Here is a 72,089-nt window from a genome sequence, read left to right as displayed (position 1 = left end):
GTTGTTTTGACACAGAAATATGAAGTACTTTGGAGTGGCTGGAGAAGAACTTTCCGCATGGGGAAATGTCAGAAGATAGCGATAATAATAAAGATTGCCCATGCTTACAGCTCAAGAAGTCTTCATTCTATTAAAGACAAGGAGGCTCGCATTATGCTATTCTTTCTTTATTACTGCCACAACAGCTTTTCAACTATAACTTTTGAAATTACAACATTTATAACATTTTTCTGTTCATTTTAGAAAAATGTGTAAATTTGGATTTAAAAGTTCTCCAAAACCAGGAAAGTTCTAAAATCCTGCTTAAAACCACAGATGCCATGATCCTCTGAGTTTAGGTAGTCTTGACCTAAACACCTGCACCTATCAGCTTGCAGGTCAGCCCATAAGAACCCTTCACTCCAGGTCCTTTCCTCTTTCTTTTTGCTGCCCAAGTAAAGATAAGTACTTCATATTTGTCAAGCTCCCATATTGAGCTTAATTGCTTTCGTTTTTACAAATATTCATGGTAATAGAGCACGCGCGTAACATACATTAGTGCTAGAATGCCTGTAGTATTTTAAAGAAATGTTAATGTTACCAGCGCATGATTTTCAGAGCGCATATCTTACTGCGTAGCTCGTGCGAAGGTGAGTAAACTCGTCGTTTGTGGAGAAGGAGGCGGGGCCATCTCTGCAAGCGAACGCGCTTGCCTCAGGCAGTTGGCCCCGCTCCTTTGACATGTACGAAGCCGCACCAGCAAACCCAGCGGGCTTTAAGACCCAGGGGAGCAGGAGAGGCTCATTCTCCCAGCGTTCCCTGCTTCTATAATGCTTGCGCGCACAATTGTAACGGTGCGATCGCGGAGCGGACGAATTTCTAAGCCTCACAAGAAATAGTTATAAAAAAAAAAAAACGTTATGAAAGGGGATTACAAATCGAAAAGACAGGCAAGAGCTAATTCAATCCCCTTTGGCTGACAACACAGATTTGGCGCTGCCAATCACAGATATGGCTCAAGGTAACAGCCCTGGTCAAACTCCATCCACTTCACCAGAGTGGTCTCAAGAAGAATGGGAAGAAGGTCCTTACCACCAGGAATATGACCTCTCCCAAAGTTTTAAGCAAGTGCCGGGAGACTCACTCACTAACGCAGTATCAGAAGGTGTCCAGCCTATCACAGAAAGATTAGAAGTCTTGGAGGCTATAATGGCAGAACAGCAAGCCGCCTTGAGAGAAAAAGAAGAGCAGATAGCCCCAGAGAGGGCCCGTTAGCCAGACACCCCGCTGGGGTTGATTGTGAGGGGCGTAAAACAGCTCGGAAGAGCAAGAACTCTTTCACACCCCCGAGTAACTTGGAAAGTGAGGATACTGCTCCCCAAGGAACGAGTGACCCTGTCACAAGGCTAAAAAGAGCCTTCCTGGAAAAGAAAAAAGAATGCCAGGACAGAACCCTACCCCAGGGGTGAACAATCAAGGGGAAAATGATGAAGGCTACATGCCTGACGATGAAGGAGGAGATGACAATGACACCGGTCATAATATTGAAGAGGATGTCGACCCTCAAGATGGGGATACCACTGCTGACATGTTTGATCCGGAGGCCATCCGGCACCCGAAAATCTTCTGAATGGGTGCCATCGCCCAGAGTTGCAGCTTACATGGCACAGCACATACGAAAACCGCTAGAACGAGAAGTGCGATCTCATATGCGGTCAGAGTGCCCCAGGCCAGACTTGCCGGGGAAGCTAGCGGATACACCGGACCTAGATCCTAAGATGGTCACATTCATAACCAAGACCGAACGGGACATTAGGAAAGGAATTGACCATGCATGGTGAGGATGCCAGGACAAGCTCCTCGATATCGCAGGTCCATTAGCCAAGATAATGGATCTTGCGGAGAAAGCGAAAAATACTGGCTCTCCAGTGGACGTGGCTGCTCTGGCGAACTGCGCCCAAAGAGCAGTTTGTCTCCTAGGGAACGCGAATTGTGCGCTTTCATCGGAAAGGAGAAGAGGTGTTTTGCTCAAAATTGACAGAAAACTAAGCGACCTAGCCTCGTACGAGGCAGGAGAAAGCGCCAAAGGCCTATTATTCGGTGAAGCATTCGCTACAGAAATGTCCCAGTTTGTGGGCACTTATTCAGTGCTGGAGAGAGCCCATACTTCGATAAAGAAGATTTTTCCAGGCTGAGTTTTTTACAGGACCGGACAGCAGAGGGGTCGTGCATCCGGTCGCTTCAATTAGAACCGCAGACCCCAAGTGCTGGGAAAGGAAACAAGACAACTTCTTCCCAACCAGATCCAGGTTTCCCAGAGGCCGTAGAGGGAGAGGGTCCTATCGCCAACCTAATGCATCAGGAGGTGAATGCAGTGAGCATGAGTGTAGGAGGGAGAACCCTTCTTTTTCTGAATGCATGGCAAGCCTTGTCGCACGATGCATGGGTGTTGCAAGCACTAGCAGGTCTTCAACTAGAGTTTGTGGCATCCCACTTTCAGAGTTCAGAGCCACGTCCTATTCACATGGCAAGCGAGGAAGCGGTACTGTTGCACAGCGAACTGCTCAAATTGAAAGACAAGAATGCTATAGAGCAAAAGACTCAGGAAGAATAAGACTTCCTCAGCAACATGTTCCTAGTACACAGAGGGGACAAGATACGGCCGGTTATAAATTTAAAAAGTTTAAACGAGTGGCTAGTTTACAACCACTTCAAGATAGAAGGTATCCCTCTGTTCCGAGACCTCCTATGTACAAGAGGTTGGTTAGCGCGCCTCGATCTCAAGGACGCTTACCTGAGGATTATGATAGCTCAGGAATTTCGGAGGTATCTCAGATTCCGATGGAACGGAGAGACATGGCGCTTCACATGCCTACTGTTCGGCCTAGCATCAGCTCGCTGGGTATTCACGAAATTGATGAGACCTGTGGCAGCAGCCATAAGAGAGAGAGGGATTTGCATTATTATTTACCTAGATGATATTCTCGTGCTAGGTTCAGACAGAGTGTCTCTCTCCAAAAGCGTTCAGTGGATCTTCTCTCTCCTGTCATCACTCGGATTTGTAGTGAACTTAGACAAATCCCAATTGATACCCGTCCAGAATGTGGAATTCCTGGGTTTCAACATAGATACTCGCAATGCGATGCTGGAATTCCCACAGCACAAGGTAAGAGCGATAAAGAAAGAGCTCAGGCTCGTCATAGCGAAAAGAGTGATTTCGCTATGAAACCTCGCCAGAGGAGTGGGTCTGCTTATAGCCTCTATTCAAGTGATTTTTCCCGGTACCCTTCACTATCGAGCCCTACAGAGGTTAAAAATAAGACACCTCCAAGGAGGCCTCGGGTATCACCAATTGGTGACGCTAGATGCCGACGCCATTACAGAGCTACACTGGTGACTCCAGAATATGGAAGCCTGGAATGGCCGGGCAATTTTCGGGGACTCCCCAGACCTCATCATAGAGTCAGATGCGACCAGATCAGGCTGGGGGGCCCGATGCGAACACGTAGAGACAGGAGGGAAATGGTCAGAGCAAGAGTTGCCCCTCCACATAAATTGTCTCGAATTGTTAGCAGGCTCATTCGCAGCCCGTGCATTAACGAAGGACAAAGTAAAATGTTGTGTACTGCTCAAGATGGACAACATCTCCACAGTACAATATATCAACAAATTAGGAGGAACGAAGTCCAAACTGCTAGCGGAATTGGCGAAGGACTTCTGGCATTATTGCCTCCAGAATCAGATATCAGTCTCAGCCGAATACCTACCAGGCACTCTCAACGAGATAGCGGACTGGAACTCACGATATCTTATGGATTCCAGCGACTGGAAGTTACACCCGCGAGTCTTCAAGGAGTTGCAGAGACTCTGGGGCCCCTTTCATATAGAAAATAATGAAGAAAAATATACTGGGTTTACAGTGACAGCTGGTCCGTGGGGCGACTCATTCAGCATTAGTTGAAAGTGAAATAAGGTTGTAACCAAAATTTGGGTGGGGACAGGAATAACCCCTCTGTTTCTTGTAGGTATCGATATATCGCTAGTCACTGGACCGACGGTGAGCCACAGGAAAACCCGTCAGAAAAAGTAAAACTAGTATGCCGAGGCATGCAAAAAGATCCAGTACAAAAGCGCCTTGTGATTGCAACATGAATTTTAATTTCAACTGTAGGGAGATAAATGCCCTCTAAATCTGAACGAGTGCAGCCGACGCCAGAGATTTCTGTTCCTTCTAAATATGAATGGGATTTGACCCAATATACTATTCCTGAATGAGAAGTCAATGACCCCCGGTGTGGTTTTGATTACACCAGCCCTAATTTGAAAAAGGCCGTTAGGGGCCAAAACACATGTAATTAGAGGGCATTTATCTCACTACAGTTGAAATTAAAATTCATGTTGCAATCACAAGGCGCTTTTGTCCTGGATATTTTTGCATGCCTCGGCATACTAGTTTTACCCCTTTCATATAGATCTATTTGCGTCCAGACTGAACACACAAACTCAGATTTATTTCAGCTGGAGGATATACCCGGGTGCAGCTGGAACAGAGCGATCCACTATTCCTTCCCTCCGTTTCTCATGATCACAAGAGTATTAGCGAAAGTTTGCAGAGAGCAAGCTGAATTGGTGATAATACTCCCCATTTGGAGATCACAGCTCTGGTTTCCAGTAGCGATGGAACTTTCTACAAAAGCGGGGCAACACCAATGCACTTTTCGCTGGGAGTAAGTGGTGGCTCTGAAAAGAGCCTTTGGGTGGTGTTGTGTGTGTTTCAAAAAAGTGTGGATTTGAAAAAACGGTTTGCCAAATTGGTGACTATGAATCCAAAAAAGGTTGCAATGCATTTTGTACATTGCGAAGAAAAATCTGATTGCCAGCATATGTGAGATGGACTCCATCTCTGCGAAAAATGAAAGTGCTGCGAAACAAAATGTTTTCATTGTGGAATAAGGACATGCCAACATCTCTTAGAAAGGCACAAACAGCCTTATTGACATTGTGCCTCGCTTTCTCCATTTGTGGACCAAATGCAGAAGAACGCAGCCATATTCGTCTTTGTGCAATACGGGAAAACACTATTTGGCAATTTGGAAACGTGTCCATGACCTTCACAAGACCTTCCATTCATTGCGATTTCTTTGCAAATTGCAAAGAAATTCCAGAGACATGGCCTAAACTGTTTCCTCCGCAATGAGTGATAAGTATATCAGGATGACGCTCTGTCTGTAAAGTAGCACACAGAGGTACCAAGTCCAGCCACCTCATTCCACGCACGCCATGCCAGTGCACTTCCACATGAGGAAAATCCAATATCTACAGATAGACCACAACTTTGTGCATGCACCTTCAACCAATGTATCCATGAGTCTCCCAAAATCCAGATAATCTGTTTTCGAGCACACAGAGCCATGGCTGTCTGGTCTCCTGTCAGGGAAAAGACCTTCTCACTAAATTTCTCCATTCAGAACACACCCACTGAACTTTACTGACCCATCCCTACCTTTGCACATTCTCCTTTGCATGCGTCTCCACCCCAGAATCACTGTTGGTAATACGCACTGCCTGCAAACTACCGCCATGTCCGTGGACACGTAGAGGATCAGAGCGTGACGACTGTACATTTAAATATTATTCCCCTTTTCCCCTTTAAGGTGGGCTCTGAAAAGACACCTGTTATTATTTTTTTTAACAATATTTTCACTTCTTACTTTACTCCTATAACCATTACAGAACCTTCTCCAAAGCAAGCCTTACATTCCAAAAGAACATGGCATTTCCCAAAGAAGATAAAGCAAAATCATCTGCTGCAAAATAAGCCGCATTACTGGGAACAATGTTCTCGTGGCTGCAGAAAAACATGCCAGCTCGTAACATGAAAGCACGCATGCCGCGATTGATGTTACACCTCCCAATACCTTGATCAGGACAGAAAACAGAACTGTTGTCCCATTTTCCTCTAGGGAGTAACCCAGAACATTTTTTGCAGTTGGAAACTTGTTAATGACTGCTTGCACCAACTGTTCTAAATCTTCCAGCAAAGTATGTGAACTCACGTAGCCCAAAAGGCAAGAACCGTAGTGAAAAAGTACCACATGGGGACTGGTCATCCTACGCATGTCTCTGCAAACTTAGAGAATTGCCGCAACATTGTGATCAGTCTCAGCGCTCCACACCACCCCCACTCCTCTCACATCGAAATTGTGTGCCACATGCCTACTTTCGGAATAGTGCTGTAAACCATGGACAAAAATATCTCCAAGCACCAAAACCCTGACTCTCTCCACCTCTGCCATCTTCAGTATACGCACTTCTTTTGACACAAAAGAGCAATATGAACATCTGATTGGCTGATGCCTACAGTCCCCTTTCCATGCTGGATTTGCTGTAGAACCCCATATGTGACACGCCCTACTCGTGGACAAGCACTGTCTATGTGCGGCATGTAACTCTTAGCCAGTCCTTCTATCCTTTCCACATCACTCGCAAATCCATTCCCTCATTGGACACAGCTAAGCAGTCACACAACCATCCACCAATCACATTCAACATCTCTACATCTAACTCCTTCATCAAAATTTCGCACTTCAAATGTACTATTGATCACTCTGAATGCAAGTCGCATATCATTGCAAAGCACCTACTTCCGAAACTACTGTGCAAGTGTCGCGGATTTCTACGTACGGCTCCATGCATGCGCACATGCATGAGTATAAAGTACAGGTATGCATATTTTAATCAGACAACATGTGCAATCTTTATGATTTCATTTAAATAAATGAATGCCACTAAATCGGCATAGCCAATACATACCAAAGCTCCCCCTTTAAGTGCAAGACGTCTGATTTTTCATTGACAAACCGCACTACTTCTTACTGTTTCCCGCATAACCTATACATGTGTAACAATCCTCCCTATTTAGCACGAAACTCGATTTTCCCTTAGAAAAAGTCACAATTTTTTACTGTGTACCGCCTACATTAATACTACTTCCAATGCATCAGAAAAATAAACGCTCGCAATTGCTGTAGTGACATCTCCCTCTGAGGGTCTCTCGGTTTTTCGGATTCATACTTATAATATGAAAGTAGTGACATTTTTCCCATCTACTATAATGACCAATCACTTACAAACCTCTCTGCTGTGGATAACACAGCTTAAAAAAAGAACAAGACATTTTCATAAACTATAAATTGTACTAATTTCCGAATCACGTTCAACTAACATACTGCAAATAACATACAAAGGTAGCACATAATGAAGCGAAATGCGCACATGCACTGTGTTGAGATATCAAAGGAGAATACTCTGACGAAAGATGCAAAATTAACTTGTACAGTAACATCACTGCTTTAAACACAAAATTACTAACTTCTTCTTTTTACAATCATAGTGAAGATTACTCTCCTGAAAATCAACAGCATCTACACTGCAAATGACATATCCGAAGAAACCTGGTCATTCTGCAAAAAAAAGTAAATATAGTACTACCTTTATATTCTTACTGGTCCTCAAAGAGACTGTGTGGGTTATTTATTTAATTTGCGCACCAAAACAAACATTGATTTCTGAACCATTCTACCCACAAATCCCCATTTCTTAAACAAAGAATAACAGGCAGAATGGCTCACAAATCCCTGTGTTTTTGGAACTCAAATAACATACAGAAGCCATAGAATGTTAGTACTAGAAAACAAATAGCTGTTTCAATTTTATACCATTACGTTTACAATTAATGATTTCCTCACAACTAGCTCACTTTGTACTCTCATCTGAAGCACACTGTAGTAGTATACAAACAGAAAAATAACCTTCCCAACTCATTGTAACAGCCCAATGCACTTTCACACACCACCACAAAGAGCTTCCCCTTCAATCTCATGCACGCATGCACACAGCACACATACATTGTACAACAGAACAAACCATGCCTTTTTTTGAACAGACCCCAAAGAATGCCTACAAAAAAGCAAGCCTGTAGAAAGGAATGCAGAAATAGAGCAAATGAAAATAAAAGGGTCCAAAGTAAGCATCCTTCTGTAGCAGAGTTTGTAGAGGACGTTGGAACAAAACAGCTAATACAGTCGTTTAGCGAAACAAAGGAAGCTTCAACTACCAAAACTTTACCTCCTCTATCAAAATGTGGCACGAAACACAAAACGCTTCACAAAGAATCGGCTACCAGTACTGCTAACAATGTTCCTATTAATCCTGATATAGTAACAAGAACCCATAGTACAAAAAGTATTTTAGAAAAATGTTTCGCCAGAGTCGTTCAGAATCTAATAAAAAGAGGACTGAATCCATCCACAACCCTTAAAACCTACCATAGAAAAGTAATCCTACAAGCTCTCGTAGACAGTGCAATCCTTCTCAAAAGGAAGTTGTTCATATTAGTGTTAAATACGATGAAACCACTAACAAAACTAAGTACTAAACTACAAAAGAAACTTATCAATAAACGAAATGTCAACAAAAATCACTTCTTAAAAAATGTGTGGAGGTGAATGGAGTCGCACAACAACCACAGAACCATATTTTAATGACGAAGCATACAAACAAAATCAAACAAACACAATTGCCATCCATAGCAGTGGACGAGGGTATGAAAAAATCAATAATACCATCATGCTTAGAAAAGTATCCCCTGAAAACTCAGAATTACCTCTCGATTCAAGTGAACCAGACCGTCCAGTATACAAATGGCCGTGCACGTCAAGGTGTGACATTCCTAAAAAATCTTTCAATCAGTATGTGAAAGGTAAAGACACAATTAAAATGAAAGTACTGCAAAATATGGATATCTGACCAGTGCAGAATTACACAGGACTACAAGGACATTCATTAGCCTGCATTTCAGAACCTATTTGCAAAAGCACCTTCCATGATATCAAAAGGATATCAATACATTATTCAAATGTAAGAAATCTAGTGTATGAAATATACTATGTTAAAAGTCAAGCTTTAGAATTAGCCAATTTAAAAAAACACACTTCTAGTTTAGTTTAGTTTAGTTTATTATTTGTATAGCGCCGCCTGGCCCTAGGGCATCCAGGCGCTTGCGATGAATACAACAAGAATAATGAATACAACAAGAATAATGCAGCAGAAATGTACAAATCGATTACATATTTACAAATTTACAGTCTTGGTGCATGCTAGTGCGGTAGGGCTAGGCAGTTTCTTTGGATAGAAGCCAAGTTTTGGTGTTGTGTCTGAATCTGTGAAAGGACGGTTCTGATCTCAGCTCGAGTGGAAGTGAATTCCAAAGTTTGGAGGCAAGCACGGGGAAGCTGGAGCCACCTGCTTTTTGGAGCTTAAATCTAGGGATATTTAAGCAGTGTGTTTGAGCTGATCTGGTAGGGCGCGCTGGGGTGTGGTGCTTGAGGTTGTCGGATAGGTATCTGGGTGCTTGGTTAGCTAGGCATTTGTGTGTGAGTGAGATGGTTTTATATTCAATTCTTTGTGGTATGGATAGCCAATGGCAGGTGCGTCTGGCGTCCGAGATGTGTTCTTGTTTGGATATGTTCAGGGCTGCTCGCAAGGCGTTGTTTTGTATGACTTGTAGTTTGTTGATGTTTTTCTGACTGGTTCCCAAGTATAGCGCATTGCAGTAGTCAACTTTGGAAAGGACTAGCGCTCTGGCTAAGGTGATGCAGTTGGATGGTGAGAGGTAAGGTCTGCTGGCATTGATAAGTTTACAAGTGTAAGCAGTGGCTGATGAGATGGAATTGATCTGTCTTGTCAGTGTGAGGGAGGAGTCGAGGTAGATTCCTAGGGTTTTGACGCTGTTAGAGACGATGATGTTATTGCCGTCTATAGTGAATGCTTGATAGAGTTTGTCGAGTTTATTAAGTCTGGGTTGGGAACCTAGGAGAAGAAGCTCGGTCTTGTCGTCATTAAGGCATAGGCCATGCTTGGCCATCCATTCTTGGATAATGGAATAAATGTTGTTGAGAGCAGTGAGGTCGGTGGAGTAGTCGCCTGTTAAAGGGATCAGTATTTGGGTGTCATCTGCGTAGTTGGTGTAGATGACACCCAAGCGGTCCAGTATGTCAAAGAGGGGTTTTGTGAATACATTGTATAGAGTGGGGGAGACGCAGGAGCCCTGGGGGACACCGCAAGTGACTGGGGCTGGGATGGCAGAGGCTGTGGGTGCGAAGACTCTCATGGATCTGTTGTTAAGGAAGGAATGGATCCATGCGTTGGCGTTATCTGAAAAGTTGGCTGCTGAGGATAGATGTTTGCAGAGGATGTCGTGGTTGACCAGGTCGAAGGCGGCCGATAAGTCAAGGAGGAGAAGGAGGGCTAGTTTACCATTGTCTTTAATGTTGTCCATCTGTGTCTTAAGGTCAATCAGGGCGGTCTCAGTGCCGTGTTTGGGGCGGAATCCTGATTGTCTGAGTCCTAGTAAGTTATTTTTCTCGAGGTGGTTCTGTATCTGGAGATAGGCAGCTCTGTCGAGGATTTTTAGTAGGAAGGGTACAGTCGTTATGGGTCTGTAGTTGGTGGGGACATTAGGGTCAAGGGTGGGCTTCTTAAGTAAAGGAAGAACCCAGGAGTCCTTGAGGTTGTTGGGCACTATGTTGGAGGTGAAAGATGCGTTGATGAGGGAGGTGATGAAGGGAGCAAGTATTTTGGCAGCATCTTTAATGATAGGGGCTGGGCAAGTGTCGCCTTGGCATTTGGACGGTTTAAGAGAGTAGATTATTTCTTCAACCTCTTTAATGGTTATGGTGGAAAACTCAAAGAGGTTATTGTCATCATTTTGGGGGGTGGTGTGGGTGTGTGTAGAGGGGGTGATGTTATCGGAGAGGGTGAGGCTTTCTTTCTTTGTCAGGATTTTGGCTTGTAGCGTGGCAATTTTGCCTAGGAGTGCTTCCTGGATGTTCGTGCACCAGTGGATGTCTTTGTTGCAAGTGTCTGGAATGGGGGAGGGTGATTCGAGTTCTCTCAGGATATTGAAGAGCTCTTTGGTATTAGATTTGGCGTTGCTGATTCTTTCATTGTACATGTTTTTTTTAGACTGGATGATGGCTGATTTATAGATGTTCGATGCTAGTGCGTAGGATGTCTTATTAATAGTGGATGGTGACTGTTTCCATGCTAATTCAGCTTGTCTTTTGGCTTTGCGGAGTGTTTTTAGTTTGGGGGTGAACCAGGAATTGAGGTGTGCTCGTGGTTTGGCTTTCCGAGGCTTGAGTGGTGCTATGGTATTTATGGCCTTAAGGATAGTTGTGTTGTATAAATCTACTAATTCAGTAGGGTTGGTCATGGTGGGTGAGAAGTCGATGATGGGTTGGAGTAGCGGGAGGAGTTTCTCTAGTGTGATATTTTTGTTGTTTCTTGTGAGTGTGGGTGGGGCATTGGAGGAGGGCCCTGGTGTTTGAGTGCCTTTGTTGATGGTGAAGGTAATAAGGTGGTGATCGGTCCAGGCGCATGGAGTGTTGGAGAGGATGGTAGTGTTGCAATTGAGGTCAGCTATCCAGTCAAGGATGCGGCCTTTGTTATGTGTGGGTTGTGCGATATGGTGGGTGAGTCCTAATTCTGAAATAGTGTTGGCGATAGTGTGAGCTTTGTCATCTTTCTCATCATTGAGACCTAGATTAAAGTCTCCTAGGATGAGTAGTCGAGAGTTAGGTTTGATATTGTTAGAGAGTAGAAGGGCTATGTCGTCATTAAAGGATAGTATGGGGCCTGGCGGTCTGTAGATGAGGTGGATGGTGATAGTGCTTGTGTGCGTTGTGGATAGTTTGAGGGTGAGTAATTCCGCTGATGTCAGTGATTGGTTTTGTATGTGTCTAATGTTGATGGAACTTTTTGCAATAACGGCTACTCCACCACCTTTAGCTGTTTGTTTGTCTGCACGGTAGATGGTATAGTCATTGGGTATAGCAAGTGATAGAGAGGGGCCAGATGCTGGGTGGAGCCAGGTCTCTGTAATAGCTATGAAGTCGAGATCATTGACGGTAATAATGTCGGCAATGTCTAAGGCATGGGCGACTACAGATCTCGCATTGATGAGTGCACCTTTAATGGTTTCGGTGGTGATGCATGATTTTTTGGTGTGGGTGCGGGGGGAGGGTGCGATAAGGCCGTGTGATATCTGGTCTGTCGGAAGTGTAGGGCGTGTGCAGTGAGGGGCAGATTTGGTTAAGGTTATGTTTTGTTTGTTGCCTAGATTGGGGAAGGATGCGGGTGTGTGTGTTCTGGATCTGAGTCGGGTGAATCTCGATAATCCTGAGCAGGGATAGGATCTGCTGGTAGTGAGGTTCGTGATAGTGGGTTGGCCGATGGGAGTAGTTTGTGATGCTTCTTGGGGGCTGGGGGTGTCTGCTATGCGATGAGAGTCAATGGAGGAGGTAGGCTGGAAGGGGTTGATGTTGGGTAGGAAGGGGGTGGGGCAGGGTATGGGATAATGTCTGGGGCAGGCTAGTCTGCTGAGGCCGTTGGGGTGTAAGCGAAAGTGTGACCCTGTACAAGGGGTGTCATGGGGGACCAGGCAGAATGGGAACATAATGAGGAAGTTCCAGGTTATCATGTCTGAGTTTAGAGGGAACTGACGCACAAAATCGTCAGAGAGAAGCTAGTGCGCAATGTTAGTACACAATGGTGCTGCAGTGAGGGTACTAGCGCAGAGAATCGGAGAAATGCTAGTGCACAGTGCTGATATCCAGTACTAATACGCAGTGTACTCTAGGCGACCATAAGGCATTACACAATGTCACAGTAGTCTCTAAGCGACCATAAGGCACTTACACAATGTCACAGTAGTCTCTAAGCGACCATAAGGCACTACACAATGTCACAGTAGTCTCTAAGCGACCATAAGGCACAACACAAGTGGTCACAGTGGTCTCTACGCGACCATAAGGCACTACACAATGTTACAGTGGTCTCTAAGCGACCATAAGGCACTACACAGTGTTACAGTAGTCTCTAAGCGACCATAAGGCACTACACAATGTCACAGTAGTCTCTAAGCGACCATAGGCACAACACAAGTGGTCACAGTGGTCTCTACGCGACCATAAGGCACTACACAATGTTACAGTGGTCTCTAAGCGACCATAAGGCACTACACAATGTTACAGTAGTCTCTAAGCGACCATAAGGCACTACGCAATGTCACAGTAGTCTCTAAGCGACCATAAGGCACAACACAAGTGGTCACAATGGTCTCTACGCGACCATAAGGCACTACACAATGTTACAGTGGTCTCTAAGCGACCATAAGGCACTACACAATTTCACAGTAGTCTCTAAGCGACCATAAGACACTACACAATGTCACAGTAGTCTCTAAGCGACCATAAGGCACTACACAATGTTACAGTAGTCTCTAAGCGACCATAAGGCACTACGCAATGTCACAGTAGTCTCTAAGCGACCATAAGGCACAACACAAGTGGTCACAATGGTCTCTACGCGACCATAAGGCACTACACAATGTTACAGTGGTCTCTAAGCGACCATAAGGCACTACACAATGTCACAGTAGTCTCTAAGCGACCATAAGACACTACACAATGTCACAGTAGTCTCTAAGCGACCATAAGGCACAACACAATGTTACAGTGGTCTCTAAGCGACCATAAGGCACTACGCAATGTCACAGTAGTCTCTAAGCGACCATAAGGCACTACACAATGTGAGCAGTAGTCTGTGTTATACCGTACTGCGAGAACAGGGTTCAGTGAAGGCTTGAAACAGTTCAGGTTGCTGGCTGGAACAGTTGAAAAAAGGTTGCTGTAAGGGGCGGTATGTTTACCCCAGAGGAGATGGGCAGGGGATCTAGCCCTATGCTCGGTGGTGTATACAGGCTAGAGATAGGCACAGTGCACAGTGCCTTCGAGGTGGGCCGGTTCGGAACCTGCTGGCTTGTGGTTGGCTCCCAATAGAGGAGAGGGGCCAATCACGATGTTTGCAGGGTAGCGGGGCCGGATGGAGGGCTAAAGATGCGGCGGACAGCCATCTTTAAATGGTGTGAACCTCGGGGCTTCGATTGGTGGCTGGATGCACTTTGAGTGCATTAATGGGGCAGATCCTGGCAGGAAGGGCCGCACTGGGCAACGCTGGAGCAGTGCGGATATTACTAAATAATTTGCCGCGTGTTGCCTTCAAGACGCACGCTCGTGCTGTAGCTAGGGACTCGTGACATACCTGGTGTCAGCAGCTCCAGCAGTAGATGGAAGGAGCTCCTGCTCATGGTGGCTCTGGATTGGTAAGGGCAGAGTTTCTGGCCCCTAGCTCCTGTGGCTCCGAACAGGCACCCAACAGGCCTTAGAATGGCCTTCGAGCTGGCCGCCGGCGTAATCCGCCTGCCGGCGGTTCCAGCTGATGAAATTGAGGCTCAGCCTCGGTTTCACGCCGCGCTGCGCCCGGCATGGGCGAGTCAGGCGCCGTGTGGGGACAGGGTCAGGCAGGCCCTGTCCGAGTTCCCCGCTCGGCGCGTGGTTCCTCTGCTGGGCTGGTGGTGCTGGGGGGGCTCCTGCCCTCGCCCCACGATGAGGAAGGATGGAATGGGTTGGTACACCCAAATACCTACAAGAAGAAATCGACCGTATTCAGAGAAAATATTTTGAAGTGAAAATGAAATTGTTTTAGAACAGACTAGCAACAATTCTGCACATAGCAACCTTCTATTACACACATACAAAAAAGAAATACTAAAATTTAAAAGGACATTGGCTGAAATAACAAACCATGTGTGTGTGTGTGTGTTGCCGCAGAACGTTTTATAAAAGGAACACAAAAAATATAGACATAGCATACAAAATAGAAGACAATGAAGATTCCAAATGGTTTGAATTAGCTCTCTACATTTTAGCAGAAAACAAATACCAAATAAGTGAACCCCTAATATGTTGCAGTTACGGAACTACAAAACTGGACAACAACCAAACTCCTTCACGTGCTATCACAAATAATTTGGAATTGTTCTCACTACCAAAACCCCTGCAACAACTCAATTTGTATGAGAGTATCATAATTCAAACAGTTCACCCATTTCAAGCAATTATACACCTTCAACCTAAAACAGCTAAATTACATCCCTCTTAATTGGTGAAAGGCATTTGTGGCAAAGCAGTTTAATTGTCATTATATCTAACAGAAAATGTACACACTCTAGGAGTGCAACTTTCAATAGAGCATTCTTTAATTGTCTTGGTAAATGGTGTACCAACAAAAGACAAAGAAATTTGGCAACAACTGGTGGACTTACATAAAGTTAGACAAGCCTTGCAATATCTAAAAGACAATAACGAATACTACAAGGAAATAAATATTGAAGAAAGCTTAAGGGAGTCATCAGAAACTGGACAATTTGAACTTCTGGATCCCGCTGCAGTATCCACTCTTTTGGACCATTACACAATTCATCCATTGCATTCCAATGAAAGCATAGATGACGCACTAGAAACTTACCAAATGTGACCCCTCATTTTCTGTACTTACCAACATCCCGAACAAGGTGGGCATAGGGAATACATCATTAACACCTACCGCCTGAACAAATACAGCTTTTCACCCATCTCTTACTGTCTGAACCTCCCCAAGCACTCTGACACAGCAAAACAGTTTCCGAAATAGCATTTTGCCGCTGGTCACCACTGTGCTGTCGGCAGATCCAATATGTCGGGTGCATCCAAACAATCTGACGCAGAACATGGCTCACTGCAGCCAATCGGCAGAGACTTTGCGTGTCCGCGGTCATGACGCGGTCATGACACCAGCCCCTTAGGCAATCAGTATCTTGTCCGCGGAGCGAACAGGGAAGTGTGACCGCAGAGCGGACATAGATATCACACATTTTTTGAGACCTACTTTTTGGTAGTTTTAAAGGAAACTACTGCACGGATTGTCACCAAATTTACAAAAGCACTCTTTCGGGACCAAGCCCCTGCCCCTGCCGCAAATTTGGTAAAAATCCATCCAGAGGTTTGGCCTGTAGGCGTGCGCAAAGTTTTTCCTCCATTCAGTCTATGGGAAAAAAAGACGTTTGGGACCCCGCTGTAACTTCCCCTCCCTGCACTAAGCATCACCAAACTTGAAATAATTCAGAGTGGCCCATATACTTTTTTTGCAAAGTTTGGTGAGGATTCGTCCAGGGGGAGTGGAGTTATAGGCAGCCAAAAAACTGCTCTTCCTATGCAAACAGCAAATGAACCATAACTACACAGACACTGAATTTTTTTTGCAAAGTTTGGTGAGGTTTGGTCCGGGGGGGGCGTTCTATGGGGGTGCCAAAACATCTTTTTTTCCCATAGACTGAATGGGGGAAAAGTTTGCACACGCCTACAGCCCAAACCGCTGGACGGATTTTCACCAAATTTGCGTCAGGAGCTTGGTCCTGAAAGCATGATTTAGTAAATTTGGTGAGAATCCGTCCAGTAGTTTTCTTTAAAATGACCAAAAAATATGGCTAAAAAAATGTGTGATATCTATGATCGCTCCGCGGTCACACTTCCCTGTTCGCTCCGTGGACAAGATACCAATTTATATCAATGCATTGCTTAATGCACTAATTAGCACTTAATATTTATTCCAATGACCCTTGACACTTTTTGGTCAACATTATAATAAGAATCCCTTATACAGAGTTTTCATAAAAAGTAAATAAACATGTGATGTCATCAGTGATGTCATCAATGACATTTGTGATGTCATCTTTGATGTCCTGGGTATTAGTCTTAGCAGTGCACAGTGATGGTGCGAGTTATGGTTGCTTAGCTTACTATAACTGGGGAATTCCAAGGGTTTTTCGGTTTTACATGGAACCATAACGTCCCGTTAACAAAGGTTTTTTTAGTGAATTACATAGGTTTTTAGTAGCGCAACTTAACCATAACGTCCTTTAACAAAGTTTTTTTTAATGAATATATATATTACATGGCCACGGTAGTGGCCATTTAGTTATGGTTAAGTTGCTGTTTCCATAGGAAGAGCACTTTTTGGGTGGCTTATAACTTCGCTCTCCCTAGATGGATCCTCACCAGACTTTGCAAAAAAAGTAGTTGGGTCACTCTGAATTTTTTTGCAAAGTTTGGTGAGGATTCGTCCAGGGGGGGAAAAGTTATAGGGGGGGTCCCAAAGCTTTTTTTTTCCCATAGACTGAATGGGAAAAAACTTTGCGCACGCCTACAGGCCAAACCTCTGGATGGATTTTTACCAAATTTGCGGCAGGGGCAGGGGCTTGGTCCCAAAAGCGTGCTTTTGTAAATTTGGTGTAAATCTGTCCAGTAGTTTTTTTTTAAAAATGACCAAAATGTAAGGCAAAACAATTAGTGATATCTGTGTTCGCTTCGCGGACGGACTTCCCTGTTCGCTCCCCGGACAGCACCCCGATTGGCCCATGGCCTTGCGTCATGTCCGCGGACATGCGATGTGTTCGCTGATTGGACGGCGAGGGGCGTGGAGCGCGTCAGATTTTCTGTGGCGCCCGCCAACTTGTATTAGCAGTCGACCGCGTACAGCGCAGTGAAACGTGGATAAAAGATTGTATTTAGTGCCGTGTGTTGGTGTGTAAGAGTGTTTGGAGAGGGTGGGGGAGTATGAGATAGGTTCAATGTTTTGTTTTTTTACGTGCTAGACGTTTTTGTTGCGTTCGATTTGTCCACGGTGAACGCGGCTGTTCTGACATTTTGTAAATAAACTAAATGGTGGGGTGTTTAGAGGACGGAGTATGTGTCATTTTTGTTCGCAAGAAAGGTAAAAATGAGCTATGAACACTCGCGGTGTACTTAATTGTTCGTAAATACACAAACTGGGGGTGTCCTCAGGACGCTGTCCGTATTGTAATCTGTCTAGTTGAATGTGTTCTAAGAACACTCGCAGTGTCCCGAAATGGTTGCAATTACACAAAATGGGGGTGTTCTGAGAACGTTGTTTGTATTGTTCGTTGTCAGGGTGAAAGTGTTTTAAGAGCACTCCTTTTGTCCGCTAATAGTACAATTTCCTAGGGGCGTCAACCGACTTTTTGTCCACTAAAGAAACGATAAATCCGGCTGGTGTGCGCCGACATTATGTGATAATCCTATGACTGGCGCTATTGACCTGGCTGACTTGCTTTTGCGACACTAAATCATATCTCCCGCCCCTAAGCCTGATATTATCAAAGCATTCATATTCCCCGCCTCTCTCCGTGACGTTACAGGGTGCGTAATCAAACGCGCCCAGTCGTCTCCAGTACTACACGACTTTACACAGAACCCGGAAGACAACACACATTATGTCACAACACAGCGCGCCACAATTCGGAATATGAAACTGTGATTTAAAAGCAAACAGCAAGATTGTAAATGTTGTAAAGTACATTTATTTGACATCAAATGTTTAGAGAATATTCAGCAATTTGCATTTGTCTTTGTTGTCGATCCGCAAAAGTTCATGTTGAGACGCGCAATGTTCCTTTGCGGTACAGAGAGTGTTAGATCAGCTTACAACTCAGTGCGCCACAATTCGGAATATGAAACTGTGGTTTAAAAGTAAACAGCAGGATTGTACATTTGGTAAAGTACATTTATTTCATATGAAATGTTTAGTGAATATTCAGCGATTTGCTATTGTTTCTGCTGTCGATCAGCAAAAGTTTATTTGGAGCCACGTGTTGTTCCTTTGCGGTAGATAGGCTGTTGGTTTATGATAAAAACAGTAAATGGTCGCTCTGATAATCGGAAGGTTGCTCCAACAGCGAGCCATTAGACCACCCTATTGGTTGGTATGTTGTTTGTAGCCGCTAGTACTGCGTAAGGGCATATTGGTCCTTGGCGATTGTCCCATAATATGGTGAGGGTCATGAAGTTGCATATTTGGACCTGCACCTGGCAGTTGAAGACCCCATCCGCTGGAGTCTGTAAATCGTAACAGGCAAAATGGAGCCACATACCTGTTTTAAAAAACATAAATTAGTATCACCAGCCGATCTTCATTAAAAATCATCATTTTATTTATTAGGGTGTGAAAATATTTGCTATCGAAGATAGTGCAACAGAGTATGTTAATAATAAAATAATAATATTTTCCCATTCATATAGCACTAAGAACCGTGAGGTATCTAAGCGGTGCTTATTATTAACCACGGTGTGTGGTGCTCATTTATCGACCACGGAAGGATGAAAGGCTGAGTTTGGCCTTGCCGGGATTCAAACTTGCGTTAGCAAGCTGTGCACGGATGTCAACGCGAGCGCTGTACTCACTGTGCCACTTGACAGGCTACAGTGAAGTGGCACAGCGAGTAGAGCGCTTGACCGCCTATAGACCGGTTAAATTATTTCTATTAACCCACCCTGTGTCGTCAGGGGATCAATTCGGTGGTGATAGTGTGCGGTAGAAAACATTATGCCACTTTCAACGAACAAGTTCAACTTGAGCGGTCTTTAATGCTACGCTATTGTAATTATATTTGGCATAAAGTAATCTAAAGGGTAACTTACAGTAACTTACAGTACAATTGCAATTTCCATTGTCTACGAGTGGTGCAGTCCCAAAATACGACTCTGCGTGTGCCAACGATCTTTCGCATAGTGATATAATATGTAAAAGTGGTTTCGTTTCAGAAATTTCATCTTTATCTTCTCTTACGTTTTAGCAACACTCCTTCAAGAGAAGTCTTTCATCACAATCTCTGTCTGTCAAGGTCAAAACACAATACAACCTTATAGTCTGCTTCGTGAGCCTCTCCGGGGCCCGAGAAAAAAATGGAAGCAGCTGACCTTCACTGTGAACGAGCATAAATTCTTACTTTGCAACATTCTGTGTAAAGCCATCTGTAGAAGTTGTGGAAGCAGCTGACTTTCACTGTGAACAAGCATAAATTCTTACTTTGGAACATTCTGTGTAAAGCCATCTGTAGAAGTTGGTTTTTGCACGCCATGTTTGTATATTGTTTGCGTGATATTAAAAAAAGTTTGTTTAAAGGACGTTATGGTTCTAAGTACAGCCGAAAGACCCCTGAAAATCGCAAGTTATGGTAAGCTTTGAAAAATAACTGGCGCCACCACCGTGCACTGCTAAGACTAACACCCAGGACATTAAAGATGACATCGCAAATGTCATTGATGAAATCACTGATGACATCACGTGTGTATGTACTTTTCATGGAATTTGTGTACTAGGGGTTTTTATTATAATGTTGCGAAAAAAGTGTCAAGGATATTGCAATAAATATCATACCGTTATTAGTGCTTTGAACGATGCATTGATATAAATAGCATTGTATTATGGGATTCTATCTAGTATACTGAGCTACTAATGGAGAAACATAGCATTGTGTGCAGAGTACAAGATGAAAGTATAATATGTGTAATGTTAATATGTTGAATAATGAAATAATAATTGTCCTGAAATGTTCGAAAATTCACAAAATGGGGTTGTTCTGAGGACGTTATTCGTATTGTGTGATTGCTTAGCTGTATGCAATGAGGGAATGGCACAGAGAGTAAAGTGGACGCCGTCCGCGGACACCGCGGCTGTTCGTGTACAGGGCGTGCTACATCCGGGTTTTTCCAGGAAATCCAACATGGAAAGAAGACTGTACGGATCAGCCAATCAGATGTCGAGGTTGTGGATTTGTGTTGAAAGAGACTGTGTGTGGTGAAGATGGCAGAAGTGGAGAAAGTCAGGGTGTTGGTGCTCGGAGATATGTTTGTGCATGGTTTACAGCAGTACGCTGAATGCAGGCATGTTGCAAAGAACTTTGATGTGAAAGGAGTGGAGGTGGTGTGGAGCAGTGTGCCTGATTGCAATGAACAGGGAATTGTACAAGTTTGTGAGGATATGGCCACGATGAACAGTCCGCATGTGGTAGTTTTGCACTATGGTGCTTTCCATTTGGGCAACGTCAGTGCCCCTACTTTGTTGGCTGATTTGGAACGCTTGCTTCAAGCAGTAATGAAGATCCTTCGAAATGCAAAAGTAATTTTTTCTGGATTACTACCTAGGGCAATATGGGACAATAGTTCAGTTTTTTGTCCTCAGCAAAATATTGCTAGGTGTGTCATCAACCGAGGCATGTGTGCCTTCATGCTTAGAGCTGGTATGTTCTTCTGTAACAATGAGATTATTGATGCCAGTAATGCTGTTAATTTGAAAGAAGATGGCATTTCTTTATCTTTTACGGGAAATGCCTTTCTATTTTGGAATGTAAGGGTTGCTTTGGAGAAGGTTATGTGAAGATTTTAGGAGTAAAGTAAGAAAAAAAAACAAGAAAAAAAATACAAAATAACAGGTGTCTGTCAAGCATCTGTAAAAAAAAAAGGCTCTTTTCAGAGCCAACTTCAAAGGGGAAATGAGGCACACTATTTAAATTTACATTCACCACGCTCAGATTTTCGATGTGTCCGTGGACATGGCAGTAGTCCGCGGACATGAAAATCACTACGAGGGGGTTAGTATGTTCTATGTTACATGTATATGAAGTCAGGGATATTATGGTTAAGTTGTGCACTAAAAACCTATGAAATTCAGTGAAAAAACTTTGTTAAAGGGACGTTATGGTTAAGTTGCGCTACTAAAAACCTATGAAATTCAGTGAAAAAACTTTGTTAAAGGGACGTTATGGCTCAAAGTAAAACCGAAAAACCCCTGAAATTCGGCAGTTATGGTAACATAAGCAACCAAAACTCGCGCCACCGTGCACTGCTAACACTAACACCCAGGACATCAAAGATGACATCACAAATGTCATTGATGACATCACTGATGACATCACATGGCTGGCTCTCCCTTTTTATCCTTTACTGACATATCAAAGCCACATAGTTTTCTTCAGTAACAGTCAGGAAGTAAAAATTGAAAAGGTACTATATTTGTAGACTTAGGGTGCAGTCACATCATATGAAACATATACATAGCGGAAGATACAGGCTTGAAAGAGAGCAATCCTTTCTGTGCATGAAGATGATCATTATGGTTATCAGAACTTTCTCATAGTTTTATTTTTATTACTCTACCTTCCCTCTATATGCTCATATTTGTATACATTATACTCACTCTCCATAGAGTGAATGGGAAAAAAATTTTGCTTGCGACTACAGCCCAAACCGCTGGACGGATTTCCACCAAATTTGGACCAGGAGCAGCGGCTTGGTGAAAATCCGTCCAGTAGTTTTTTTTAAAATGACCAAAAAGTAGGTAAAAAAAAATTAGTGATATCTGTGTTGGGTTTGCGGACACACTTCCCTGTTCGCTCTACGGAAAGTGTCCTGATTGGCCAATCGTCTTGCGTGATGTTCGCGGACATGCAAAGTGTTCGCTGATTGGACGGCGTGGAGCGTGAAGCGCGTCAGATTTTTCGGTAGCGCCCGCCATCTTGGATTTGCGGACGTCCCCGGACAGCGCGGTGAAACTTTGTTGAAAATGTGTATTTTGTAGAGTGTGTTGGTGTCTAGGAGTGTTTGTGGAGGGTGAGAGTGTATGAGATAGGATGAAAGTTGTGTTTTTTATGTGTTAGACGTTCTTTTTGTGTTCGATTTGTTTGCGGCCATCACGGGTGTTCTGAAATGTTCTAAATAAACTGACTAGGGGGTGTTCTAAGGAGTCAATATTTGTCCGTTTTGTTCGCAAGCAAAGTGAAACTGTTCTAAGAACACTCGCGGTGTCAGGGGAGTGTTCGTAGGGGGTGTCCTGAGGACACTGTCCGTATTGTTCTCTGTCAAGTTGAATGTGTCCTAAGAACACGCGCGGTGTCCTGAAATGTTCGCAAATAAACAAAATGGAGGTGTTCTGAAGACGCTTCTAAGAACACTTGCGGTGTCCGGGGAGTGTTCGTAGGCGCTGTCCGTATTGTTCTCTGTCAAGTTGAATGTGTCCTAAGAACACTCGCGGTGTCCTGAAATGTTTGCAAATAAACAAGATGGTGGTGTTCTGAAGACGCTTCTAAGAACACTCCCGGTGTCCTGGAATGTTCGTAGGGGGTGTCCTGAGGACGCTGTCCGTATTGTTCTCTGTTAAGTTGAATGTGTTCTAAGAACACCCGCGGTGTCCTGAAATGTTCGCAAATAAACAAAATGGGGGTGTTCTGAAGACGCTTCTAAGAACACTCCCGGTGTCCTGGAATGTTCGTAGGGGGTGTCCTGAGGACGCTGTCCGTATTGTTCTCTGTCAAGTTGAATGTGTCCTAACAACACTCGCGGTGTCCTGAAATGTTCGCAAATAAACAAGATGGTGGTGTTCTGAAGAAGCTTCTAAGAACACTCGCGGTGTCCGGGGAGTGTTCGTAGGGGGTGTCCTGAGGACGCTGTCCGTATTGTTCTCTGTTAAGTTGAATGTGTTCTAAGAACACCCGCGGTGTCCTGAAATGTTCGCAAATAAACAAAATGGGGGTGTTCTGAAGACGTTTTTGAGAACACTCCAGGTGTCCTGGAATGTTCGTAGGGGGTGTCCTTAGGACGCTGTCTGTATTGTTCGTTGTTAATTTGAAAGTGTTCTAAGAACTATCGCGTTGTTCTGAAATGTTCGTAGGGGGTGTCCTGAAAACGGTGTCCGTATTGTTCGCTGGCAAGTTCAAAGTGTTCTAAGAACACTCACATTGTTCGCGGACATTAAAAGTTTCCCATAGATCATAGTTGAAATGTTTGACTCTATGGATGTGATATGCTGCGGTGGTTGTTGCCAGGGCATAGAGTCTTGGGTGCATGGCCATTTGGCCATGCACCCAAGACTCTATGCCCTGGCAACAACCACCGCAGCATATCACATTCATATTTGCTTATAACTTTGGGTGAAAAACATACATTTCTTATGTATTACTATATATAATGTGTTTGTGTGCTGCTTTTTGAATTTGTTAAATGTTCCTATATTATGATATAACAATCAAACATACCCCCCCACGCCCCCCCCCCACAGTTTTTAGGTAGTGGTACTGTTCTCCGAACATGTCCGCGAACATTAAATAAGTTTGCAGACATCAAGTTCATAAGAAGAGATCTAGTCAGTTCCATATGACATGTATATAAAGTCAAAGTCATTATTGTTAAGTTGTGCTACTAAAAAACTATGAAATTCAGTGAAAAAACTTTGTTAAAGGGACGTTATGGTTCCAAGTAAAACCGAAAAACCCTTGAAATTCGCCAGTTATGGTAAGCTAAGCAACCATAACTTGCGCCACCACCGTGCACTGCTAAGGCTAACACCCGGGACATCAAAGATGACATCACAAATGTCATTGATGACATCACTGATGACATCACATGTGTATGTACTTCTCATGAAATATGTGTGCAAGGGATTCTTATTATAATGTTGCAAAAAAAGTGTCAAGGATCATTGCAAGAAATATACCCTAATAAGTGCATTGAACGATGCATTGATATAAATAGCATCCTATTATGGGGTTCTATCTAGTATACTAAGCTACTCATACAGAAACATAACATTGTGTGCAGCGTACAAGATGAAGGTATGATATTCGTAATGTTAATATGTTGAATAATTAAATGATAATTGTTTTCTTAATAGATTTTTGTGTACTGTGAATTATGTAATAAGTAGCTAATAAAAACCATGTATTACATAATTGCATTACTATAGATAAAACACAAAGACACAAGAACACATACCAATATGGGTATATACAGGGAAAGTGAAGTTAGCAAAAAAGCACAAGTAGTAGCAGAAACAATTCATAACTTAACTGATTAGTTTCATGCAAATAAATGATTGCTCTGTTTCAAAGCTGCTATTTACCCTATGTATATGTATCACTTGATGTGATTGGACCCTATGGAAAGTAGTGTGAGTACAATGTATACAAATATGACCATATACAGCCATAAAAAAAAACAACAGAACTATCAGAAAGTGCTCATAAGTCTAGTGATTATCTTTATGCACAAAAAGGATTGCTGTCTTTCAAGCTTGTGTTTTCCCATATGTATATGTTTCATATGATGTGACTGTACTCTAAGGGAATTACTCTAAGAACCTACTAGAAGGATATGTCTATGAATAAAATAAAATTCTTAGTCTCTGACTGTTACTGAAGAAAACCATGTGGCCTAGATATGTCAGCAAAAGAACAAATAGTGAGCCAGACATGTGATGTCATCAGTGATGTCATCAATGACATTTGTGATGTCATCTTTGATGTCCTGGGTGTTAGTCTTAGCAGTGCACAGTGGTGGCGCGAGTCATGGTTGCTTAGCTTACCATAACTGGCGAATTCCAAGGGTTTTTCAGTTTTACTTGGAACCATAACGTCCCTTTAACAAAGTTTTTTCACTGAATTTCATAGGTTTTTAGTAGCGCAACTTAACCATAACGTCCCTTTAACAAAGTTTTTTTCACTGATATATATATACATGCAATTATACTGGCATAACTCTGTTTTTCATTTATAATGATGTGCATGCAACCCTACCCCTGGAGAGCCTCGTACTCTGCCCCCACCTTCCTCCCTCTGAGACCTGGCTGGTGATTGAAGGTCCTTAGTTTATTGATGTTAGAATAACAGAGGTACACCTCCTTGCTTTCCTGCTGAACCCGCACAAGGTATTCCCCCCTCATGCCCTCTGACACACAATGCAACCATAAAACCACTGTGTACCTCCATGCTCTGGTCAAAAGAATTATGGGCAGAAAGGTCCCACATCCCGCCGCTTTTTGATGTACCAGCTATGTGCCCCCTGACCCAATGGTATTCTAGTTCACCCCAGACTTAACCGGCCATAGTGGCAGTTTATCTTCCCTTGTACTAACATACTATAATGAGGTCTCTTACTAAATCTAACACAGCAGGAGGAAAAAGGTACCCTGACACGTGCCCCCTGATAAAGTACCTGAACTCATAAAACTGCCTTTTTAGATTAACGTCTCTATAATGGTAACTTGAGCGCACTTAGAGTTATGTGTGATGTTAGATCAACAACCCATATTGTTTACAGGACAGCATAAACTAGAGTGTCTATTGAGTGGGTATGTGTGGTCACAAGGGCAAATGTTAGTACAGCCAAGATGTATCAACTCGGACAGCTTCTGACCTGACTCTCCACCCCGATGAGCCCAGCTGACCTATAAGCATCATTGTGACACCATGCGGAGTCTCACCAATCAGATGCGCCAACCCTACAGATTCCATACTGGCCATGCTCCTTTGCCCAATCTCATTGATTCATGTAATCCCTAGCTCCCACCTCATAGATGACATGGATTTGTAACAAAATATGAATGTTTGCAATTGTCTGGCAGAGCGCTCTCGGAGTTTGCAGAGTTCTCTGCTTGCCCTATATTGATTTAGATAAAACTTTTAATAACTTCACCCGCACTTGGTCTTGGTCTCATTCCCTGCTGGGGTGTGTCCATTATTGACTCTCATTGGGGAGTTTTAAATGCCTTTTTGGGGGACACTCACTTTCAAGTGGTGACCCCTTAGACGTGATTTGTCTTTTCGTTCCTTTTGGCACGAGACATCCTTGGCCACAGCGAAGACGCGCAGCGCGCCCTATCAAGATAGCTGCCCGCCTATGACAACTGGTACGCTTAGATGTGCGCACGCAGTAGCGCGAGAGGGTATGGGTCCCACTTCACAAAACCCATAGTACCGCTCGTCGGGGGTGGCCATTGATCATGGGGCAGCGCCCCCTGGATGGATGAGGTCCAGAGGGTCTCGAATCAAGACGGATATGTGAGTATCAAGTGCAAGTGATATTAAAAGGAGTCGGCTATAGATAAGAGTATTTGAGGTCGAGTAAAGTTAAAGGGGCTCTTGAGGGTAAAACTGGTGGTAGTTTCATTCTTTCTTTTGCATATGGCCATTAGGATGAGTTAAGGAGATTACAAGGTGAAAAGGGAAGACAGGAACCTAGCTCTGTGAGGGGGTAGAAAGCGGTGCCGCATAGTGCTACCTTGACTAGTACTGGGAATAAGTGAAACAGGGAAAATATTGGTAAGAGTCTCATATGAGGAGAAGACTCGGAGTACAATTTAGAAGTGCTTTTATTCTTTTTCATCTTTTCTAAAAAACTCTATGGGGAAATAACCCGACAATTTAAGGGTTCAAGGGTGTAGCAGGTTAAAGTAAATGTGATTCTTTGGATGAAGAATAGTGTAGAAAAGAAAGGGAGGTATATGTTACATGTTGTATGTAAAGCGTTCGTCAAATGAAAGTCATGTATTGAACATGTTATGTTTATTTTGTGATCACAATGTTTTGGTGAAGTGATAAAATGATTGTGTAATGTCTCGATGAGAACTGGTCATTGTAAGTCTGACCTTTCAAGATTTGGTACGCAGGGTATATAAAAGTGGTACATTAGTGTTAGCATATTATCATCACCAGCAGTGTGTACATAATGCTCATCCATTAAAACAGGGTATCACAAGAGGGTGTGGGACGGGAGAGTAACATGGGGGCGGAAACACCCTTGGCCCATATATGCCAACATTTTCCAGGTTATGCGGAAAGAATAACAAAGTACCATGACCAATGGGTCATGGAACTAAAAGGGGAGGGGCTACCACTGGTATGGCCCCAAGGAGGATCCTTTGATAAAAGTGTGCTAGACATGGTGGCCACATGCTTATTTGTGAAATATAAAGGAAAACAATTGCAGAATAGAAGAGAGATATTAGACTTATGGAGGTTGTTTGAAGAACTGCCTCCAATTAAAAGAAAGGAACCAACAAAGGAACAGATTGCATCACCCCTGGCAACAGAAGTTAGTGAAAAATAGGGCGAAGGGAAGGAAGGGTCAGTAGAAGTAACACAAATATATTCCCTTCTGAATAAACCAGTGCCCACTGAAGGGTACAGTGATCCAGTGTATGTGTCAAACCCCCCCCCCCAATTGTACCCCACCGCACCCCCCCAATTGTACCCCACCGCACCCCCACCATATAAATGCCCAAGAACAAGTGGACAGTTGAGTGCCCCGGCAATAGATATTGAAAAATCCACAGAAGATTTAGATTCCAGGCTATCAATGGCTCAAAACAAACTGTCTAGAATAAGAGATATATGTGAACAAAGCGGATCAGGCAGTTCTAGGATCGATCAAACACAGAGGGTGCACACACCCGACAGGTCTATAGAAGAAGGGTGGAAAAAGGGGGAGATACTATTCTGAATAGAGGATGAGCCAACCCAAATAAAAGAGTTAGAGCAACACATGCCCGAGGGAAACACAGTGGAAAAAAGGTATGACCTCAGGCGGGGCGGAAGAGTTGTGGTGTGGCATAGGATGAACTTGAAGGAAGAAGAATAGGGTTTGCAGCAGGAGGGGTGCGAGTGAGATTAGATGAAACACCCCTGGGGAGGGCGATGGAGGAAGAATGGAATGGAAGACTAAGGAGCAGAGTGGGAAGGATGGCAGTACTGGGAAAGAAAGGGTCAAAGGTAAGTACCAGAAGGGAACAAAAGGGAGGTTACAGCTGCCTTTGATACACCAAGGAGGAGGGAGGCCAAATTATATACCCTGGGCACAGATGGATAAGGCCAACTTGCTGAAATTATTGCCCCCGCTGTCAGGAGGCGCAAGTAAATGGATATATGCATTTGAGAAGCACACAGCAAGGGTTTCCTTGGTGGTGGGTGATGTTAAATGTTTGCTAGTATCCGCAGTGGGTGATAAAGCTGATCGAGTTTGGGCAAAAGCTGGATTCCCAGGAATAACATTAGATTGCGATAGACATGACGGTGCATCTTTCAACACAGTGAGAGCAAGAATTTGGGATGCATTAAGAGACACCTTCCCATACACCCCAGATTTACAATCAGTGATGCAGTGCACGATGAATGATGGGGAAGATGCGATGGCTTTCATTTTACTGGTGCAGGAGATGTGGAGAGCGGAAATGGGCACGGCCTGGGATCAGTGAACCTCCCTGTTTTATTTCATAATAAAGAGAGGGCTCCCGAAGGAAGTTCAGAAGGCACTTGACAAAATAGCTGGGATTGAAGCCAAAGGCTGACCCGAGATACAAAGCATTGTAGTACACCATTGCAAAATGATCACAGAATGGGAGAAGGAGATAGCACAGAGAAGGTTGGCAGATGAAGAACAATTAATACAGATGACACTGGTGAAGATCACAGCAGCTGTAGCTGCACTCCCCACAGATAGAGAACCAGAGGAGGAGGAGGGTTCAGTAGCAATACAAGGTAGAATGGCAGCTAATTGGGCGGGAAATGGACAAGAGCAGTGGAATGGACAGGAGCAGTACAGAGGGCCGCAGTTGCAAATGTGGAGTGCCCGTGGAGGAAGAGGTGGGTACAGAGGGCAAAGAGGTGGTGGTCCACAGTACGGAGGGTATGGTGGGTACGGAGGTCCAGGCCCAACGCCCACGGGGAGGACAAGGGAATTGTTGGAATTGCGGGAGGTGGGTACATTTCTCAAGGGAGGCGTAGAAGCAGACCTATGAGCACTTACCAAAATGGACAGCAGTATGGCCATCCTCACCCAGGAAGCCCATATGCGGTGGAAGGGGAAGAGGACAGCAAGATCAGAGATGCACAGACAAGCATAGGGTATAGCCGCGCAATGTCCATTGCAAACACATGGTGCACACACAGAGCAACCCATTTGCCACAATGGCAAATGGTGCACCTGCACCCGTTGGTGGAGTGTCTGCGGTATCAGGAAATGTTTTTGACAATGTGGGAACAACAAGGCATCCAGCATAGGACAGCCCACAGAGAGCACTTGCGTGTCCGGTACTATCAACGACCCTCGGTACAGCAGCGGAACCATTGGTGGGGGCGGAGATAGGGAACAAACAATTATTTTTTATGGTAAATTCGGGAGCTGAAAAATCATGCCTACGAGAAGGCAAGTTTCTGCTATATAATCGTAAAATTGGAAACGCATGGGATCTCTGGGGCGGCGGTCGAAGTTCCTTACACAGAAGATTTGAATGTAACAGTAGGGGGGAAAACAGTACAAGCACCCTTACTGTACTATGAAGAATCTACGATTAACTTGCTGGGAAGGGACCTCCTCAGAAAGCTCAATATGACCATTTCATTCACAGAGAGAGGGATAGTTTCCTCAACCTCGGGGATCTGCCCATTGCGAGTGATGTTGCTAGTACACACATGAGCCACAGCACTGGAAGTACGCGGCATACCGGTGGATCCAGACATGTTCATTCAGGGGTTAAAAACACTAGCACGAGTGGTCCCAGAGTTAAAACGTCAAGAGTAGAGGGTACCCACAGAATTAGTTTTTCGCCCTGTAGCATGCCCAGAAATAATGCCAGGAACAGTGATGTCTCCAGATGTGCATGCAGTGCAGGTATCACATCAGCTGTAAACGAGCTGTAATGTCCTCTTTTTAGGGGCTGTGTGGGTGAGGACAAGTCAAGGCAATATACACAAGTTCCCACAGAACAGCTTCCTCCCATCACATTTTGAGTGCGTTTACGGGCTCACCCTGTGTCATGATGCCTACCCCCGGAGCACCAGGCCAGGCCCAGCACCCCCGGGAGCAGGCATCACACCCCCGGGTAAAAGCCCAGCGGCCCTTTATAGGGGCTCTTTGGACTCTGTACTGGCGCCGTTGGCGCCAGGCTCATGTTGGACATCAGTCCTGGTGCCATAGGCGCCAGGCTCATAAGGGGAAGTGTTTGGTGCACTTACCTGAAGCAGACCATGCTGCACACTTACCTGATGCAGACCATGCTGCATGAAGAACCAAGCCAAATGAGGCTTAGGAGGGACTATTTTTCTGAAGGAACTATTTTGTTACTTGGGTGGGGCTGTGGAAGAATACTCACATGGAACTTCTTCCATGGCTATTTAAGCCACGCCCGGACAGCCACACGTGCTTCGCGTTGTTCTGCATCCCAGCAGCTGAACGCTCACCGTGTCTGCTCCTGCCACGCCCGCCTCGAACCTGGAACACCTGTAAGGAAAGAAGAGAAGAGAAAGGTGAAAACCAAGAACTTATTCAACCTTCTTACCTGCATCCGGAATCTTCACGCCAGCATTCCTGAAGGAAGACTTCCATTTAAAAGCACCGTGTTGCTCGCTGCAGCGCCGCGCTTCACTCACCTGTTCCCGAGACGCCGCCCGGCTCCATCGTGGCTCTCAGCACCGGTCGCCACATCTCTGCACCTAGGGGAGAGAAGAAGAGACAAAAGGTGAGCAAGGGAACACAAGAGGAAAGCTGAATTTTCAGCCATATTACTTACCGGCTTTTCTTGGTGAACCATTCCACATCTCGGGTCGGCGCCGCATCTTTGGCAGGTACCGCACCCCGGCCCCTATTGGGAAAGGACAAAAGTCATTACTGGGGAATTATAAAGACATTTAGAGGGGTCGTCCTCATCACTAACTCACCTGATTTTACCACCGGCAATTTAACCCCTCAACGCATCGCCTTTGTTCTGCACCTGAAATAAAGGACAGATCACAGGTTAGGAAAAAACAACATAAAAGGAGGCTCACACTTGAACTTTTGCATCTTCATACTTACGGCGTATCACTCAGAAAAGTCAAGTGGATTTGCCAGCGCCATTCTGAAAACCAGTGAAGTAACTGGACGAACGCACGTCCCTGCACCAGAAGCAGGATGGAGAGTTCATCCTTCCAAACCATAAGGTGAGCTTAAACCGGGGGTTTTGGAGGAAGTCAGAGAAGAACGAAGGGGGAAATGGAGGAGCAAGCACACTATTCAGCAGACAGTTAATCCCCTTTCTCATCTGCAGAAGGATATTCCTACGGGCCAGACAAGCAAGATTTGTGGGTCCTGTTCAATCGGTGGTCCGAATTCTGCGCATCACGCTTGAAGAGGCCACAGCAACCCAGACCAGACCACCGCCTCTGTGGGAGCCAGGTGAGCGTTACAGAACGCGAAGCCTTCCTACAAATTCCCACCCAGGCGCTATGGAAACTTCTGAGACTGACCAGTTGGCCCAACTACTGGGGGAATTACGGGCCGAAGTACACGCCACTCGTCAAGAGACTAATGCTCTCAGGAGGGAAGTGATTGTAACAAAGGAAAGAGCTGATGACCTGGCTAGACAGCTTTTGCAAGGTCAAGCTGGACAAACTCCTTTACCCGGTTCTGGAGGGAACCCCGCTCCTGTGCTTTCCAGTAACCCGGTGCAGATTAATCTACCTGGAAACATGCCGCTGGCCCCACCCGAACGCTTTGCTGGGGACCCCAAACGATTTGCCGTATTCATGAATCAGTGTCGTTTGCATTTCCTGTGCAGACCTGGGGCCTTCCCGAATGACCAGACCAAGGTAGCCTTTGTATTGTCATATCTCAGCGGCAGTGCTGCCGATTGGTCAGTTCCACTGGTAACTCAAGATGACCCGATTCTTCGTGATTTTCAAGGATTTCAAGCAAGCATGGAAAGGTTATTTGCTCGTCACTCCCAGGGGCAGGCTCTAGATGACGAACTTCTATCTCTGCGACAGGGCAATCAAGACCTCCTTTCCTACATTGCAACCTTTAATAGACTAATTGTGGAAACTGGGTGGCCAGAGGATAAAAGAATCACGTTATTTTATCGAGGTCTACGCGGAGAACTTAAAGATGTCCTGGCCCAAGTTGTAAATCCGCCCCAAGAATGCTCAGAATATATAGACTTAGTGGTCCAATTGGATCACAGACTGCAAAACAGAAAAGCAGATCGGTCCAAGTTTGAGACCCGGGTGTTAGTCAAGACCCACGCTAACCTCAAGGGGGCTGAAGCCTCTGAGCCAATGCAAATCGGAGGAGATAAAGGACCTTTCACTCAAAAGGAACGTGAAAGAAGACGGCAGATGCACTTATGTCTTTATTGTGGTTCCTCTGGACACTTTCTACGAGATTGCCCGGCAAGGCCGCCCAGGAAGGTGGTAGGAGCCGCTGATAAAATCCATGAAACCTCTGTATCGGGAAACGACCCCGCCCGACAAGCGTAGGGGTCCGCTTGCCGAGCTTGAAAACAAACTCTCAGACCTCGCATTTCATTGTGCCAATGGTCCTCGTAGATCCGGAACAGCCTAAGCGGCTGCATGCAATAAAGGCATACATCGATAGTGGGGCTATAGGAAACTACGTGGATCGTGAATTGGTCTCCATTATTAACCTCCCTCTACGTCCTAAAACCAGCAAAGATGTCATCACCACAGTTGATGGTACCGAAATTGCCTCAGGACCGGTAACACATTCCACAGCTGAGGTGACACTTGTAGGTCCGGGCGGCCATCAGGAGGCAGTTGTGTTTGATGTAATCAAGGCTCCACAGTTTCAGGTTATTCTCGGAATCCCTTGGTTAGAGACACATAATCCTCGAATTGATTGGCGAGCAAAGAGAATAACCTTTCCGGAGTGTGCACGAACCTGCTACCCAGAAAATCTGAAGATCAGTCTAGCATCAGTAACCTCTGTCTCCATGCAACTACCTCTGGAATAACAAGACTTTCAGGACGTCTTCCAAAAGGAACAGGCCAACACGTTACCTCCTCACAGATCGTACGATGGCCAAATCGATCTGGTGCCCGGTGCACAACCCCCTTGTAGCAGGATTTATGCCCTTACTGAGCCGGAGAATCTGCATTTGAGACAATATTTAGATCATTACCTAGCCAATGGTTTCATTTGCCCGTCAAAGTCTCCGGCATCCTCGGCTTTGTTCTTCGTGCCAAAAAAAGAAGGCGACCTTAGAACTTGTATCGATTACCGCGCATTGAACCAGATAACTGTAAAAAATCGTTACCCTCTCCCTTTGATCCCTGAACTCCTTGACCAGGTGAAGGACGCTTGCATATACACCAAGTTAGATCTCCGGGGGGCTTATCATCTGGTACGAGTAAAAGAAGATGACGAATGGAAAACGGCCTTCCGTACAAAATATGGACTATTCGAATACCAGGTGATGCCTTTCGGGTTGTGCAACGCGCCTGCTGCCTTCCAATTCTTCATGAATGATGTCCTTCGGGAACTCATCGATGTCTGTGTTGTCGTGTATATCGATGACATTCTGGTGTACTCCTCTTCGGAATCAGATCACAGAAAACATGTCAGGGCCGTCCTTGAGAAATTGCGCCAGCACAAACTGTTTGCAAAACTGGAAAAATGCGTTTTCCATACCACCGAGGTTGAGTTTCTTGGATTCATCCTGACACCTAAAGGGGTCCGAATGGACTCACGGAAAGTGGATGCCATCCTCAAATGGCCATCACCTAGTTCGGTGAAAGGTGTCCAAAGCATGCTTGGTTTTGCCAATTTTTATCGCAGGTTTATCCCGGAATTTTCACGGGTGGTGCAACCCATCACTGCACTCTTGCGGAAGAATAAACGTTTTGAATGGACCGAGGAAGCTGAACAGGCCTTTCAGGAATTAAAAGCTAAATTTACGTCCGCACCTATTTTAAAACACCCGCGTCCTGATCTCTCATATATAGTCGAAACCGACGCATCCAGCTTAGCCATGGGAGCTGTCCTGTCTCAGAGAGACCCCGAAACCAACCAACTGCACCCCGTAGCATTTTGGTCCAGAAAGTTCTCGCCGCCGGAGATAAATTATGCAATCACCGATAAGGAATTATTAGCCATTAAGTCCGCCTTTAAGGCTTGGTGGCATTATCTTCTTGGCGCCAGGCATACCATCACCGTGATCACTGATCACCGAAATTTACAATATTTAAAAACTGCAAAGGCTCAGTCTTCACGACAGCTTCGATGGGCTTTATTCTTTGCTGAGTTCGATTTTGTAATCACTTACCGTCCCGGCTGTAAGAATGGCAAAGCGGACGCGCTATCTCGAATTGGAATGGGAGAAATGGACACAAACTCAGAACCTGTGCCGATAATTCCCGAACAAAGAATCTTGGGGATAACCACTTTACAAACCCTTGAAGACATTCAAGCACGGGTAAAACTATTCCTGGACTCTTCAGCCTTGCAGGATTGGATCAAAAGGGGGTCTGACTTTTCAATCAACGATGGCTTACCTTACTTCCAAGGACGTTTATTTTTGCCAGAAAAGGAATTGCAAGAACTGGTTATTTCCCGTCATCACGATACTCTGATGGAAGGACATCCTGACATTGCCAAAACAGAGGAAAAAATTAAACGACAATTCTGGTGGCCGTCCTGGCGAAAGGATATTAAATCTTTTGTGATGTCCTGTGGAGTTTGCGCCCAAAACAAAGGTCAAAAAACAAAACCCGCCGGTCTTCTTCAACCCTTAGACATTCCACCAGCACCTTGGCACACCTTGTCACTAGATTTTATCATGGACCTGCTCTCTTGTAATGGGTACAATACTATTCTGGTTGTGGTGGATTTATTTTCCAAGACGGCCCATTTTATTCCGTTGAAAGGATTACCTTCAGCTTTTGTTCTTGCCAAGGAATTCCTCGAAAATATCATCCGTCTGCATGGATTCCCGTCCATACTAATCTCCGATCGGGGAAGCCAGTTTATTTCTCATCTTTGGAAAAAGTGTTGTCAACTAGCACAAATCGACGTAAGACTCTCAACCAGCCACCACCCAAAGACCGATGGTCAGACGGAGAGAACGAACCAGACCCTTGAACAATATCTACGATGTATGTTGCACCAATCGGAGGGTAATTGGAAGGATATTTTATGAGTGGCTGAATATGCATACAATAACTCGATACACTCTGGAACTGGTCAGAGCCCCTTTTATACCCTATATGGGCATCACCCTCGTACTTCAGACTTGGACTCACCTTTCAGCCTCGAAATGCCCACAGTGGACCATTTGCATTCTACGATTACTCAAGCCTTCAAGGATGCTACTGCACACTTACAACATGCGAAAGGGAAATACAAAAAGAATGCGGATCTGCATCGAAAGGAGGCGCCTCCATACCAAATAGGGGATCAAGTATGGTTGGCTACCAAACACTTATCGCTCAAGGGACCTCGGACTTTTAATCCAAGGTATTTAGGCCCTTTCTCGATCAAAGCTATAATTAACCCAGTGGCAGTCAAGTTAGATCTACCAGCTAACATGCAGATTCACCCCGTTTTTCATGTGTCGCTTTTGAAACCAGTGCAACCAGGAACCAGATTAATAAAGCCACCAGAACCAATCCAGATAGACAGGGAGCCTGAATTCGAGGTGAAGAACATTTTGGACTCTAAGATCTCAAAATCAAAACTTTTCTATCTAATTGATTGGAAGGGGTACGGGCCTCAGGAAAGATCTTGGGAACCCAGCGACCACGTACATGCACCTCGGCTAGTAAAAAGGTTCAATTGGAATTTCCCGAACAAACCGAAACCTCCTGAGGGAACGACCTTGGGAGGGGCCTTGGGGGGGAGTGCTGTCATGATGCCTACCCCCAGAGCACCAGGCCAGGCCCAGCAGCCCCGGGAGCAGGCATCACGCCCCCGGGTAAAAGCCCAGAGGCCCTTTATAGGGGCTCTTTGGACTCCGTCCTGGCGCCTTTGGCGCCAGGCTCATGTTGGACATCAGTCCTGGCGCCATAGGCGCCAGGCTCATAAGGGGAAGTGTTTGGTGCACTTACCTGAAGCAGACCATGCTGCACACTCACCTGATGCAGACCATGCTGCATGAAGAACCAAGCCAAATGAGGCTTAGGAGGGACTATTTTTCTGAAGGAACTATTTTGTTACTTGGGTGGGGCTGTGGAAGAATACTCACATGGAACTTCTTCCAAGGCTATTTAAGCCACGCCCGGACAGCCACACGTGCTTCGCGTTGTTCTGCATCCCAGCAGCTGAACGCTCACCGTGTCTGCTCCTGCACCTGGACTCCAGCCACGCCCGCCTCGAACCTGGAACACCTGTAAGGAAAAAAGAGAAGAGAAAGGTGAAAACCAAGAACTTATTCAACCTTCTTACCTGCATCCGGAATCTTCACGCCAGCATTCCTGAAGGAAGACTTCAATTTAAAAGCTCTACATTGCTCGCTGCAGTGCCACGCTTCACTCACCTGTTCCCGAGACGCCGCCCGGCTCCATCGCGGCTCTCAGCACCGGTCGCCACATCTCTGCACCTAGGGAAGAGAAGAAGAGACAAAAGGTGAGCAAGGGAACACAGGAAGAAAGCTGAATTTTCAGCCATATTACTTACCGGCTTTTCTTGGTGAACCATTCCACATCTCGGGTCGGAGCCGCATCTTTGGCAGGTACCGCACCCCGGCCCCTATGGGGAAAGGACAAAAGACATTACTGGGGAATTATAAAGACATTTAGAGGGGTCGTCCTCATCACTAACTCACCTGATTTTACCACCGGCAATTTAACCCCTCAACGCATCTCCTTTGTTCTGCACCTGAAATAAAGGACAGATCACAGATTAGGAAAAAACAACATAAAAGGAGGCTCACACTTGAACTTTTGCATCTTCATACTTACGGCGTATCACTCAGAAAAGTCAAGTGGATTTGCCAGCGCCATTCTGAAAACCAGTTAAGTAACTGGACGAACGCGCGCCCCTGCACCAGAAGCAGGATGGAGAGTTCATCCTTCCAAACCATAAGGTGAGCTTAAACCGGGGGTTTTGGAGGAAGTCAGAGAAGAACGAAGGGGGGAAGGGGGGAGCAAGCACACTATTCAGCAGACAGTTAATCCCCTTTCTCATCTGCAGAAGGATATTCCTACGAGCCAGACAAGCAAGATTTGGGGGTCCTGTTCAATCGGTGGTCCGAATTCTGCGCATCACGCTTGAAGAGGCCACAGCAACCCAAACCAGACCAGCGCCTCCGTGGGAGCCAGGTGATCGTTACACCCTGACACTATTTCAACTGCCTATCCCACATGAATTTGGGTAGACCACCATGGATTTTTTCAAAAAATATACATATTTTATTATTTATAAAACACAATCCAATTAATACATCAAAACTTTAAAAAAAGAATATATTAATAGTTCAACCTATTCAAAAGAATACACACGTGGACCAACAGTGTCTTCTACTGGTGTAAAAACATGACCCGAGAGAAATGAACGGATGTTGGTTTCTCTTTTGTCACCATACAAAACAGTAACTTAATTTTGTCTGTTTTCAAGCAGTACATTCAACCTTTCCCTCTTACTAATAGAGGAGGAACAAACAGTGAGCCTATCCAGCAAAGAATAGCAGTTATTGGAATGGGCATACATGGGTGTCAGTGGCGCACAGTGTTGTGCATTAATGCAAACATCGCACAGCGAGATTTGTCAAACGAGGACCTCTTCACAGATTCAGAAAGTGATGGGGAAATAATAATGGAAATAGCGATCCCCTGCGGTATCATGATACAAACAAGGCAGGTGCCAGTGCAGCTAATGGCAGTGGTAGGAGCGTCACCTTCCTTTTTTGACAACGACATGCAGCTAATACCAAATGACCTATGGACCACAGGCCGACATGATATAGGGCTGCTGCATGAGGTGACACCAGTGAAGGTAAAACTCAAACCTGGAGCATTACTGCCCAGAGTAAAACAGTACCCCCTGTCCCGAGAAGCAGAAGAAGGGATAAAAGAGACGATTTACACACTATTAGTGCAGGGAGTAATAGTGCCCTCAAACTCGCCATGCAATACTTGTATTTACCCCATCAGGAAAGCAAAGGGTGGGGCGTGGAGGATGATCCAGGACCTATGCCCCCTTAATGACATCATACAGAAGGAATTCCCATTAGTAACTAATCCTGCATCAATTCTGTGTAGCATGCTGAAAGATGCATCTTGTTTCACAGTGATGGACTTGAAGAACACATTCTTCTCAGTACCACTAGATCCAGAATCTCGATACTTGACAGCATTCACATTGGGAGGGAAGAGATATGAACATTGCAGACTACCTTAGGGATACTGTGAGATCCCAAGTAAATTCAACAGAATTTTACATGAAGATCTAGGAAATATTGTCACAGAAAGCACGATTATTCAATATGTGGATGATCTACTGATTTGTGGAAAAGATGGAGATGAATGCAGGAAGGATTCTATTACACTTTTGACATTGCTGGCCCACAAAGGTAACAAAGTAGACAAGGAGAAGTTACAATATTGTCAGAAACAAGTATTGTATTTGGGGCAATTGATATCAAAAGATGGTAAAAGAATCATACCAGACAGAGCAGCTGCAATCAAGGCAGTGAGCGAACCAAAAACAGTGAAAGAGATGCAGAAATTTCTCGGAAAGTGCAACTATTTTTTTTGTTTTTTTTAAATTTGTTTTTAATCTATACAGATTTTTTTACAAAGAAAAGTAGTAGTTGTAGCAAGTAGACAGAAAAATTGAAGGACTTTAGTACGAACCGAAAAGAAGAAAAAAGAAAAACAGTTTGCTAACACTGAAGAAAGAACAGACCGTGGTCAAAAAGAAGAAAGAGAAGGAAAATTAGTTTGTTGGTGTAATTGGAGTGGTGTTTAAGATCTGAGCAGGAAGCATCACTTTGAAAATATATTGAATGATGTTCACTGTCGCTAGGAGCCATTTCTGTTTGTCACCTCCGATCAATTTATTCCAACTATTTTCCTCATCTTGAAGTGTGAAGTTAGATAAACTGTTTTTCAAATATATAAAACGAATTTATCGCGTCGCTGGACAGTTCAGGAGGAGATGGCAGATTGTTTCCTTTACAGTAGTGGATTTGCAAATTTGGCAACAGTAGGTTAGGGATAGGTGTCTTATAGCCAAAACTTTATTTGTTTCCAATAAATTCAGTCGGATTTTTAAAAAGGTAGTTACGCACCGACCTACTTGGGAAAAGCTTTAGGTAGGGTTGTAAAGAGTTCAACTTCTTGAAAAACAGGGGGAGATGGCTGGAGAGTTTGTATTTGTTAGCGGTTTCGATAGTCTTAATCCAGTCGAGCTCTTTAATCTTTTTGATAACTTTTACAGGGTTGGTTATAAGCTTGTCCGCGTTACTTTCAACTGAATTTAGAATGAACAAGTTCTTGGTTTCCCATCTTATCAACATTTGCCAAGTGCCGAGCTGGATTTCTTCGTTTATCAGGCGGTAGGCATATGGCAAGTCTTTCTGAATACATTTCCTGTCTAGTAGGACGCTGTTGCAGTCTATTGTTGTTGCCAAAGATGATAGACTGAGTTTGCGTCTAATCAATGTGATGGGTGTCGATTTTGGGAGACCAAGAATTAATCTCCCAAAAATCGCTACTAGTTTTGGCCACAATTCTGCGGGAAGGTTCGGCATGGTGTCCGCGCCGTAGGCCAAGGATGGTATGACCTTCTTTTTGTAGAAATCTCTGGCTGGGATGATTGAGAATCGGCCAAATTTGATGTCGATGGCTTTCCCTTGAGTTGCCAATTTTGTGGTTTTAGCATGGAGCGCCTCTTGCATCGCTTTTTCCTTAGGCGAGCTGTCCAAGATAACACCAAGGTACTTGAAATTGGTGACTCTCTCAATTGTGGTCATATCCAAGTGGAGGATGATCTTTTCCTTCTTTTTCGCTGTTTTTTCAATGACCATCATTTTTGTTTTTGCCTATTGGGGTGTGATCTAAAAGAATTAGATCAACGGTGTAAAGCAGGCGGCTGATCTGGTCGCCTCCGAGTTTTGGTGGAAAAGCTTGTACTGATTTTTCGGTTTCCTGGAAGTCGCCCAAATAAGTCGAGAACAAGGCTGGGGCCAATGGGCAGCCCTGTTTAACTCCTCTGGCTGTAGTTATTTCCCCTGAGAGGGTCCCTTGTTGGTTCAATCGGATGTGCATGGACGTGTTGGAGTATAGGACTCTAATTGGCCCAAGTAGGTTGTGTGGTCATTTTCATTGGGTGAGTTTCTGCCAAAATCTTGAACGGTCAACTTTATCAAACGCCTGGGTAAGGTCGACAAAAGTGATGAATAGACAAGGTTGACCTTCCAGGATTTCGCTTTTAAGCGAGGTCAGGATAAGGATGTTTGCATTTGTGCCCAGGTTCTTTTTAAAGCCAGTTTGCAGTTTGTCCTGGCAGGGAGCTTTGTTGGCCCAAGAAGTAAAACGTTGTAAGAGAAGAGACCCAAAAAGTTTGCCTATGGGGTCTAGAAGGGCGATAGGGCGATAGTTGGCTGGATCTGCCCTGTTTCCGTTTTTATAGATGGGCACTACGTTCGCGCATGTCCATGATGGAGGGATGGACTTGGTGGAGGAGCAGCGACTAAAGATTAGGCGCAGGAGTGATGACCAGGCTTCTGGATATGTTTTGAAGTCTAAATTGGTGATTCCATCGGGGCCTGGGGCGCGCAATGGTTTTAATTTTCTAATCAGATCTTGAATGTCCTCAATGTTGTCCAAACGGATCCAAGGAGCGTCGCAGTTTTCCGTAATCACTTGAGTGGTTTTGGGTCTCTGAAAGAGAGTTTCAAAGTAAGCCTCCCAAGCCGATTGACCAATTCCGTTAAGTTGGCATGATCGAGCACCTGGTGTTGTTGAGTGAATGAGGGACCAAAAGTCTCTGGCGTGATTGCCGTTTATAGCCTTAAGGATGTTTTCGGCATCTTGTTGGTAGAGTTTATGGCGGTGGCCTCTCAGCCATGATTTGTAGGTTTTTTCGGCTGCTTTGATGATGATTGAAGACTGCTGGAAATCTAGTTTTCGTGCCTGCCTTTTTGTTTTCCTGAGAGCTCTCTTTTTATCCGCAATCAATTTGTCATAGGAATGTTTTTGTTCAGTCGTAGATAGATTTGTTTTCCCCTGTGGGACTCTGAAAGTGGTCAGCAATGAGGTATAGTCCACCTCCATCCGGTGTACTTGGTTGCTAAGGCCTTTGTAGGACAATGTTATAGAGGTTATTGCCCTTTCTGTCATCCTGAGTCTTGTTCCTTGCGATGTTACCTCAATGTTTGCACTCATTAGTTGGTTGATTGGAGGGCTTGAGGCCCAGATTGTTTCTAAAAGGTTGTGGTCGCTTTCAGGTGATCTTACCACTGTGTATGAGGTAATTTGCGGTAACAAGGATCGTGACACAAAGATATAATCAATTGTTGATTTAAAATTGGCTCTTTCCCAAGTTGGTAGTCTGTTAGGGTCGAAGAAGACTTGGTCGAGGTTGGCGAATGATCTGGATTTCATCAGGTTTTGCCATTTAGCTGACCTATGGTCCGCTGGTAGTTTTTGTTGGTTTGATTGCAGTGTTGTCAGTCGGGGTTGGCAGTTGATGTTAAGATCCCCGCATATAACTATGTGGTCAGGTTGGTGGTTTGCTTGAGCCCAGTCGATTTCCAGTTCGATCGTGCTGATGAATTTTGCACAGTCTATGGTGGCAGGGTTTCAATAAATTGTGATGACGATTATCTTCCTCGTCTGTGTTTTATTTGTTTTTGCATCCCTTGTTAGCCAATTTAACTTCACTATCAGCATGAAATGGTTCTCTTTCAGTTTTTGGATTTCAGTTAAACCTCGTCCACTTCGGATTGCGATAAGTAGGCCCGCTGTTGGGCGTCCTGTAGATCCTTTTATGGCCAGGACTGTATTCGTCTCGTAGCCATCAAGGATAGGAGGTTGGAGTAGCCATGTCTCTTGAAGGCAGATAATGTCATACTCGCTCAAGTTTATAGAGCCAGGAGTTGTTAGGTGAAGAAAGCCTTGTGTGTTCCATGAACACATTTTTATTTGATCTTGATCATTTGATGTCCAAGGGTCGCTCGTGTTGCTCTAGGTCTTATTCTTGGATGGCTATTTTTGGCGATTTATCTTTAAGGCTTTCGGCAGCCACGACCACATGGACTGAAGTGAGGAAGTTGGAAGAGGTGTAGGCACGACAGAACAAAGCTTGTTCTGGATTTTCCTTTGAATTTTCTGATCGTCTTTTGAATGTATGGTCCTAGGTTGAAAGCCTAGGGTTACTGAGGGGTCATGATGGCTTGGGTTTTTGTGGTCCACTTTTGTAGAGTTTACAGTTCGTTTTAAAGGCGTTACTGTTTCGGTTTTCCGGTAGGCCTTATTCGGACTTACCCCAGACCCTAGAGTAGTGCTAGTTCTCATTGGTAAACTGCGATGTTTTTGGTATGATGATCTAGGTTGGTCACTTTCTTTTTTTACGTTCTAGGTTTTTACTTGGTTTTATTTTTCTCGAGGATTCAGTTAGATCATAGCCCATTATTAGCAGTTCTTCTAGTGCTGATCTTAGAAGGTTGTAGATGGACGGTGATGCTATGTACAGATGTGAGATTGCCTTAGAGTGGATCGACTATCTGGAGGTCAGCAGATGTTATCGAGCGTAGTTTCGGAATAAGGCTGAATAAGTCAATGACTGCTCTTCTTTTTAACTTTACTTCATCGTGGTTCCCAGGAATCTGCTCTAATTTTAGTATCCATCGGGTTTGGGGTTTTGTTTGGTATTTGTCCGTTTTGGATTTGTATGTAATCCTTGGAGCTAACTTTGCGTGATCTCTGATTGGAGTTTTTTCCTCATTGGGCATTTACTCGATGGTCCCTAGAGCTTCTGTGTGGTTTGTCTTCGTGTCGTGTCCTCAACCGATGGGTGTGGTTGTCTCGCTTGTTTCTCTCATGTTTTTGAAGATTAGATCTGGGCTGAGAGGTAGGTGTAAGCTGAGTAGGTGGAGGCTTTTGTAAGATGTTATGCTTCTTGATAACTCGGTGTCTTCGATTTTCGAGGGTCAAGAATGGAGATTCAGGATCCTCTGGTTCTTTGTTGGTGTTTAAGTATGAGTGAGAGAGCATTGCGGCAGAATCAGAGTTACCTTGGGGCTCAGAGTGTGGACTTGTTGGTGAGTCCGTAATATGTTGGGTGATGTTCATCATATCCTCGTTGTTTAAGAAGGCTTCAACCCCTCTTGGGAATTGGTTGATTGTCTCAATAACTTTGTTAAGTGACTCTCGTGCATCTTTTACTTTAGTCTTTGATTTCAGAAGGGACACTGGATATTTTTGAGGAGGTATCACTTTATTCTTAACTGGCACTTGTTGTTGAAAAATAGGTTCAAGAGATAAGTTTGCTTTGCGGTTGGAAATTACTTCTATAGTTTCTTTAGGAGCACTACTGTTTTCAGTCGGAGAAGACATTGGGACTGTTAAGTCGATAAATGGTAAAGTTTGTGTACCTTCTGATTTTGTGGATAGCGTTGCAAAGCCCGTAGATCTCGTATTCAATGCTGTTTCTTGCATGGAGAGTGTTGGAGGTGGATCTTGGATCACTGAATTGTCAGTGGAGATTTTCTTTGCTTCTAAGGCCACAATGTAACTTTCGAGAAAAGTCAACTTAGTTAACAGTGTAGCTTGGATCGATGTGTGGTCTTTCAAAGTGTCTCCAATTGTTTCACACAGTTTCATGAATGGAGTAAGGGCTATTGTTAGTGCCGACATCAAAGTACACATATCAGGTTTTTTTATTGTGATTCTTTTGGAGTTGTGGAGCTTTGAGAGGATGCTCTACCTCTAATTGGAGAGGGTGGGCACGTAATTGGGATGCTTACAGAAGACGGCATTCTGATTGGTTGATCCAAGGAGTATCTTCTTTGATTATTATAATTGTCTAAGTTTGAGTGGAAAGAGTCTAGGGTTTTCTCAAACTGGAGTCTGTTTTTGGATTTCAAAGGATACTTATTTCCATGCTCATTTTCTATAAGTGTCTTAGAGCTGCGTGGGTCTTCTGGGCCGGAAAAAGGGGATCAGGAACTTGATCTTTGTGATTATCACTTTCCCCTGTGGAGAGCTTTGGGTCGCAATTAGATATCGAGTCTTGGGGCGGAAGTTGAGTTGGCCTGGTTGTGTCATAATGTCCGCGCGTTGGTGTACTCAGACTATTTGGTAGAGTTCACCACCTCTGTTGCCTCTTGAAGCTGGTTCCGAATTTGCTGTTCAGCTTCGGGCCCATTGAAGTTAGAAGATTGTGGTTCTTCTTGAGTAGGCTCCGGAACTTTGGACTTGTCAGTTACTACATTTGTCGTTGGGTTTGTTGGAGACGGCGTTGAAGGGGGGTTTGGGTCTGGAACTTGTACGCTCACATGATTCCCACGGGGGCGTCGATCTGGACTGGCCCGCTGTTGCTTCCACCAGAGTAACACATAGAGCCGAGATAACAGACTGGACAGACTCACTTAGCTTCGTTTGTTGGACTCGTACGAATATCTTTCTGCAATGGAGAAGGGGAATTAACCTCCCGTAATCTGAGCGTTAACCCGCCTTCCCACTCCCCTTGTCTGCCCACAGAACACTCCTGAAGTCCCCTCTTAATCTCACCTGATGATTTGGAAAGATGAGCTCTCCATCCTGCGTCGAGCGCAGGGGCGCGTAGACGACCAGTTACTTCACTGGCATGGAGGAATTGGCGAGTTCCAGTATTGACTCTAAAGTCCAATCGTTCGTAAGAGTTCAAAAGTCTGATCTTCACTCTGCCAGATTCCTTGCAGGTTGCAGATTTAAACCACTAGAAGAGTTCCAAGTGGCAATTGGTAAGATCCTGGTAAGTCTATTGTGGTTCTCCCCTTTGGGCCGGGGTACAGCGATGATGCAGAATTAACTGCGGCGACCCGAAATGAGGTGCGTACCCCCCTCTGGTAAATCAGGTAAGTCTTTGGGGTTAGGTTGTATTGTCCTTGTTTTCCCCTTAGGGGCCGGGGTGCGACGGTGATGCAGAATTGACTGTGCCGACCCGAGATGAGGTGAGTACGCCCCTGTGGTAATCAGGTAAGTCTTAGGGGATAGGTTGTATTGTCCTTGTTTTCCCCTTAGGGGCCGGGGTGCGGAGGTGATGCAGGATTGACTGCGCCGACCCGAGATGAGGTGAGTACCCCCCTGTGGTAATCAGGTAAGTCTTTGGGGGTGGTTTGTATTGCCCTTGCTCACCTATTTGTTCTTGTCTCCCCCAGGTGTTGAAGAATGGCTTGGAGATGCTGGGTTCGCGATGGAGTAAAGGAATGCAGCCCTGGATGGTGAGTTCAGCGCGGCGATGCGAGGCACTGTGAAGGCTTCCGTCTTCCAGATCGACGATGTGCTGGATCAAGGATTCAGGTAAGGGTTTTGTTCTGATCTCTTCTCCTTCTCCTTTTCTTGTTCCAGGTGTTCCAGGGCTGAAGCGGGCGTGGCTGAAGACTGGAGCTGCTGGAGACACGGTGAGCGTTACGCTGCAGCACGCAGAATAACGCGAAGCACGTGTGGCTGTCCGGGTGTGGCTTAAATAGCCTTGGAAGAAGTTCCAGGTAAGTATTCTTCCACAGCCCCATCCGAGAGGAAAGGAGTCCCTGAGGTAAAATAGTCCCTCTAAGCCTCATTTGGCTTGTGGCTTCGTGCAGCATGGTCTGCATCAGGTAGGTATGCAGCATGGTCTGCATCAGGTACGTTTTCTATAATGAGCCTGGTGCCCATGGCGCCAGGACTGACTCTATTCTTATGAGCCTGGTGCCATAGGCGCCAGGACTGTAGCCAAATAGCCCCTAACTGGGGTTTTTGGGCATGCTTCAAGTGGCATGATGCCTGCTTCTGAGGTTGCTGGGCCTGGTCTGGCTTTCCGGGGGCAGGCATCGTGACAGCACTCCCCCTCAAGGCCCCTCCTAAAGCTGTTCTCCCTCTCGGCCTAGGTTTGTCTGGAAATTCTTGGTGGAACTTTTTCACTAATTGAGGTTCATGCACATGGTCACTAGGCTCCCAAGATCTTTCTTGTGGACCATAACCTTTCCAATCAATGAGATAGAAGAGTTTTGATCTCATCCTTTTGAAGTCCAAGATATTCTTGACTTTGAATTCGGGTTCTCCGTCTATGAGGATAGGTTCAGGTGGGGTGGTTAGCGTAGTTCCTGGTTGCACAGGCTTCAAAAGAGACACGTGAAAAACAGGATGAACACGCATATGACCAGGCAGGTTCAACTTGACGGCCACTGGGTTAATTATAGCCTTAATAGAATAAGGTCCCAAATACCTGGGGTTAAAAGTCTGCCTTCCCTTGAGTGATAAGTACTTGGTGGCTAACCATACTTGGTCCCCTACTTGGTATTGCGGTGCTTCACTCCTGTGTTGATCAGCATCCTTCTTGTATTTATCCTTAGCCTTTTGTAAATGTGCAGTCGCCTCTTTAAAGGCTTGTGTGATAACAGCGTGGAGATGGTCCACCGCGGGCATCTCTAAATGCTGTGGAGAATCTAAATCTGAGGTTCGAGGATGGTGACCTTATATGGTCAAAAAAGGGCTTTGTTTAGTTCCTGAGTGTACAGAATTATTGTATGCATACTCGGCGATCCAAAGAATGTCTTTCCAATCCCCCTCAGATTGATGTAGCATACAACGTAGGTATTGCTCAAGAGTCTGGTTGGTTCTCTCTGTTTGACCGTCGGTCTGGGGATGGTGGCTGGTTGAAAGCCTAACATCAATTTGTGCCAGCTGGCAGCACTTCCTCCAAAAATGTGAAATAAATTGACTTCCCCGGTCCGAAATTAACACGGAAGGAAAGCCATGTAGGCGGACAACATTTTCAAGGAACTCCTTGGCCAGGATTGAAGCTGAAGGCATTCCTTTTAAAGGAATGAAATGGGCCATTTTAGAAAAAAGATCTACAATAACTAGAATGGTGTTATAACCGTTGCATGGGGATAAATCCGTGATTAAGTCTCATGACAAGGTATGCCAAGGAGTAGGTGGTATGTCTAATGGTTGTAATAATCCAGCGGGTTTTTTCTTTTCCCCTTTATTTTGAGCGCAAATGCCACAAGACATGACAAACAACTTGACATCTTTTCGCCAGGTGGGCCACCAAAACTGTTTCTTGATTTTGGCTTCAGTTTTTGCAATGCCAGGATGCCCTTCCATCAAGGTGTCGTGGTAATGAGAAATGACAAGTTTCTGTAGTTCCTCTAGTGGCAGAAATAGCCGGCCTTGGTAATAAGGTAGATTGTTGGTGACAGAATACTCTGGACCTTTCCTTGCCCAGCCCTGTAAGGCATCGGAATCAAAGAGTTGATGGACCCTTTCTTGAATGTCCTCCAGACAGTGTATGGATGTCAGACCAAGGATCCTCTGTTCGGGAACTATGGGTACAGGTTCTAAAGCTCTTTCTGTTTCTCCCATTCCAATTCGGGACAGGGCGTCAGCTTTTCCATTTTTACAACCTGGTCGATAGGTTATTACAAAATCAAACTCGGCAAAGAACAATGCCCAACGGAGTTGGCGTGAAGATTGGGCCTTGGCTACCTTTAGGTATTGTAAGTTGCGGTGATCAGTGATGACCGTAATGGTATGTCTGGCGCCCAGCAGATAGTGCCACCAAGCCTTGAAGGTGGACTTGATGGCCAACAGCTCCTTGTCGGTTATGGCATAATTTAATTCGGGAGCCGAAAACATTCATGACCAAAACGCCACTGGGTGCAGCCGGTTAGTTTCGGGATCCTTTTGGGTGAGCACTGCTCCCATAGCTGAACTGGATGCATCTGTTTCCACTATGTAGGGAAGCTCTGGGCGCGGGTGTCGTAATACAGGAGCGGACGTGAATTTCTTTTTTAACTCCTGTAAGGCGTTCTCGGCTTCTTCTGTCCATGCAAAGCGTTTATTCTTTCACAATAGTGTTGTAATGGGATGTACAATTTGTGAGAAGTCCGGGATGAACCTGCGGTAGAAATTGGCAAAGGCGAGCATGCTTTGAACTCCTTTGACTGAGCTTGGCGAAGGCCAATTAAGAATTGTGTCCACCTTACGTGTATCCATCCGGATTCCTTTCGGGGTCAGAATAAATCCAAGGAACTCTACTTCCGTAGTGTGAAAGATGCACTTTTCCAGTTTAGCATATAACTTATACTGGCGTAACTTCTCTAGGACTGCTCGGACGTGCTTTACATGATCGGATTCTGATAGGGAGTATACTAAGATATCGTCGATGTAAACGACTACACAAACATCAATGAGCTCTCGGAAGACATCGTTCATGAAGAACTGGAAGGCCGCTGGTGCGTTACACAGTCCGAAAGGCATCACCTGGTACTCAAATAATCCGTACTTGGTGCGAAAAGCAGTCTTCCATTCGTCACCCTCTTTGACGCGTACCAGATGATGTCCCCCGAAGGTCTAGTTTTGTGTATATACAAGCGTTCTTTACCTGGTCTAGTAGATCAGGGATCAAAGGCAATGGGTATCGATTCTTGATAGTTATCTGATTCAGCGCGCAGTAGTCAATGCATGTTCTAAGGTCGCCTTCCTTTTTAGGCACGAAGAACAAAGCGGAAGATGCAGGGGACTTGGACGGGGGGATAAAGCCATTAGCAAGATACTGGTCTAGGTACTGGCGCAAGTGGAGATTTTCAGGTCCCGTGAGGGCATAGATTCTGCTGCAAGGTGGTTGTGCTCCTGGTATGAGATCTATTTGACAATCATACGATCTGTGCGGTGGTAAGGTGTTTGCCTGCTCCTTTTGAAAGACATCCTGAAAGTCTTGGTATTCAGCAGGTAATTGTATGGCAGCTGGGATTATTGGGGCCAGTACTGAATTTAAAGTTCTCTTTGGGTAACAGGTGTTAGCACATTCTGGGAAGGTTAGTCTCTTCTCTCGCCAATCAATACAGGGATTGTGTTTTTCCAACCAAGGGATTCCCAGTATCAGTTGAAACTGTGGAGCCTTGATTAAATCAAACACCATAACCTCTCGGTGTCCATCCTGACCCAGCAATGTCATCTCTGCAGTGGAATGAGTTACGGGCCCAGAGGCAATTTCAGTTCCATCAACAGTGGTGACAACATCGGCAGTGGTCTTTCGGGTGAGAGATAGATTCATCCTGGAAGCCAATCCGCAGTCCAAATAGTTTCCTATGGCTCCACTATCTACGTACGCCTTTACCGAGTGCATGCGTGATGGCTGCTCTGGATCTATAAGGACCATGGGTATGGTGAAATGCGAGGTCAGAGTGTCCTTCTTTAAGCTCGGCAAGATGACCTCGACGCTTGCCGGGCGTGGTCGTTTCCCGAGTCAGGTTTCAAGTGGTTTTCGTCTGCTGCTCCTATAGTTTTCTTGGGTGGTTTTACAGGGCAGTTCCGAAGGAAATGACCAGTAGCCCCGCAATATAGACATAATTGCTGTTGCCGTCTTTTTTCTCTTTCCTTTTGGGTTAAGGGTCCTCTAACCCCACCGATTTGCATGGGTTCTGAGGCATCTACCCCCTTAGAGCTTACGTAGGTTTTAACCAAGACCCTGTTTTCAAACTTGGTTCGATCAGCCTTTCTGGTTTGAAGTCTGTGATCTAACTGGACCACAAAATCTATATATTCAGCACAGTCTAGAGGCGGGTTCACGACTTGGGCTAAAACATCCTTGAGTTCTCCCCGAAGCCCTCGATGGAATAATGTTATTCGCTTGGCTTCAGGCCATTCGGTTTCCACAACTAATCTATTGAAAGTTGCAATGTAAGATAAAAGATCCTGATTACCTTGCCGTAAGGATAAAAGTTCGTTATCCAAAGCCTGTCCTTGGGAATGTCGGGCGAACAGTCTTTACATGCTTGTTCGAAAACCTTGGAAATCTCAAAGAATCGGGTCATCCTGATTTACTAGCGGAATGGACCAGTCCGCTGCACTGCCGCTTAGATATGGCACTACAAAAGCTACCTTGGCTTGATCGTTTGGGAAAGCTCCAGGTCTACATAAAAAGTGTAAGCGACATTGATTCATGAATATAGCAAACCTTTTTGGGTCTCCGGCAAAGCATTCAGGCGGAGTCAAGGGAACGGCTCCAGGAAGGTTTATCTGCACCGGGTTACTCGGTGGCACCGGAGCTGGGCTGGCCCCGAGTCCAGGTAGAGGTGTTTGTCCAGCCTGGCTTTGTAATAGCTGTCTGGCCAAATCATCTGTTCGTTCTTTTGATACTATCAATTCCCTCCTGAGGGCATTGGTTTCCTGGCGGGCGGAATGCACTTCGGCCCTTAGTTCCCCTAATAATTGGGCCAACTGATCAGTTTCCGAGGTCTCCATGACGCCCAGGTGGGTATTTGTGGGTAGGCTTCGCGTTCTGTTACGCTCACCTGATTCCTATGGGGGCATCGATCTGGACTGGCCCGCTGTTCCTTCCACCAGAGTAACACGTAGAGCCGAGATGACAGACTGGACAGACCCACTTAGCTTCGTTTGTTGGACTCGTACGAATATCTTTCTGCAATGGAGAAGGGGAATTAACCTCCCGTAATCTGAGCGTTAACCCACCTTCCCACTCCCCTTGTCTGCCCACAGAACACTCCTGAAGTCCCCTCTTAATCTCACCTGATGATTTGGAAAGATGAGCTCTCCATCCAGCGTCAAGCGCAGGGGCGCGAGACGACCAGTTACTTCACTGGCGTGGAGGAATTGGCGAGTTCCAGTATTGACTCTAAAGTCCAATCGTTCGTAAGAGTTCAAAAGTCTGATCTTCACTCTGCCAGATTCCTTGCAAGTTGTAGATTTAAACCACTAGAAGAGTTCCAAGTGGCAATTGGTAAGATCCTGGTAAGTCTATTGTGGTTCTCCCCTTTGGGGCCGGGGTACAGCAATGATGCAGAATTGACTGCGCCGACCCGAGATGAGGTGAGTACCCCCCTGTGGTAATCAGGTAAGTCTTTGGGGGTAGGTTGTATTGTCCTTGTTTTCCCCTTATGGGCCGGGGTGCGGCGGTGATGCAGAATTGACTGCGCCGACCCGAGATGAGGTGAGTACCCCCCTGTGGTAATCAGGTAAGTATTTGGGGGTAGGTTGTATTGTCCTTGTTTTCCCCTTAGGGGCCGGGGTGCGACGGTGATGCAGGATTGACTGCGACGACCCGAGATGAGGTAAGTACCCCCCTGTGGTAATCAGGTAAGTCTTTGGGGGTGGTTTGTATTGCCCTTGCTCACCTATTTGTTCTTGTCTCCCCCAGGCGTTGAAGAATGGGCTGGAGATGCTGGGTTCGCGATGGAGTAAAGGAATGCAGCCCCGGATGGTGAGTTCAGCGCGGCGCTGCGAGGCACTGTGAAGGCTTCTCTCTTCCAGATCGACGATGTGCTGGATCAAGGATTCAGGTAAGGGTTTTGTTCTGATCTCTTCTCCTTCTCCTTTTCTTGTTCCAGGTGTTCCAGGGCTGAAGCGGGCGTGGCTGAAGACTGGAGCTGCTGGAGACACGGTGAGCGTTACGCTGCAGCACGCAGAATAACGCGAAGCACGTGTGGCTGTCCGGGTGTGGCTTAAATAGCCTTGGAAGAAGTTCCAGGTAAGTATTCTTCCACAGCCCCACCCGAGAGGAAAGGAGTCCCTGAGGTAAAATAGTCCCTCTAAGCCTCATTTGGCTTGTGGCTTCGTGCAGCATGGTCTGCATCAGGTAGGTATGCAGCATGATCTGCATCAGGTAGGTTTTCTGTAATGAGCCTGGCGCCCATGGCGCCAGGACTGACTTTATTCTTATGAGCCTGGCGCCATAGGCGCCAGGACTGTAGCCAAATAGCCCCTAACTGGGGTTTTTGGGCATGCTTCAAGTGGCATGATGCCTGCTTCCGGGGTTGCTGGGCCTGGTCTGGCTTTCCGGGGGCAGGCATCGTGACAGCACTCCCCCTCAAGGCCCCTCCTAAAGCTGTTCTTCCTCTCGGCCTAGGTTTGTCTGGAAATTCTTGGTGGAACTTTTTCACTAATTGAGGTGCATGCACATGGTCACTAGGCTCCCAAGATCTTTCTTGTGGACCATAACCTTTCCAATCAATGAGATAGAAGAGTTTTGATCTCACCCTTTTAGAGTCCAAGATATTCTTGACTTCGAATTCAGGTTCTCCGTCTATGAGGATAGGTTCAGGTGGGGTGGTTAGCCTAGTTCCTGGTTGCACAGGCTTCAAAAGAGACACGTGAAAAACAGGATGAACACGCATATGACCAGGCAGGTCCAACTTGACGGCCACTGGGTTAATTATAGCCATAATAGAATAAGGTCCCAAATACCTGGGGTTAAAAGTCTGCGTTCCCTTGAGTGATAAGTACTTGGTGGCTAACCATACTTGGTCCCCTACTTGGTATTGCGGTGCTTCACTCCTGTGTTGATCAGCATCCTTCTTGTATTTATCCTTAGCCTTTTGTAAATGTGCAGTCACCTCTTTAAAGGCTTGTGTGATAACAGCTTGGAGATGGTCAACCGCGGGCTTCTCTAAATGCTGGGGAGAATCTAAATCTGAGGTTCGAGGATGGTGACTATATATGGTAAAAAAGGGCTTTGTTTAGTTCCTGAGTGTACAGAATTATTGTATGCATACTCGGCGATCCAAAGAATGTCTTTCCAATCCCCCTCAGATTGATGTAGCATACAATGTAGGTATTGCTCAAGAGTCTGGTTGGTTCTCTCTGTTTGACCATCGGTCTGGGGATGGAGGCTGGTTGAAAGCCTAACATCAATTTGTGCCAGCTGGCAGCACTTCCTCCAAAAATGTGAAATAAATTGACTTCCCCGGTCCGAAATTAACACGGAAGGAAAGCCATGTAGGCGGACAACATTTTCAAGGAACTCCTTGGCCAGGATTGAAGCTGAAGGTATTCCTTTTAAAGGAATGAAATGGGCCATTTTAGCAAAAAGATCTACAATAACTAGAATGGTGTTATAACCGTTGCACGGGGGTAAATCTGTGATAAAGTCTAATGACAAGGTATGCCAAGGAGTAGGTGGTATGTCTAATGGTTGTAATAATCCAGCAGGTTTTTTCTTTTCCCCTTTATTTTGAGCGCAAATGCCACAAGACATGACAAACAACTTGACATCTTTTCGCCAGGTGGGCCACCAAAACTGTTTCTTGATTTTGGCTTCAGTTTTTGCAATGCCAGGATGCCCTTCCATCAAGGTGTCGTGGTAATGAGAAATGACAAGTTTCTGTAGTTCCTCTAGTGGCAGAAATAGCCGGCCTTGGTAATAAGGTAGATTGTTGGTGACAGAATACTCTGGACCTTTCCTTGCCCAGCCCTGTAAGGCATCGGAATCAAAGAGTTGATGGACCCTTTCTTGAATGTCCTCCAGAGAGTGTATGGATGTCAGACCAAGGATCCTCTGTTTGGGAATTATGGGTACAGGTTCTAAAGCTCTTTCTGTGTCTCCCATTCCAATTCGGGACAGGGCGTCAGCTTTTCCATTTTTATAACCTGGTCGATAGGTTATTACAAAATCAAACTCGGCGAAGAACAATGCCCAACGGAGTTGGCGTGAAGATTGGGCCTTGGCTACCTTTAGGTATTGTAAGTTGCGGTGATCAGTGATGACCGTAATGGTATGTCTGGCGCCCAGCAGATAGTGCCGCCAAGCCTTGAAGGCGGACTTGATGGCCAACAGCTCCTTGTCGGTTATGGCATAATTTAATTTGTGAGCCGAAAACTTTCTTGACCAAAACGCCACTGGGTGCAGCCAGTTAGTTTCGGGATCCTTTTGGGAGAGCACTGCTCCCATAGCTGAACTGGATGCATCTGTTTCCACTATGTAGGGAAGCTCTGGGCGCGGGTGTCGTAATACAGGAGCGGACGTGAATTTCATTTTTAACTCTTGGAAGGCTTCTCGGCTTCTTCTGTCCATGCAAAGCGTTTATTCTTTCGCAATAGTGTTGTAATGGGATGTACAATGTGTGAGAAGTCCGGGATGAACCTGCGGTAGAAATTGACAACGCCGAGCATGCTTTGAACTCCTTTGACTGAGCTTGGCGAAGGCCAATTAAGAATTGCGTCCACCTTACGTGTATCCATCCGGATTCCTTTCGGGGTCAGAATAAATCCAAGGAACTCTACTTCCGTAGTGTGAAAGATGCACTTTTCCAGTTTAGCATATAACTTATACTGGCGTAACTTCTCTAGGACTGCTCGGACGTGCTTTACATGATCGGATTCTGATAGGGAGTATACTAAGATATCGTCGATGTAAACAACTACACAAACATCGATGAGCTCTCGGAAGACATCGCTCATGAAGAACGGGAAGGCCGCTGGTGTGTTACACAGTCCGAAAGGCATCACTTGATACTCAAATAATCCGTACTTGGTGCGAAAAGCAGTCTTCCATTCGTCACCCTTTTTGACGCGTACCAGATGATATGCCCCCCGAAGGTCTAGTTTTGTGTATATACAAGCGTTCTTTACCTGGTCTAGTAGTTCAGGGATCAAAGGCAATGGGTATTGATTCTTGATAGTTATCTGATTCAGCGCGCGGTAGTCAATGCATGTTCTAAGGTCGCCTTCCTTTTTAGGCACGAAGAACAAAGCGGAAGATGCAGGGGACTTGGACGGGCGGATGAAGCCATTAGCAAGATACTGGTCTAGGTTCTGGCGCAAGTGGAGATTTTCAGGTTCCGTGAGGGCATAGATTCTGCTGCAAGATGGTTGTGCTCCTGGTAAGAGATCTATTTGACAATCATATGATCTGTGCGGTGGTAAGGTGTTTTCCTGCTCCTTTTGAAAGACATCCTGAAAGTCTTGGTATTCAGAAGGTAATTGTATGGCAGCTGGGATTATTGGGGCCAGTACTGAATTTAAAGTTCTCTTTGGGTAACAGGTGTTAGCACATTCTGGGAAGGTTAGTCTCTTCTCTCGCCAATCAATACAGGGATTGTGTTTTTCCAACCAAGGGATTCCCAATATCAGTTGAAACTGTGGAGCCTTGATTAAATCAAACACCATAACCTCTCGGTGTCCATCCTGACCCAGCAATGTCATCTCTGCAGTGGAATGAGTTACGGGCCCAGAGGCAATTTCAGTTCCATCAGCAGTGGTGACAACATCGGCAGTGGTCTTTCGGGTGAGAGATAGATTCATCCTGGAAGCCAATCCGCAGTCCAAATTGTTTCCTATGGCTCCACTATCTACGTACGCCTTTACCGCGTGCATGCGTGATGGCTGCTCTGGAGCTATAAGGACCATGGGTATGGCGAAATGCGAGGTCAGAGTGTCCTTCTTTAAGCTCGGCAAGCTGACCTCTACGCTTGCCGGGCGTGGTCGTTTCCTGAGTCAGGTTTAAGTGGTTTTTGTCTGCTGCTCCTATAGTTTTCTTGGGTGGTTGTACAGGGCAGTTCCGAAGGAAATGACCAGTAGCCCCGCAATATAGACATAATTGCTGTTGCCGTCTTTTTTCTCTTTCCTTTTGGGTTGAGGGTCCTCTAACCCCCCCGATTTGCACAGGTTCTGAGGCATCTACCCCCTTAGAGCTTACGTAGGTTTTAACCAAGACCCTGGGTTCGATCAGCCTTTCTGGTTTGAAGTCTGTGATCTAACTGGACCACAAAATCTATATATTCAGCACAGTCTAGAGGCAGGTTCACGACTTGGGCTAAAACAACCTTGAGTTCTCCCCGAAGCCCTCGATGGAATAATGTAATTCGCTTGGCTTCAGGCCATTCGGTTTCCAAAACTAATCTATTGAAAGTTGCAATGTAAGATAAAAGGTCCTGATTACCTTGCCGTAAGGATAAAAGTTCGTTATCCAAAGCCTGTCCTTGGGAATGTCGGGCAAATAGTCTTTCCATGCTTGTTCGAAAACCTTGGAAATCTCGAAGAATCGGGTCATCTTGATTTACTAGCGGAATGGACCAGTCCGCTGCACTGCCGCTTAGATATGACAGTACAAAAGCTACCTTGGCTTGATCATTTGGGAAAGCTCCAGGTCTACATAAACAGTGTAAGCGACATTGATTCATGAATATAGCAAACCTTTTTGGGTCTCCGGCAAAGCATTCAGGCGGAGTCAAGGGAACGGCTCCAGGAAGGTTTATCTGCACCGGGTTACTCGGTGGCACCGGAGCTGGGCTGGCCCCGAGTCCAGGTAGAGGTGTTTGTCCAGCCTGGCTTTGTAATAGCTGTCTGGCCAAATCATCTGTTCGTTCTTTTGATACTATCAATTCCCTCCTGAGGGCATTGGTTTCCTGGCGGGCGGAATGCACTTCGGCCCTTAGTTCCCCTAATAATTGGGCCAATTGATCAGTTTCCGAGGTCTCCATGACGCCCAGGTGGGTATTTGTGGGTAGGCTTCGCGTTCTGTTACGCTCATCTGATTCCCACGGGGGCGTCGATCTGGACTGGCCCGCTGTTGCTTCAACCAGAGTAACACGTAGAGCCGAGATGACAGACTGGACAGACCCACTTTGCTTCATTTGTTGGACTCGTACGAATATCTTTCTGCAATGGAGAAGGGGAATTAACCTCCCGTAATATGAGCGTTAACCCGCCTTCCCACTCCCCTTGTCTGCCCACAGAACACTCCTGAAGTCCCCTCTTAATCTCACCTGATGATTTGGAAAGATGAGCTCTCCATCCTGCGTCGAGCGCAGGGGCGCATAGACGACCAGTTACTTCACTGGCGTGGAGGAATTGGCGAGTTCCAGTATTGACTCTAAAGTCCAATTGTTCATAAGAGTTCAAAAGTCTGATCTTCACTCTGCCAGATTCCTTGCAGGTTGCAGATTTAAACCACTAGAAGAGTTCCAAGTGGCAATTGGTAAGATCCTGGTAAGTCTATTCTGGTTCTCCCCTTTGGGGCCGGGGTACAGCGATGATGCAGAATTAACTGCGCCGACCCGAAATGAGGTGAGTACCCCCCTGTGGTAATCAGGTAAGTCTTTGGGGTTAGGTTGTATTGTCCTTGTTTTCCCCTTAGGGGCTGGGGTGCGGCGGTGATGCAGGATTGACTGCGCCGACCCGAGATGTGGTGAGTACCCCCCTGTGGTAATCAGGTAAGTCTTTGGGGGTGGTTTGTATTGCCCTTGCTCCCCTATTTGTTCTTGTTTCCCCCAGGTGTTGAGGAATGGCCTGGAGATGCTGGGTTCGCGATGGAATAAAGGAATGCAGCCCCGGATGGTGAGTTTAGCGCGGCGCTGCGAGGCACTGTGAAGGCTTCTCTCTTCCAGATCGACGATGTGCTGGATCAAGGATTCAGGTAAGGGTTTTGTTCTGATCTCTTCTCCTTCTCCTTTTCTTGTTCCAGGTGTTCCAGGGCTGAAGCGGGCGTGGCTGAAGACTGGAGCTGCTGGAGACACGGTGAGCGTTGCGCTGCAGCACGCAGAATAACGCGAAGCACGTGTGGCTGTCCGGGTGTGGCTTAAATAGCCTTGGAAGAAGTTCCAGGTAAGTATTCTTCCACAGCCCCACCCGAGAGGAAAGGAGTCCCTGAGGTAAAATAGTCCCTCTAAGCCTCATTTGGCTTGTGGCTTCGTGCAGCATGGTCTGCATCAGGTAGGTATGCAGCATGGTCTGCATCAGGTAAGTTTTCTGTAATGAGCCTGGCGCCCATGGCGCCAGGACTGACTTTATTCTTATGAGCCTGGTGCCATAGGCGCCAGGACTGTAGCCAAATAGCCCCTAGCTGGGGTTTTTGGGCATGCTTCAAGTGGCATGATGCCTGCTTCCGGGGTTGCTGGGCCTGGTCTGGCTTTCCGGGGGCAGGCATTGTGACAGGAACAAGCTCAGCAGACGACTCAGCGGGCTTTGTTTGAGCGCTTGCAGAGGTGACTTTTTCTGTGAATTGCCAGTTGGCCCTGGTTATATTTTGCACTAGGTAATTGTCTCCTTTTAAGATGGATAGGGTGGATTTTCTTTGGGCTACGACCATCCTGCGCTGCTTGCGAGGGGGCAAGGTTTCATCTGCTGCCTCAAGTATTTCAGCGTCTGTTAGTTCTTTGCATTTTTCTTGAATGGCTCTAGAGCTCTTGCAAAAGAAATCTGATAGCAGTTTTAAAGGGTGTTGGGGTTTTTTAGTACCCTTTCTTACACATTTAGGGCCAGCACAGCCAGTTTTGAGGGATTTGCCTTGTTTTTCTACAGTCTTTTGTTTGACTAAGGGTTTTGCTTGATTATATGTTTTACCTTTCTCAGGGATTTCCTCAATTTGATCATCCATAGTCTGAGTTCTTTTTTTTAGATTGGCAGATGTTTTTTCCCCCTTTTCAAGGTGCATTGTTAGAGGCGTTGAGATGACGTTGGTTTCTTCAAGTCCCTGCTCTTCGAGGGACGACGTTACAGAATGCTTGCTGTGAATCTGTGCTTTTACCGTTAATACGCTAATAGGTGGGGCTGGATCAGTGTTACTTTCGTTTCCCAATCCCAGGGCCGAACACACGGCTTCAGGCACGCATGAGCTTGGAGGAGCCTTATCAGCAGGCAGGCTCTTTTTAGCGGGATCGCGTCCTCGATCGTCATCCCTCCTCGGGGGGAGACCAGCCGGAGGGCCTCCCTGGGCCAAGGTGGAGTCTCCTCGCTTCTGTTCCAGCACTGCCAGAGAACTCAACGCCGCCCTCCCTCCGGGGGACCGCGGAGCTCCAGCTACCGCAGAAACCATTGCAGCTCGCTCACGCAGGGCGCCAGCTGGTAGAGCCGGAGGACTCAACGCGACCCCCCCTCCGGGGGTCTGTGGAGCTCTGGCCACTGCACTAGCCTCCGCGGCTCACTCAGGCAAGGCACCAGCTGGCAAGGCCAAAGGACTCAACGCAGCCCCCCTCCGAGGGTCCACAGAGCTCCAGCAAGCGTCGGGCCAGCATGCGGTGAGGCAGAAGCCACGGGGGAGACCTGAACTTCGTCGCAGGAGACATCCAGGGTAATGTTGGTTTCACGAAAGGGGGCATCTGCTTATTTTTGGAGTAGAGAATGTTTTTTGCTGCATACTTTCAGTGTTGAATGTGCATAGACTCCATTCCTAGGAGGGATTACTAGATTTTCGGCAATTTGGGTGGAAAAGGATTGTTTGAGTTCTTGTGCAATGTTTGTACAATGTACAATATTTGTAGTTTTGGTTGGTGACGCCTTACAAGAACTTGTTAGACAGCGTCCTGTGACATCTTCTGGGTCAAGAGGCGGCGTCCGGGGAGGAGCAGACTTTGCAGCCTTTGCCGACTTGTCTGGCATGACTGCAAGACTGTCACTCACCGCCACTCCGCGTCCACTCCGCGGAGTAAATGAATTTTTGTAGAGCGAGGGAAGTCTGGAAACACACCTCCAGGGTAGTAGAACTGGAAGAAATACTGGATTGGTGGGGGCAGACTGCAAGACTGCCTCTCACCGCCACTCCGCGTCCACTCCACGGAGTAAATGAGTTTATGTAGAGGAAGGGAAGTCTGGAAACACACCTCCAAGGTAGTAGAACTGGAAGAAATACTGGATTGGTGGGGGCAGACTGCAACTATTGCCGTGCCTGGATATCAGAGTATGCAGGGTATACAAAACCATTACTGCAGGGACTCAAAGAAGCATAAAGAGAGGGCACAAAAATACAATGGACAGCAGAAATGCATGAGGCCTTTGGGACACTAAAGTTTTAATCTCAACAGCACCAATACTCGTGAACCCAGATTACGAATGCAAGTTCTACTTATTTTCACATTGCAATGGGACACTCATGGCAGCAGTACTGACACAAAAAACATCTTTGGGACACAAGCCCTTGGCCTACTATAGTGGAATACTAGATGCAGTGATGCAAGGACACTTCACTTCTGAGCAGTCTCTCGCAGCCACAGCGTTCGCAATAGAGAAGAGTGCATCAATTGTGATGGGGTGTTCTGTGACACTGTGGAACTTTCACTATTTGCAATATTAGAAAGATCAAAGAGCACATTGACAATACAAAGAGCCACAACTTATGAAGTTATTCTATCCAGCGCTAACATACACAAAGGACATGCAAACACACGATTGTGCCACACACAGAGGAGAGGATGGGGACATGCCTACAGTGAGTAAAAATGCCTTGACGGAAGGGGAAGTATATTTCATAGACAGGTCACCATCAATAAATTCAGAAACAGGAGAAAAACATGTGGGGATGGCTGCTGTGAGACTGGAATATGAAGTACTTATCCAACAGAGACTACCAGCCCATTACTCAACACAAGCCGCAGAGTTAGTAGCACTTATTGAGGCATTACATGCAGCTAAGGGTTGCGCAGTAACAATCTATACTGACTCAGCATACATGACCACAACAGTACATGGGGGATTGGCCAGATGTGGGAGAAGAGGATGCCACAGAGCAGATGGATCCCCAGTGCAACACGCTGAGCTACTTAAAGAGTTGATACAGGCACTAAAAGAACCTACAGTTGTGGCCATAGTGAAATGCCAGGCCCATACAAACAAGAATGACGTCATCTCTTTGGGAAACGCGGCAGCGGACGCTGCCACAAAAGAAGCGTCATATTTAACAAAATGGAAAACAGGTGAGTACTTAGTGCAGAAACATGTGGAAGAGGATCGCCCTGATGGGTATAATTCAATGCCCATATCCCAAATATTAGAGCTGAAAGAAGGGGTATCAGGTGAGGAAAAAGAGTTATTGGAGAAAAGAGGGTGCAGCCAGTCATCCAAGGATCTCCTTTGGTGCCAGAACAACACAGGTAAAGTAGTCATGCCCCACAAACTACTAGATATAGCGTTCCAACAGCTTCACTTCCCAGCTCACAATGCTAAGCAACACATTGCTGCAGAGATACAGGAAAATTGGTTCATAACAGGGCTGCAGGAACAACTATCAAAATTAACAATGGAGCGTACAACATGTCAAATATATAATTCAGGAATGACATTAAGAACATTGCGAGGGACACTGCAAACCAACAGGCCCCTTCAGAGAGCTGCATATTGATTATGCAGATATGGGAGAAAGGTGCAATGGGTCATGCCACATGATAGTGGTGGTCTGTCCTTTTTCAAGATGGTGGAAGCAGGACCGTGTGCCCACCCGGATGCGAAGTGCGCTGCAAAGTTCTTAGTGCGGGAAGTGTTTCCACGCTGGGGAATTTGTAATGTAATTCACTCCGACAACGACAACGGCACACATTTTGTTAATTATCTATTCAAAGAAGTAACAGCACTGTTAGGGATAACACAAACTGTGCACTATTTATCACCCGCAATCGAACGGCATGGTTGAGAAGATAAACGGCCTCCTGAAAGGAAGGTTGTCGAAGTTGTGCTTTACACTAAAGAAAAATTGGGTATACTGTTTACCCCTGGCCTTGGTTGAACTGAGAAATCAACCCAGCAAGGACCACCATTTGTCCCCACATGAAATTGGATGGAGACGCATGCATACTGCACATTCTCCACTCTGCAAGCATTCAGATGCTCACAGAAGTGCTATAGTACTAGGGTAAGAATTCAATGAATACTTGACAAAGCTCACAAGAGCGGCTCGTATGATAGCAAGGCAGCTGGCACCCCCATTTACACGCAAAGAATCCTGTGAAACTATAACACCTGCAGCAGATAGTCCAACAGGTCAGCTAATGCCAGGGCAGATGGTGTACGTGAGGAGTTTCGTTCATCAGTGGAACGCTCCAAGATTTCATGGCCCGTACAAAGTGGTGTATTGCACACCAACTACAGTGAAAGTAAAGGGCCTGAGATATTGGATACACCTGACCGATATACGAAAAGCTTACGAAAGTCTAACACAGGAAACAGAAGGGAGAATGAATGAAGGAGAAACACAGACTTGATAATGAACAGTTGAACATTTCATGATATCCATGTGGCAACGGCGAAGAAAGTTAAAGATGAATAAATATCCTTATGTATATGATAATGGTAATGAAATGAAGAGATGTTGTTTTATTTTATTTTTCTCTCTCTCTCCCTCTCTCTCTCTCTCTCTCTCTCTCTCTCTCTTCCTCTCTTTCCCTCCTTCGCCTTCCCTCTCTGGGTTTCTAAAATGAACATGCTAATAATGAAATAATTATGAGTAGTATAAAAAAGAAAAGAAAAAAAGGTAAAGAAAAATGGATGTTATGGGATGCTTAATGCACTTTTATGTCTCACTATGTAGGAGAAACCATGGAAACAGAAGGGGCCCCCGCCGCGAACGACGTTAGAATAGATAGAAATGGAAACACTCATTTTGACTTGCGCAGATATTCTTATGAGTATGGTTTGTTTGTGTCTGTAATATTTTTTACAATGATGTTCGGCCTGGTGATATACTGGGCGGTAGCATTTATATCTATTGATATAAATGAGGGGGGGAGGAAACAGAACAAGTATGATAAAACAAGGAACCTACCTCATATGGGATGGCTTTCAGCTCATATGGGGGCATGGTACCCACCATGATGGCACACAGCACCCAAATGGTACAAGCAATGAACAAGTAGCCCCACATCCTATTGCCCCGTATAATGCCTCAGAATAGAATGTTTATGAACTAAACGATCCAAATCCTTCTGCGTTACCTTGGTTATATATTGACACCACCACCGCTGTAACACCAACATTTGAAACATCTATAGGGTATGAATCCCCCACAAGTGTAAAGGAAGAACATGCGTAAACAGCCGAGAGGTTTATTGCCTTGTATAACGAATGGGAAAAGGGGTGAGCGGGGTGAACGCCTTTAATGCAACATGATGTAGAAAAAGAGAAAGTAAACCCCAGAAGCAATAGGAGAATGAGGGAGGTTGGGAGGAGGAAGTATGATGAATACTCTGGGTTGGGGTTAGACACAATAGAAGATCCCAGACACCCGCACCAGTCCAACAAGTGGTATGCAGATATGAGTTCCACTGCCAAACAAACCACCAATGAGAACTGTTATGTGTGCTCTCTAATACCCCACACCTCAGGTACCCCCAAGGTGCTCCTGCCACAAGAACTACCTCTGACAGATGCCTGGTGTCCCCTTCATCTCTCCTTATGTAGAATAAAGAACACCTTCCAGGCACACACAGTTTCTTTTGAAATGCTGCAGAACGAAAAAACATGCTACTCGAGCCCCAAAGGAGTGGTGTGCCTGAATGAACCGTTTCTAGTAATTAAAGGGACATTGTACTCGGATAACAAATGGAAAGAGGAACAAGTCACATGCAAAGCAGAAGCCCTACGAGGGTTGGCAGCAGAAAAATTGCAATGGGTCGAGAAAACGTGCACTCCAGTATGGGTCGAACATATCACAAAGCTCACTTGGGTCACAGCCCTGGAAAAACCCTTTAAACTGCAAAAAAGAAATTACATATGAACTGTGCTTTCTCGGTGAAGGGAAAACTAACATGGGCACAAACAAGAACTGTAACAAAACGTGTATCATCCCAGATATGAAGAAAGGGACAGCTGCCCTGATGGACACTTACTGGGTTTGCGGTAAACAGGCATACTTGCACCTTCCACAGACCTGGAGGGGCACATGTTCTCTGGCAACGCTGCACTCCGCCCTGATGGTGGTTCCGTAGAGTCATATTGAAGGGTGGAAGGGGCTGCAAGCCGTCCGAGGTCCAGAGGACACACAACCAATGGATGAGACGCCTGTGTATGCCCTATCCGCAGACAACATGCACAGCCCAGTATCTAGAAAAAGGAGGTCGTCCAACTAAATATCCACAGCATCCACAGAACTTTTGATGCAAATTCCAGATTGGTTCCGGCTGTTCAATTCTGCTGAAACATTCTTCGCCTCCCTTATTCCAAGTATCCAAGCACGAGCTAACGCAAAATGGCTTCAAATTACATGCTGGGAGCTGATCCAACTGGCCAATGACACTGAAGAGGGGTTAAACAGGATCAAGGTGGAGTTGAAGGCCCTGCGGCTAATGACAATACAGAACAGGTATGTCCTAGACCTGTTGATGGCCATGGATGGCGGTGTTTGCCGACAAATCGGGCGCGCATGCCGCACATTCGTACCTTCTGCAGATGCAGACAATGGAACACTATCCCACGTTAGCACAGCCATGCAAAACCTGGGTGAGCAGATGAAGAAAGAAGGAGGAATGGAGCCGAGCTCATGGTTGGACGAGATTTTCTCATGGGTACCTTCCTGCCTTGGAATGACTGTTAAACTGTTGTTGCCAATCATCGTGTTTTTGCTCCTGATTTTATGTGTGTGCTAACTGGGTCTTCGGTACTGCGCAAAGGCAGTTCCTAATGGTGCAATGATGATGGTGACAATGGGCAACGCTAGAGGAGTGGCACAGATGACACAAGAAGCACAAGTAGAAACAGGTGAGGACCCTGGGCTCAAATATAGAATGGTAGCATAATACTATGATGGGGACATAGTGGACAAATTATACCACACCACAATAAAGGAGCCCCGTACACTGGAATGGTATAAGGAGGTATGGGTGGACCTGGAGGGAGATGGGGGGTGTATATATATATGATTTGAACCCCTGATGAATATACTAGAGCAGGACAGAGTCTCCGGGGAGTATTTAGGGCCTGGATACCAATAAAGGGAATGCCAACCTTGGATGAAGCAGTAGCTGATGCAAAGGAACGAAGGGGGGCGTGGGGCTTATGACTCACGAGCAGCCATCTATGAGCCTGGGCCCGGGATGCGGGATGGCTGCAGGACACTGTATCTTTCACCTTCCGCAGTACATCATTGACCTGCTGATGACCGGACCAAAGGCTGGGGTCTGAGAAATTCAAGAAAAGCAAAATTGAGTGGGCACCACTATAATGATCACCTTGAATTAAAAGTAAAAATGTGTTTAAAAAAATGTTCATTCATTCACAAATTTAATGATAGAATGTTCAGGAGCTGACTGTGAAAAGTCTGGAGACATCCTGGCTCAAAAGTACATGCGAAGCAGAAGGATGGGTAAAAAACCAAGCCACACAGTCGCTCTCAATTTGGTCCCAGCTTGGGATGTTGAATTTCAAAGTCTCTTAATTGCTAAGTGTTTAGTGTGAAGATAAGGTATCGAATCATCAAAAAAATGAGTCTGTGCCTTGTATCTTTGTGAGAAGTTTATATCCAAAAAGTACATTTTCATAAATGGTCACTAATAACTTCTTAGTGAGGAAGCAGTCAACACATCCTTAAAATATAGACTAAATTTGCCAATGCATTTCGGAGATTCCTTCTTCATCAGGGCCAGTCTTACACATGATACAAAGAATTCATCAAAATAAAACACATAAGTCAATATATCAATTGCAAAAAAGAAGGTAATGATAATATAACATATCAAACACAGATTTTTTCATTTGTTGTCAGAATACATGTGCCGGAAAGGAAATGGCGGAAAGGAAATGGTGAGGAAGACAAATTGGTTGAATGCAAGTGATGCGGTGTAAAAAGGATTGAATGTTTGACCAAGAATTACCTGAAAGGTGTGTGACCTTGTGCTAATCAGGAATATTGCCATGTGAAAATATAGAATCGAAAATCTTGCTGTGAAAAACTGTAGGCTGGAAGTAAATGGCGGCTCGCCGCGTTCTGATAAACAAAAAAAATTATGTTGTAATAGGTGAGTGCTAGGGGGCTGTAACCGAGTTAAAAAGAAAAGGGAATTTTGTACATAACATACCTAACGGTGAAAATGCAGCCTCTGTCAGCGTTCAGCAGCAAGCTGTGCGCGTTCACGAAGCCAGGGGTTTCTTTGTTAGATCGTTGCCAAGACAACAGAACTATTTTGTTTGCACGTAGCCGCGTAGCGTATAAAATTAGTGCAGCGTGGATTGTAATTATTAATGATCTCTGTGAGCTGTAATATTAGCCTGAATAAAATGAAAACACCTACTGGCATAAGGTATAATGGGCCTCATTCCGAGTATGGCGGTAAGGGATAGCGGCCACCGCTAACGAGAGCGGTGGCGGTAATCCCTTACCGCCATACTCCGAGTTCCCTTAGCGCCATGGTGCTTTTAACACCTGCTTTTAGCAGGCGTTAAATACCATGGCGCTAAGGGACCTTGATGTTAATTACGCCACCGTAATTTACGGTGGCGTAATTGACGCCTTCCCCACTCCCATTATGCCCTATGGGGCAAGAATGGGAATGGGGAAGGGTAAATGGGGATTGGGGAATTACCGCCCCGCCAACCTTGGAATGGGGCGGTAATTCCGCCAACCACCAAGGCGCTGCCGGTCCGGGTACGGCGTCAACCAAGGCGTTAATAGCGCCATTGGTTAGCGCCGTACTCGGAATGAGGCCCAATGTGTTGTATGAGGTAATAGAAAAAGCAAGCTGGGCGCGTACACGAAGCCAGGGGCTTCTTTGTTATACCGTTGCCAAGAAAACGGAACTATATTGTTTGCACATAGCTTTTGTAGCGTACAAAATTAGTGCGGCGCGGGTTGTAATGATTAATGATCTCTGTAAGCTGTATTATTAGCCTGAATAAAATGAAAACACCTACTAGCATAAGATAACATGTGTTGTATGAGGTGATCGAAATAGGAAGAAAAAGATAACATAAGAATAGACATGGAAAAAATACTACTGACAGAAAATAATAAAATGACAACCTAGTACATGTTCAATAATGTGAAAACTAACTGTTAGGAGATAAAACACAAATTATCTTATACAGTAATGCATGTAAAAGCACACAAAGACACAGAAGGTGTCGCCACGGGCGGCACCTCGGGTCCCAGATGGATGGGTCTAGGAGGAGTGTCAGAGATGCTAAAACTCAATGTTATATGGCACATATAGAATGTATAATAATTTACAATATATCATTATGAGAAAAATTGATTGTGACACATTCTTTTCAAGACATGGTGTGTATAGTCTCTACTATTTACATGCTGGAGTACACAACATTAAGGACAGCTAAACCAATGAATATGTTCAAATAAAACAATGGAAATTAATCTCCTCATTGAGACCATTGGGTGTCAGGCTCCCCAGTTTGTCAATCCAGAAGGTTTCTCTTCTGTTGAGTCGTAAACCTAAATCCTCATGAGGATTTTTTCTGGTCAAAACTTCTAGAATCTGAAACCTTATTTGTGTTAAACTGTGACCTTTGTTGACCCAATGGCAAGCCACCGCAGAGTTCATATTCGTATTGCGAATGCAAGAGCGGTGCTCGTTCCAACGTGTTTTGGCTGTTCTGGTAGATTGCCCCACGTAATACTTACCGCAGGGGCACTTGATTCTATAGATGATGTTAGCACTATCACAAGTACCATATGTTTTAAGAAATATTTTCTTGCCTGTGCGTGGATGATATATTACTTTACCCTTGATAACAAAATCACAATTAATGCAATGTAAACAAGGATATGTGGGGAGATATTTAAAGACTAGGCAGAGAAATTAAGGTCATATTGTACTTACGTTTTTTTTGTGGAATGAGCAGGTTTCTTTGGAGTTGTTGTTTGAAGTTCCGATGCTGCTGTTTTCCAGAAGAATGGTCTTCACTGCAATTGTAAAAGAAAGAAGTTACTAATTTTGTGTGTTTATGGCATCGATGTTAATTGAGACGTTGATTTTTATGTTTTTGTATTAGTATTCTTGTTTGATATTTGATACATAGTGTATGCATGTAGTTTCATTTGACTATGTGCAGCATTTATATTGTATTTACAATATTTTAGTACAACATGCTTTTCAAATGAATAGAATATTAACTGTATGAAAGTCACTTTGTTTTGTACAGCTGTGTTATAGGATATTAGGAGAAAGAAGAAATAATGGTATATTTATTTAGCAATTTTTATAAGGTAAATGGCAGAAATTGTATAGAAAAGCATGGAATGTAGGCATTTGTGAAGGTGTGGGTAATAAAGGACAAGGATGTGATTTACAGATAGTGGTGTTATTGCAGCAGGGAGCTTTTCAATGATAGTGTCTATGTGTGTGAGTGTATGAAGATGCATGACCTTTTACCGGCTGTTTGTAATTTTATAATACACTACTAAGTGTTTTTCCACAATTATATTGTTATTTCTTCCATCTTCTGCTATTATACTTTTTTTTTAGAAAGGTGTGTGTGTAAAAGAAAATAGATAGCAAACAGGTTTGGAAATGACAGTTGATTATAGCAGATGGGAAAAATGACAGTAAGTTCATTTAAAAGGTTATACAGGTTAAGTTGCAGTTACTCTGTTTATATGCATTTATAAGAGTTGCACATGTACTGTGCAGAACATATGCATACCTGCAGTTTGTATTCATGCATGTGGATATGCATGCAGCTGCAAGTAGACATTTTGGAGACTTGTAGAGTATTTTTTGTAGTAGGTGCTTTCCAATGATATGAGACTTGTACTCAGAGTGATCAACAGTACATTTGAAGTGCTGAACTCTGATGATGGAGTTAGATGTAGAGGTCTTGGGTATGATTGGTGGATGGTTGTGTGACTGGTTAACTGTATCCAATGAGGGAATGGCACAGAGAGTGAAGTGGAAATGGTAGAAGTGCGGTCCAAGTTACGATATGTCCGCGGACATGGCCGTAGTCTGTGGACATTGCGTATTACATAAGGGGATTTTGGGGTGGAGAGGCATGCAAATGAGAATGAGCAGAGCAAGGGATTGGTCAGTACAGTTTACTGGGTGTATGGTGTAAGGAGAGAGTTTGCCAGAAAGTATTTTTCCTGAGAGAAGAACAGTTAGCTATGGCTGTGTGTTTCAGAAAACAGATTATCTGGATTTTGGGAGATTCATGGATACATTGGTTGAAAGTGCATGCAGAATGCTGTGGAATAGCTGCAGATCTTGGATTCCCTCATGTGGAAGTGCACTGGCATGGAGTGCGTGCAATGAAGTGGTTGGACTTGGTACCTCTCTGTGCTACTTTGGAGACACAGTGTCATCCAGACATAATTATAATTCATTGTGGAGGGAACAGTTTGGGACATGTGTCAGGAATTTCTTTGCAATTTGCAATGAAAGAAGGACTTGGGAAGGTCATGGACATGTTTCCAAATTCCCAAGTAATTTTTTCTCGTATTGCGCAGAGACAAATGTGGCTGCGTTCTTCTTCATTTGGTCCCCAAATGGAGAAAGTGAGGCGGAATGTTAACAAGGCTGTTTGTGCCTTTCTAAGAGATGTTGGCATGTCTTCTTTCCACAATGAAAATATGTTTCGTAGCACATACATTTTTCGCAGAGATGGAGTCCATCTTACTTATGCTGGTAATCAGATTTTTCGGAGAAATGTACAAAATGCATTGCAACCTTTTGTGCAATTACAGCCATCCATTTTGCAGTAGGTGTTGACTATTTTAAGTTTTTTAAACGCAAAAAAACCCACCAAAAGGCTCTTTTCAGAGCCACCACTTCCTCCCAGAGAAAAGTGCAATGGTTTTGATAGGGCAGCCGCCCAAAATTATGGATGCGCCCAGACTTCAAACAAAAAAAAAAGCACAGTGTCCTGTTCAATTTATTTGCAACTTCTATTTTTTGACTGTGAAAGGCAGATCTGAAAAGAGCCTTTTTTTGGGGGGGATTTTTGTTTTATATTTTTTTTGTTTTTTTACACACTAGGAGAGGAGGGGAAAGGAGGGTAAGGGGTGGACACCAACCACGGGGAAAAGAAAGGGCAGGTGGAGAGAGGAAAATGTAGGGTGGGCCTTACTTAGGTAGTGGGCAGGTCTTCTCATGCTCCTTGACTACCGTCTCGAAAGCACTTCGAAGTCTCTCCCCCCTGCAGAGTACTGCGTTGCAGTACATACACAAAACTGTGACCCTCAAAAGGTAAGGGTCATCAGCATCATGGATGGCCTATGAGGCAGCTGGAGGGATGCGCTGTCCCACAGGAGTGTCTCTTGTGGTGACAGGAGTGGAAACAGAGGATGTGGTAGAGGAACTCAACCTACTACATTCCTTACAAAGTACAACTTTGCGAATGGCACCACCATGGAATGACCTTAGGTGTCGCTTCATAGATGTCATACCAAATCTGTACGAACCAGGCCTCCCGCGACTCAGCACGATTTTGTACCGGTTGCAGGTGACCTTGATCGCACATGCTTTTGGTACGTCACCATGAATGGTAAATAACCACCACACCCAAGACTCACGGCGAGTGCTGGTAGTACGGACTTCCACTACCTCTTCAGGACCTTGGGGAGGTGGTGGTGGTGGAGAGGGTGGGGGTGGTGCTGAGACAGATGTAGCACCAGCTGGAGCAGCAAGCATTGATGTCATCAGGTCTGATGGAAAGCAGCAGCAAGAGCAGCAAAATCTGGAAGATTACCAGCCAAAGTAGACAATGCTCTGTCAGATAGCCAGACGCACAATGAGGATGAGCTATGGAATGTGGCCTTTTATAGGGGTGCGTGTGCGTGCTTCACGGACACCTGCGCTGTCCGCAGACAGATCGAACACCCAAAAAAAGTCTCAAAAAGTTCTAAAAAGTATGTAGAAAGTCATGGACATTGTCTGGGACATGTGCTATGGTGAGTTTTTACTATAAAATACTGTGGATTGCCTGAAAAAGTACTTTTAAAATGTTCGGGTACCCAGACAGTGTCCGCAATTCAGGACACTCGCTTAGCGTGGGTGCGGTCACATGATGACATTGCAAACACGTTCGCAAAGGGAGTGGGTGTCCGCAGGACACCAAATGTACGGGAACATCTGCGTGCATGCGTGCAGGTGTTCTACGGACAGTGTTCGGGTCCTGAAACTAATTAAAAGTGCAACATGAGTGAGACGGACAGTTACAGACAGGAGAGATGTTCGTAAGACCTATTGGTGTGGTGCGCATGTGTGTAGATGTTCTACAGGCAGTGCGGACAGGTATAGTGTCCTTAGGATGCCTCATTTTTTGTTAATTATGGACAACCCGGACACTGCGCATGTTCTTAGAACAATTTCAACTTGCTTGCGGACAGTAAGGACGGGTATAGTGTCCTTAGGACACCTCCATTTTGGTTAATTACGGACAACCTGGACACCGTGCGTGTTCTTAGAACAGTTTCTACTTGCTTGCGGACAGTATGGACGGGTATAGTGTTCTTAGGACACCCCCATTTTGGTTAATTACGGACATTCCGGACACCCGCGCTGTCCGCGACCTTCTTAACTGCCTTTTTAAAATAAAAAGAAGACACAACAGACTGAATGAAAACACATCTAATGTTTGTAAATTATATATAGATATAACATGTATGCAAGAGAGGGGGAAGCAGAAACTGACACAAACACAGGGGAATTGCGGGTTTGGAGAGGATGGATGGGAAGAGATGAAAGGATGGAAGTCTCATCATAACGTTTTTCTTGGTGGGGAAGGTTTGGGGATAGTTGACTGGGACATGGAGAAGGGGAACAGGTGCCTGTGGGACAATGATATTTAATTTTTTCTTTTATGTGGACCTCCACAAAATGTTTCAAAACATTTAAATTTTCCATTAGCATGTCCATATTTTCTTCCATGCGGTGTAGAGTATGTTCTAGGGTGTCTTTAGGTGTATTATTCTGAATGTTTGTATGGTCTGTGAAAAAAAAATGTTAAGTAAATATAAAGTTATGATTATTAATTTGGTTATAAAGAGAAGTGTCTATCATTAGTATCACTATCTTCAGTCATTTCCTCACGTGGAAAATATTCCTCAAGCCATTCCAAAGTACTGGCCATTTCTGTGTAAAAAAAAAAATATATATTATTTTTAGTGTACCTAATACAGAAAGTTTAGAAATATATAAGA

The sequence above is a fragment of the Ambystoma mexicanum genome, chromosome 3p (genome assembly GCF_040938575.1).
Source record: "Ambystoma mexicanum isolate Mex_15411 chromosome 3p, UKY_AmexF1_1, whole genome shotgun sequence".
Lineage (NCBI taxonomy): Eukaryota > Metazoa > Chordata > Amphibia > Caudata > Ambystomatidae > Ambystoma > Ambystoma mexicanum.
Note: the sequence above shows the minus strand (reverse complement) of the source record.